At 36.7% G+C, this 60,948-nt stretch overlaps 6 protein-coding genes across 8 annotated transcripts; 5 read left to right on the top strand and 1 right to left on the bottom strand.

Moving 5' to 3' along the window:
• Window positions 1–3,298: 3,298 nt before the first annotated feature.
• On the top strand, window positions 3,299–4,056 carry LOC130715816 (uncharacterized). The gene has a single exon (XM_057565940.1). It carries the CDS (start codon window positions 3,333–3,335, stop codon window positions 3,873–3,875), a length of 543 nt encoding a protein of 180 aa, XP_057421923.1. The 5' UTR covers window positions 3,299–3,332; the 3' UTR covers window positions 3,876–4,056.
• An 888-nt stretch (window positions 4,057–4,944) lies between these two features.
• On the bottom strand, window positions 4,945–8,817 carry LOC130711708 (ranBP2-type zinc finger protein At1g67325). The gene is made up of 7 exons (XM_057561424.1): window positions 8,505–8,817; window positions 7,105–7,514; window positions 6,981–7,008; window positions 5,940–6,013; window positions 5,610–5,785; window positions 5,399–5,479; window positions 4,945–5,241 (listed from the first exon to the last, which is right to left on the bottom strand). Exons 1-7 carry the CDS (start codon window positions 8,668–8,670, stop codon window positions 5,193–5,195), a joined length of 984 nt encoding a protein of 327 aa, XP_057417407.1. The 5' UTR covers window positions 8,671–8,817; the 3' UTR covers window positions 4,945–5,192.
• A 5,790-nt stretch (window positions 8,818–14,607) lies between these two features.
• LOC130710435 (endoglucanase 2-like) lies at window positions 14,608–18,463 on the top strand. Its single transcript, XM_057559712.1, has 6 exons — window positions 14,608–15,029; window positions 15,126–15,409; window positions 16,227–16,664; window positions 17,039–17,186; window positions 17,380–17,546; window positions 17,930–18,463. The coding sequence occupies exons 1-6, from the start codon at window positions 14,801–14,803 to the stop codon at window positions 18,260–18,262; spliced, it is 1,599 nt and encodes a 532-aa protein (XP_057415695.1). The 5' UTR covers window positions 14,608–14,800; the 3' UTR covers window positions 18,263–18,463.
• An 8,237-nt stretch (window positions 18,464–26,700) lies between these two features.
• LOC130710436 (uncharacterized) lies at window positions 26,701–32,969 on the top strand. 3 transcript variants are annotated; one of them, XM_057559713.1, is made up of 3 exons: window positions 26,701–26,882; window positions 27,834–28,696; window positions 32,326–32,969. In XM_057559713.1, exons 2-3 carry the CDS (start codon window positions 27,837–27,839, stop codon window positions 32,498–32,500), a joined length of 1,035 nt encoding a protein of 344 aa, XP_057415696.1. In that variant the 5' UTR covers window positions 26,701–26,882; window positions 27,834–27,836; the 3' UTR covers window positions 32,501–32,969. The 3 variants fall into 3 exon arrangements, with proteins under 3 accessions (XP_057415696.1, XP_057415698.1, XP_057415697.1); XM_057559715.1 differs by lacking the exon at window positions 26,701–26,882 and adding an exon at window positions 26,936–27,054; XM_057559714.1 differs by lacking the exon at window positions 26,701–26,882 and adding an exon at window positions 27,445–27,592.
• An 8,821-nt stretch (window positions 32,970–41,790) lies between these two features.
• On the top strand, window positions 41,791–42,506 carry LOC130713565 (auxin-responsive protein SAUR50). The gene has a single exon (XM_057563335.1). It carries the CDS (start codon window positions 41,979–41,981, stop codon window positions 42,297–42,299), a length of 321 nt encoding a protein of 106 aa, XP_057419318.1. The 5' UTR covers window positions 41,791–41,978; the 3' UTR covers window positions 42,300–42,506.
• A 7,306-nt stretch (window positions 42,507–49,812) lies between these two features.
• On the top strand, window positions 49,813–51,477 carry LOC130714941 (60S ribosomal protein L8-3). The gene is made up of 2 exons (XM_057564924.1): window positions 49,813–50,348; window positions 50,919–51,477. Exons 1-2 carry the CDS (start codon window positions 49,909–49,911, stop codon window positions 51,259–51,261), a joined length of 783 nt encoding a protein of 260 aa, XP_057420907.1. The 5' UTR covers window positions 49,813–49,908; the 3' UTR covers window positions 51,262–51,477.
• Window positions 51,478–60,948: the final 9,471 nt, after the last annotated feature.

Raw genomic sequence — 60,948 nt, 5'->3', positions numbered from 1 at the left:
GAAAAATTGATTTTGAGCGAAATTGAGGTTCCGGGGAAAATTGGGTTCTGTTATGTTTTGCCCGCAGATACCCTAACAGTCTGTGTTGTAGAGAGCATAACTCTCTCTACAGAATTCCAAATTGAGTGAAACCAATTTTATATGAAAGCTAACTCATAGGGCTATGTTGGGTAATATTTTCATAATTTTTCGATTGTTGTTCAATACCGGAATCATTTGCAAGTTTATTCTGTTTCTGCCCGCAGACACCCTAGCAGCCTGTGTTATAGAGAGCATAACTCTCTCTACAGAATTCCGAATTGAGTGAAACCAATTTTGTATGAAAGCTAACTCATAGGGCTATATTGGGTAATATTATCATAATTTTTAGATTACTGGTTCAATACCAGAATTATCTGCAAGTTCACTCTGTTTCTGCTCGCAGAAACCCTAACAGCCTGTGCTGTAGAGACCATAACTCTCTCTACAGAATTCCAAATTGGGTGAAACCAATTTTATATGAAAGCTAACGTATAAGGCTATGTTTGGTAAAATTTTCATAATTTTTGGACTGCTCATTTAGTACCAGGATTATATGCAAGTTTGCTATGTTTCTGCTTATTTCTGAGATTGATTCTGAAACTGATTCTAGTAATTGATATGAGACATTTGATGATTTTGTGTTGCTATTTTGTCAGTGGAATAGTGAATGATTTGATAATTGTATTGAAGTGTTATTTTGTGCAATTTTGGTGTGATTTCCGTTATGGAATTTGGTGAGAAAATATGTTATATATTTGGGGCTGGAGTGGTCTCAAATTGCATGTTTTAATTTATGAGTTTTTGCACGAAATACACTTCATTTAGTCAAGAGGCAACGTGTCGGTTTTCATCGGAAAACTGAGGTTTGTCCCAGAACTGGCGTGGTTCTGGAAGTCTGGAGTGGACTTCATTGGTGGTTAACTGTCTGGAGTGGACGCGGTGATACCGCTAAGGTTAACAATTGGTACCACATGCATACATTAGAGTCTCACACACTAAGTTTCACGTTTTCAGTGGTTTTATGTGTTTGGTGATTTGTTGGTGAATTGTTTTGCTGTTGTGGTAAAGTCGAATTATTATTTTTCTTTAAGCTTATAATTTTTCGAAACATTAATAAGAATTGTGAAACTGTCTTGAGAGAAAATATTATAATCACTCAGATTTTAAAGTAAAGGTGAAGAGTTTATAAAGCAGGATCTGAATTGTTTACTTGCTCTTTGTTATGTTATATTTTATACAATGTAAGTTCTTACCCTTCTGTTGGAATGATGTTCTATGCGACATCGCTCAGGTACAGGAGGTAGAGATGTGGCTCATGAGGAGTAGCTTCGGAGAGTCTTAGCTTACGTTATTATTATTATTATTATAAAATAAGTGTCTTGCTCTGTAATGTAACACTGGTTAGATATGTTACGTTACTTTTACATTTATGTTGAGAGGATTTTATAATCTCTTCTTATGGAAGTTGTTGAATAATTTTCTAAATGATGGCGATGTCGTACTGTTGACGGCCGAAGTGCTTATGAAATTCAGTTCTGAGTATGATGAATTTTATTGGAATATCATGGAAGATAAACCTATTTAAATAAGTGATTTTATGCATCTTAGGATTATCTGACTGGTTTAGAAATTTCATTGGCAGGAATAATTCATTCTTTGAAAAGCATATGAACTTATAAATTTTCAAACACAATCAGTGTTAATTTTAATGAGTTTTCGTGAAGAAGTGTAATACTCCCTTGATATGTTTTTAAACTCTGATAAACGTTTTTAAATAAAACAATGGGAAAAAGGGGGTGTTACATCTTTATTTCTTTCCTCACTGGTTCGGTTTTTAGGGTCCCTCAGGTTTCAAGGTTTGCACAATCTCGCATCAGGCTCTGAATATTATTGACAACCTACTGCGGATTTGGTCTTTTAGATTGAAACGTAGCACGAACCTTTCTTTCCAAATCTCCCAAATAGTACACCCTAGAGCTATAGTGTCTGTCTCTTGGCTGTTGGATTGCCCTTTAATTAACTGGATCTTGATGAGCATCCATCTATCCAGAGAGGACAAGCCTTGAATTGGTATGCTCCATTACAGGGGTGACGGCTTTGGTCTAAAGGCAGAGTAGAATAGCCTGCTCAATTGTTTCAAGGGCATCATTGCACACAGGGTACCTTCCATCTGCATGCATAGTTCGTATGTGGAGGTTCTTATAAACTGGGACCGCGTCATTGCAAGCCTTCGACATAAACATCTTGATGGCCTTTTGTAATGTCTCCCCCCCCCCCCTCAGATCTCCTTCCACATTTCCTCTGGTATTGTGTGTGAAGGATTGGTTTCTGGCCCCCTTTGCCTTGCTTTCAACCTAATGGAGTGATATCTAGACTTGATGTTGTACTCACCATTCTTCGTGAAGGGGCAGACTAGTGTATCCTCCCCACCCGGGAGTCCCACTGGGGTCTGTAGGATTTTCAGGGCAGTGTTACTAGGCAACATGTCTCTTATTTTCCTACCATCCCAACCACTGAGTGCTTGGTCCTTCAGTTCACTGACTCACATTTCAGGGCTTATCCCATCCAAGTTCAGAACCTTTCCATCCCAAACGATCTTCTCCCCGGTTCCAACTCCCCATCTGCAGTTTCTGCATAGGACTTATTTCCCCTCCAATATGCTCTTCCATATCCATGAGGACTTGCCCTTGTTCTTAGTGTCCAGGAAGTCTTGGTTGGGAAAATAGATAGCCTTTAGTTTCCTCCCCAACAGGGATCCTCCAAGCCTGTTTAGCCAACTACGCTAGGTTCTGATGCTGAAAATCTCTGAAGCACATGCCTCCCTTACAGCCCCTCCAACTTTTATTGTGTATCCCTCTTTCTTGCTTATGGCCCCTCCGCCAGAATTTAAAGACACACCCATTCAATTGCTTGCAGAAAGTCTTTGGGAACTTGACGATGACCATCGCAAACGTGGGTATGGCTTGCACTACAGCTTTGATCAAGACCTCTTTCCCCCGCCTGGCTTGCACTACTACTTTCCATCCCTCCATCTTCCCCATAACTCTCTCTTTGATCTAGTTCAGTGAGCTAATTTTGTTCAAATTCCCCGTACTCTCTAAAGTGATAAACAGCCATATAAAAAAACTCATACAGCTTTTTGTACAAAACTTTCATACATTTTTGCTCAATATTTATTTTTGGTCCACGTTTTTTACTTGGTTCAAAGATCTACTCAGTTGCCACGTGACGTCAAGTCCAAGCCCAAAGACAGGATAAAAGCCGTAAGGAGATGAGAAAAATATAACCACACATTATCCTCAGCCAAAGCAATGGACACCACCTCCCTCTCTTCAAACTCACCTTCCCTCATCTTTCTCTCTAGACGTTCACTCCCATCAACCAGGCACAACCAGATCCTCCTGCATCAACGCCATGGTTCTCTCAGTTTCAACCCCATCACATGCACTAGCAGCAGCGGCAGCAATACAACTGATGATGATGCAGATTCAGTTCAAGCACCCACCAAAACACCACCTGTGGAACTAAAGCTCCGGAGAAGTAGATCAAGAAGGCAAGCCAAACTACAAAGAGAGAAGAATGGAGCAGTCTCAAACAGCATGCAAACCTTAAATGCAAAGGCTTCAGAGAAACCTCCTAAGAAATGGGAGGACATGAGTTTGACTGAGAAGGCAATAGAGCTGTATGTGGGAGAGAAGGGTGCTCTGTTTTGGCTCAACAAATTTGCTTATGCTTCAATCTTCATCATGATTGGGGCTTGGATAGTGTTCAGGTTTGTGGGTCCTGCGCTCAACCTTTACCAGCTGGATGCTCCTCCACTGGCTCCTACTGATACATTCAAGGGACCTTCCTGATGTAAAGATGATCTAGGATTATGCTACTCTGCTTCCTCAACAGAGAATTTGGTTTGCCTTTTACCATGTTTCTTACAAAGATTGTGTACTTTGGACAATGTATGTGCAACTATCAAGGAGCACAAAAAGCGATAGTTTTTTTGTTAGAAGAGAGTTGCAATGATAACAGATATTTCTTTTATTTTTTTCTCTTAAATTCTTGGACTATGTCTTGGAATCAACTAATAGTACATATGGATCAACTTATTTTTCCTCAATCAATTTTGGTACCTCAAATTAGCTTCTCCCCATAATTGATTGGGTCCTTAGAATTAAATGCATAATTATTTCCAAACATGTTATAAGCACACCCAAAAATCAGTACATATTTTACAATCTACAAAAATACAGGTACTTATGATGCAAAACGTGAGTAAGTACCATAGTGAAGACCTAGTTTAGTTATATAGAAGTTTCTCTTGAAGAAATATGATACAAAATCATTCATGTCTACTTTACCCTCAAGCTTAAACTTTTGGGATTGGTTCGTGACATGATATCAAAGCTTTTATGACTAACGGTATATATGCGTACATCCAACCACATTCAACTCCAATCCTTAAGAATTCTTGAGAATTCTTGCTTTCACATGTTGTGCTTGCTTGGAAAAGTGAGATCACAGTTTCAAAAGCAAACAATCTAAACCAAACATGTTTTTAAGTGGTCTTGAATAAAAATTAAAATTTCAGCAAACAAGCAGGCGGGTCTATGATTTGTTCACACTTTAAGCCCAAAGGACTCTTGCGTGATAGGCGTGTAAGAAATATAATATAAAATTATTCATGTGTCTATGTGTCTTTTATCTAGATGTTTAAGCTTTAGGATAATTGGTTAATGAAAGTATTGCGAATTTTATGCAAACTCTCAAGTTCGCAGTTATTGACAAATAGCATTGAAACTCAGCGGAACACTAATATCAAAGTCTGGGCATATGAACTGAAGGGCATCAACGTACCACCAATACACTAGTGAACCACAATCTTATAAATTATAACAATATAACTGAAATTTGAGGAGAAGACAGAAGGGATAAATGATCTAATCAGGTGAATACAATAATCATAACTCATTCAAAATGCTCTGTTAGAAAGAAAAATTTATAAAATCATAAAACTTCTGAAAGAAAACAAAATACAATGCCACTGAGCATAAATCACTTATGTCTTAGTGCGAAATATAATGAGCCTGTTGAAAATTTGGCAAAATACAAGCTAAATAATCAAAAGCAAAACTCCCCAGACCCAGGCCAAGCAACAATATAACTAAAAAAATTCAACATTACACAACATTGACGGGTTGCATGGGGGCCACTCGTTGGGTTTTACACCTGCAAATTATGAGCATTGGTTATTCAATGAAGTGAGTGATGGCGAATGTGAACATGTTAAATGGATTCAAAATGACTAGCATAATTTTGTCTTCAACCAGAGGGCACTCAACTTGCCTTCTAAACCTATATATAGACATATGAAAGAGATAATAACCTGTTACAGTGTAGTCTGGAAGCATAATTATGATTGTTGCAATTTGTGCACATCCAGTCTCCACTACGCCATTGCTTCGCTCTGATAGGTAAATATATTTAAATTGTGAGCCCAGGATAGTGGCATCATTAAGAGTTAAGATGTATAATTACAAAGATAACAAATACATCTTCAATCCATAAATGTAGCTCGGGGGAGAGGAATTAGTTACCCTTTTCCAAGGAGTGCTGGAGTAGAAACTTGAGGTGGAAGCAATTGGGGCATTGGCAAACTTGGAGCGGTACTTGAGTTTATACCGGGATAAGAAGGGAATACTCCAGGTTTAGGATCTGCGCTGTTCCCCACTGCTTGCTCTAAACTTGTAAATGTGTGCTGCCGATCATTTGTCTATAAAATAGTTAAGTGTAAGACTAAAAGTAAGAATATAAGTGGAGGAGAAAATTAAAGAGTTGTCAAGAGAATTTAAAAAATTAGAAAGAGAGCAGGTATACTATCAAGAGAAATTTAAGCCACAGAAATGAAAAAGAGACGAAATCCTTACAGTTCCTACATTCAATCTCTTGTTGTCCCAGTCATAAACCAATTCTTCAGAAGCTAATCGTTTTGTCCCAAGTGCTTTACACCAAAAAGTGAAAACAGCATGAAGTTTAATATCCATTCGCTTCAAAAAAAATTCATTCCACATACTAAATAACCAATAATATTCTTATGAGCACAATGAGCAGACATATCATAACCATAGTAGTCAATCCCGGATAGCAACGCGTAGCGGCCGACCCCAAAAGTGGGATAGCGGGATGGCCGCTATTTTGATTTTTTATATATAATTTTATATAATTAATAGTATAATAGTATATACATACAACAGCTAAAAAAATGATCAATATAACTTAAAATCTAGAATAGATGAGATGATAGAGAAGAGAGGAGGAAGAGGATGCCACGCGAGAGAACCGGTAACAAAATGAATTGTTTGAGAATAGAAAATTAAAGAGGAAAAGAAAGGAAAGAAAAAAAAAAAAAACAGAGCAGAACAGAGGCCCAAGGGCAGTGGTCGCCGGAGATAGGCTGAAAGTCACCTCACAGAGTTCGCCGGAAGTTGGACGGTGCTTGTCGGTGGTCGGCGGTGGCCATGGGTGCTGATCGAAGGTGGCTGAAGAAGATCGCACAGTGGCCATGGGTTCTGGTCGCTAAAGAAGAAGATGAATAGTGAGAGAGATGAAACGCGTGTTTCATTTATTTATGTGCAAAATCCCAAAAATGCCCTCAAAGTTTAACCTAATTATAAAATTTCAAGGGCAATTTAGGTTTTTCCACAACTGTAACTTATCTTCTTCTTGTGGCGCCGCGATCTCGCGCGATAAGGCCGCGATCTGGCCGCGATTTGCGGCGCGACAGCCGCGACGGCGTTTCGCGACGCGATGGCTTCAGAATCGCGGCGAGGGGCCGCGATCGATAACTAAGATCATAACTCAGTATACTCTTAAGACTAGTGCACTTGAAGCTAGTAAATGTTGATAAAAGAAACAGCTTTGCATTACAAAACTAAAAGTAAAATCTAAAGTAGAGAAGGAAACCATACCAGGTGGAAAAGCATCACACTTTTTACACTGCAAATCATTTCAACATTTGAATCAGGAAAAAAAACTGATACTTAAATGCTTGTAAAGCTCAACATAATTTAGACGTATAATTCAAGACCATACCTGTGAGCGTGATGAGTAGTTATGGAAACCACAGTTACAGATCCAGTCCCCATTGCGCCATCCTTTCGCAATAGATAGGTCCTGGCTGGAGGGGTTTACATAAGGATGTCCAGAACTATAATTTCCACCAGGTAGCCACATGGAAACTGGATGGACACCATACTTATCTGCTCCGGTAACAGGCCAATTGGAGTTTAAATGCAGTGGCTGCGGTAGCACACCATTTCCGATCAATCCATTGAATCCAATGTTCATCTTTTGTGCTGGTCCTCCTGGAGCCCTGGAAACATAATGCGGATAAGGGGGGAAAGATGCTCCGGTCATTGCAACTGCTGGCATGGCTGCTACCTCCTTTGGTTGTCCACACTTCTTGCACTTCTCTCTTGATGCATAATTGTTGTTAGTGCAACCTATGGTTCCATTGCATACAAACCCAGCCAGAGGGAAAGGAAGCCAAGCATACGCACACCAACACGTCCCACGCACACCAACCCGTCCATCCCACACAAAATACACATACAAAAAGCACAAACATCTCAACCTAGTTGATTGCAAGGTCTTTCATTCTCAAATTGAAACAGAAACTCATAATCCAAAATCACATGACATGCTAAAGTTGAACTTCTCATGATTGAAATTACGACAAACAAACTTTCACTATGTCCTAAGCTAAATACCCAGACCACATGCAGTACGTGTCCACATGAAGCAAGCAATGTTTATCAAAGAAGCAGCCAGGTAACTGGTTGCCATGACTCCACTATTCCAAAAACCTTCAAATTTAGGTGAAGACACAATATTGGCTTTATATTATATTTCTAACACGTCTCCTCACTGAAGAGCCTATTACCATTGAGCTTGAAGCGTGGCCAGTGGACAGGCTCATTTACTGTTATACCGTATCAGTGTTATCAAATCGCGACGCCGCCATTGCCCAATGTAGCGCGCTAATCCCGCTAAATAGTGGCCGAAATAGCGGATTTTTGGCTCACCGCAATGGTCCGTGATCGCGATTTGACAAAACTGTACCGTATACAGAAATTCAACTTCTTTTTTATTATTAGAATAATGAGGGCAACAAGGATCGAACTCTATATCACTTGGTCACAGAGACTCTTTTATTATATTTCTAACACTATATCTAATTCCATTTCATTCATTTTCTTTCACAAATACCAACTTAACATTGAATCTATATACATACAGTTTCCTCTATTTCCCAAGAAGTACCGCAGAATCAAAACCCCAAAGAATAAAAAATAGTGAAAGCAACAGCAAGAAAAACTAAACCACCCAATTCAGAAACCATATTCATGAGCAAGAAACATTAATCCCAAAAAAGATTAAACCTAGCAATGAGTACATAGAGAAAGAATGAAAGAGAGAGGGGTTTTGCTAACCGGTGCAGATCCAATCACCAATACGAGGGAGCCACTTGGAATCAGCAGGGGTTTTGGTATCAACGAGGAGACGGGGTTGCTTGCATCGATTGCAGAATGATCTGAAAGCGTAGTTGCGGTTGTTGCAACTGCTGCACTCCCAATCTCCTTCTCTCCCTTCCCCCATTCTTCTTCTTCTCTCAACTGCGTGTGCTTGTGTGTGTGTGTGTGAATGGGTTTCAGAGTCAACTGTGACGAGGGAATGAGAGAGAGATTGGGTTTTGGTTTTGGAGAAGAGAGGGGGAGAGAACGAAGAAGAGAAAACCGATATGATATTACTCATGTTAATAAAAAGTGTAATTATATTTTTGTTCTAGATTTTTTTGCCAAGGCCCATTTCAATTTTAGGCCTATGCTTGAAAGAGGAAGTTTGGCTCCAAGTGGATGATCATATTGTACTTGGGGGTTTCTTTATCAATGTGAGTATAATCTCTTGATTTTGAAAATTGTACATCATCATGGTTATGAATACTTGGTTGTCTATGGGGATTCGGTGGGGATTAGTGATTGCTCTGTGATGGAATAATTAGATCATTGAATTTATTGGTTTAAATGTGTTTATGTAGTTTGTCTCTGAAATTTATTTGTGTTCTTAAGAGGTGTGATGATTGAGAAGAGTGTTTGGAGCTCGTCAGGGTGGACTTCAAAGGTTTTCTTTGCTATTTTCTTGAACATCTAGTGCATGAGTGCAAGGCAAGTATGGATGTCATGTTTCTGACCTAGCCGTTGGTGCATGACACAATGCACAAATATGGAACTTTCTCAATCATGCAACTGAGTACATTGCCCTCCCTACCCCTCAAACACAATACTTGAATTAAGAGGAGTGCTTACCACTTGAGATAGTTTATGCCACAAGTGAAGCCTGACAACTTATGTAGGCTTAAGTATTTTCCACATTATTTAAAATTAGATCGTACCACAGACAGTTCAAGCAATGAATCAAAGAACGTTCAAAATCAAAGAAATCATTCATGAACCGAAAAAACTTATGGTTCAGCAGTCTCGGTTCAAAACACTTTGCAATTTGTTTTACCTTATTTCTGCCTTTTAAGTTACTCTTTATTGTTAGACGCCACCTAGACATCTTCCTGAAAAAGTAACTGAGCTATGTCAAAGACTTAAAAAACAAGAGGATTAAACTGGACAATTCCTTTTTATAAGTCATCTATTATTTTGTGTGAATCAGCCTTTGATATTCTTTTATTACCGTTGGAATCATGGCTACTATTATGCAATATCTCATATTCATTCATTTAATTTAATTGATTGATTTTTAAATCAATTTAATGTTGTCCTACGGATGTTGCAACAAGATAAATTAGCACTGGCTATGATAGCTATAAGGGACAAGGTTATTAGAGAGGAAAAAATCAATTATTTCCTCATTCTTCTACTTATTCCATTCTCCTGTTCTTGCAAGATTCTTAGACTTTCTCGATTATTCCAGGGGCGTGTTCCAAAAGGTAAAGAATTGTACTTTTATTACTACATATGATTCAAGTACAAAGCTAATGAAAACAAACTTAAGCTAAAATCCTAACTCTAGAAGATGGAAAGAAAAAAATTTCTCTCCCTGAACATGTGCGTGCGCGCAACGTGCGTGCTTGCAACATGCATGCGGCGTGTGGGCAGTGGCGGAAGCAGGAATTTAACTTCGGGTGGCCAAGAGTAAATTGCATATCATTTACAAGACATAATAAATGGCATAATAATAACCCTCAAACCAAGCTAGCTTCCTTCGACATGGTCTGACACATTTGATCCGGTCGACCGGTGTCTAAATTAGGTTTTTTGTTTGTTTTGGAAACAAGTGTCTAAATTAGGTTGGTTTCATAAATAACGTATGTGCACAAAATGATTGAATTTTTTTCTTAAAGTGAAAATGATTGAAATTGGTTTGTCTTAACTTCTTTATTCTTCCAACATATGGTTGAATCCTAACTCTAAACATTTGAAAATTAAGAACTTTAGGTGTGATGACATGTCCTTAATTTGTGTCACTAACCTTTTTGACAATAATGTCCCTATCTTATTTTCCCATTATGATAATATAATCTCATATAAAACACTCAATCTGATTGTGTGGGAGATGATTATTTAAGTTGTAAGACAACTCAATCATCCTCTCCCGAAAAGCTAAATAGCGTGAGTCTCGTTTTTCAAAAAAGTGGTAAATTACACAAACCCAACAAATAATATAAACTAAAAGTACAACTACAGCTATAATCGTCGAGAGCAGCACACCAGGATGTCAATCCCCATCGACTGTGTTGCCCCAAGCAGACATCTTCCTGAAAAGGTAAAGTCAACGGGACTTAAAATAAAAACAAGAAGAGGATTAAACAAGAACGTTTTTTGAAGTAATTAAAGTAGAACTTGGAAAAGCTATTTTGGAATTTTCTTCTTAGAGATTTTGGTATTTTTGGTTTTATATTTTACTAATTTTTACGTTAATTTTTAAGAAGCCAGAACCCCAGTGTTTTTATCTGAAGACCATTTACTTTAATTATATAAACGTCCAAACAAGTTTTAATACATGTATATATTAAAAGAAGGTCATACATTAAAAGGTGTACTTCATGCAATAATCGATGTGTCCCCTTGAAGAAAAGCCTTTATTGTAAACATTTGGTGATTTGAAGCGTTACTAGTGATTATACCCGTGCGATGCACGAGGTCTAAATCATTAATTTCGTTGAAAAATTTATGACTAATTTAATTCAACAATGGTTCATTATTTTATTATTATTTCACGGATCACAACGTACCTCATATATTTATATTATTTATTTTTTAAATTTTAAATTAAAACAATGCTCTAACTACAATTTATTTAATTAATATTTATAACAATAAGATTTAGATTTAATTAATATTTAAATCCGGACAAAGAGCTACGTAAGAGAAGCAGAACCAGATCTCGGTGGTCAAAACTAAGTATACAAATAGGAAATAAAACAATGTTACCACTACTCCTGATTTTAACTTGTGCGATGCACGGAAACTAAATCATTGATTTCGTTTTGTTTTACATCAAAAATTTGTATCAAATGCATCAAACAATATAATTAAGATTATTTATGTAGTGAAGATGACCAATCAATCAGTCTGACAATATCATATATATTTATGTTTGGTATAATAAAATTAAACAATAATTAAAATTCATTTGATAAGAAGCTATTTTGCTCCAACCCATGGTTTTTTATTTTACTGTTACCCGGGTTCCACCATATCCACCTAATTTAGATTTAAAATTTAATATATTTTTTAAATAAATTTAATAATAAATCAATACACCAACTAAAAGTTAATTAAATTAAAATTTATAACAATATAATTTAAAATTATATTTTAATTTATATTCAAACCGAATGTAATAGTAGGTTAAATTTGATTAAATTTAATCAATATAAAGAGATGCTATGAAAATACCAATTCACAATTTGCAGGTCATGATTATATATAACATGTAGGGAAGATGGACTTATGAGATTAGTTATTTGGTTTGGATCTTGAAATAAAACATCACATGTATAGCTTCAGGGTGCTGACAAACTAAGCCCTCGTTTGGAAACACAGCTTAATTAAGTGTTTATGACATAAGCGCTTATTCATAAGCTATTTTAAATTTTTTATTGAAATAAATTGAAAATAAGCTATATATAAGCATAAACTCTTTTTCATAAGCTATCCCTAGTAGCTTATGAAAATAAGCTCAAAACAACTTATGGTAGGTCATAAGTTGTTTGTATAAGCTCTTCCAAACACTGACATAAGAACTTATGATGTTAGATAAGCTCAAATAAGCTCTTCCAAACGGGGCCTAAGTGAATGCTGATGAGATTAGAGATTTTGGTATTTTTGAATATTTTTGGTTTTATATTTTACTAATTTTTAGTTAAATTTTTAAGAAGCCCAGAACCCCAGTGTTTTTATCTGAAGACCATTTACTTTAATTATATAAACGTCCAAACAAGTTTTAATACATGTATATATTAAAAGAATGTCATAGATTAAAAGGTGTACTTCATGCAATAATCGATGTGTCCCCTTGAAGAAAAGCCTTTATTGTAAACATTTGGTGATTTGAAGCGTTATATTGATTCAAGGCAATTGAACTTGGGAATTTAGGGCTCAAAAAAGGCAATGCATGTGCCTAACTGGTGATTCCAACACATAAAAGTATGAATGAAGTGGATGTAGGTGAATTTGAATGAAGTGTCTTCAAAATTGTGTAGAAACTTAACTTTACAGTGTAAATTCGCTTGGAATGACTTTCCTTCCCAATTGGAAGAAGATGAAGATGAGTTTGCAATGTTGATGAAAAAACCGACTTACAGGGTGTGACGAGGAGACGTGGTTTTTTGCATCGATTGTAGAAAAGCGTAGTTCCGGTTGTTGCAACTGCTGCACTCCCAATCTCCCTCTCTCCCTTCCCCCATTCTTTCTTCTTCTTCTTTTCTCTCAACTGTGTGTGCTTGCTTTTGCGTGTGAATGGGTTTCAGAGTCAACTGTGACGAGGGAATGAGAGAGAAATTGGGTTTTGGTTTTGGAGAAGAGAGGGAGAGGGGAACGAAGAAGGGAGAACCGATATGCTATTACTGATGTTAATAAAAAGCTAGATTAATAATGTAATAATATTTTTATCATTATTTTTGTTCTAAATTTTTTTGCCAAGTAGATTTTTGTAGACCTGGCCCAAGGCCCATTTCAATTTTAGGCCTATGCTTGAAAGAGGAAGTTTGGCTCCAAGTGGATGATCATTGTACTTAGGGTTTTCTTTATCAATGTGAGTGTAATTTCTTGATTTTGAAATTGTACATCATCATGGTTATGAATATTTGGTTGTTCATGGGGATTCGGTGGGGATAAGAGTTTGTTATGCGGTGGAAGGATTAAATCATTGAATCTATTGGTTTAAATGTGTTTATGTAGTTTGTCTCTGGGATTTATTTGTGTTCTTAAGAGGCATGATGACTGAAAAGAGTGTTTGAAACTCGTCAGAGTGGACTTCAAAGGTTTTCTTAGCTATTTTCTTAAACATGTAGTGCATGAGCGCAAGGCAAGTATGAATGTCATGTTTCTAACTTAGCCGCGGGTGCATAACATAATGCATAAGATTCACATTTAGCTATGCCCTTGTGGCCATGTTTTGCCCCCACAATGCATAAATATGAAACTTTCTCGATCCTGCAATTGAGTACTTTACCTTCCCTACCCCTCAAACGACATGTTGAATAAGTACTTGAATTAAGAGGAGTGAGTACTTTGCCTTCTCAACCCCACTATTATTAATTTATAATCATATTAATATTAAACACTACTTTAAACATTTTTGCATTGTTAAGTTGTTGATTATGTTATGAATTTGTGATTAAATTATTATTAAGTGAGTTATTGATTTACAATTTCTCAGCATCGTTAAGTTGTGAATCATATGTGATTGCAACATCATAAATGCTATTTATACATGTTTGTTACTATATATTTGAAATTGTCTTTAAAAAAAATGTGAAACTGATAAACCACCGATCCAAACCGTTCATCATCGGTTTAGTTCAGTGTTTGGTTTTGAAATTTTTATTGCTAGCAACCGAATCAAATCAAACCAATGAACTTTAATTAGATCGATTCTTGATTTAACCTAAAACTGATCTAAACCTAACCGCGAACACAGCTAAACATAAGTTTAATAGAACTCCCATGGTGGTAGTTGAGCATAATTATGAGGATCGACATTTGCCATATTATTGGAAGTGAAGGTAGCTAAGACAGGACATGGGTAAAACCAAAATATGCAGCCACAGCAGTTGAATGAGTGTCACTCTCTAACTGCCCATGTAAGACTTTCTCCAAGAGCAAAAACTTGCACACACCTCGATCGCCATTATAAGACAACAGCCGTCTCAGGACAAACACTTTCTTTATATACTTTCCGTACTAACATGATGTTAGAGTGAACCTGAAATCTTTGTCTAGATCTTCTCAGCAGCACCATTTTCCGGCGCCATAACAATTAACCAGTAATATTATGCCATGTAATCTTCTCACACATTTGGTGTCACCATCTTGCTTACAACAACAAAGAATGAACCTTTCCTCTCCTCTGTCTCACTCTCCACTACCATCTCCACCTTCCAAATTCCACTATTTTCCGATTGCAACTTGACCTTCAGAAAAAAGAGGCTTTATTTAAACCATGCTTGATCACATGACATGAACAAAAATCACAGTCACGCTACCTTGATAGAATGGAACAGAAGGTTACTGTGACCAATAAAAAGTACCTACTAGGTGCCTTGTTTTGGAAACTAGCAGTTTCAATCATTGCAGTACTCGTAATAGGTGCTGGTGTTTTCACCATACTCACCAAGTTTCGTTATTCTCATTCACCTAAACTCCATACTCGCCCCACCAACATCGTTCACAAATATGCCTCTGCTCTTGAATTGTCTCTGCTATTTTTTGATGCCCAGAAATGTAATCTTTCAATCATGAACTAAAATATGTGAGGTAATAGATTTGTAACATAGCTTTTAATTTGATGGGGTGTTTGTTTGCTTGCATTGCATGTAGCTGGGAAGCTGCAGAATAACAGGGTTTCATGGAGAGGGGATTCAGGGCTACGAGATGGGAGTGAAGCGAATTTGGATTTGTCTAAAGGAATGTATGATGCTGGTGACCTCATGAAGTTTGGGTTTCCCATGGCTTTCACTGCTACTGTGCTTTCTTGGGCCATTCTTGAGTATGGAGATCACATGGATGAGGTGAACCAGCTGCAGTTTGCATTGGACTCGCTCAAGTGGGTCACAGATTATCTTGTTAATGCACATCCTTTTGCTGATGTGCTCTACATTCAGGTGAACCATCTCTTTTAACTTAATTTTATGAAGAGTAAATTGTTTATTGAGATCGAAAAATCAAGTATCAATTGCATAGAGTGAATCTGTTTATATGCAGTCCACTAAGTACAACAAAATGCAACTAAACCACATGTACTAGTAAAATCATCTAACAAAGATACCAGAATTTCACTGCTGTTAACAGAATCTTAGCAGTTACTAACTACACTACCAGTATAAGCCGTAATAACTTTGTGATTTCATTTTGCAAAATATGGACTGATTACATGTTGTACACATATATGTTCTTGTTAGTTGTTACCATCTTTTTTATATTCGGTTTAGACCTAACTCTACCCCAAATTCTAAATCTCATATGGCATTAGAGCCGATCATAGATCCATTGCTGATCACTAGTTGAAATTTGAAATTAAAGAACTGACATGACCGCCCGATAGTTATCCCGTGATGGGGATATGAACTTTCTGATGAATATGAAGTTTGTGATCTCCATGCTCCCGATGTCCAATTCTAGGTGTGAGGGAGGGTACTGTTAAATCTTGACTAGATTTATGGCTAATGAAGAACTTATAAATGAGAGAGCAATTCTCACCTCGAAGCTAAAATTTAGGGTAGAGTTAGACATATCACAAACTTTAATTTCAAACTCTTGATTTTGTACTTTATTCACCTGCTTTTTATAGGATCCAAATCCATACCATTCTGGCACGAAATAAGATGTACTCTTTCTGTTTTCCAAGCAATTGTTTTCTTAAATAAATGAGAAAGAATTTGAAATTTGGGTTTTGATGTATGCGGTTTTGTGTAATTGAAGGTGGGGGATCCTGAGGTGGATCACAATTGCTGGGAAAGGCCTGAAGACATGACTGAAGGAAGGCCACTTACTCAAGTTAACTCATCTTTCCCGGGAACAGAAGTTGCAGCAGAAACTGCAGCTGCATTGGCCTCAGCGTCTCTGGTTTTTAAGGACATCAATGTCACTTATTCTGATATTCTCCTTGGACATGCTCAGCAGCTGTTCACTTTTGCTGATACATACAAAGTTTCCTACAGTGTCAGCGTCCCTCAAGTGGGGCAATACTACAACTCTTCTGGGTACTGGGATGAACTCTTATGGGCAGGTAGCTGGCTCTATCATGCAACAAACGATCCAACATACCTAAATTATGTGACACAGCAGAATGAAAATGCATATGGCAATTTAGGAAGTCTATCTTGGTTTAGTTGGGATGATAAGCATGCTGCAACTCAGGTATGAAGTAAGATAGAAAAAAACAAAATCTATCCATTTGCTCTTTATTTTATTGAGTGAATGGTCAACTTGATCCCTGAAAGTGGCTCTATAGAAGAAGGAAATACATTCGAAAGTTCCCGATTGTGTAAAACGCCGGTCAAGTTAGTTCTTATGGTCAGGTTTGGTCAACTTAAATGTCAACGAAGTTTTAAACATCCATCGATCTTCAAAGACATTTCCTTCTTCCAGGGACTAACTCGCCAACATCAAAATCTTTTAGGGTCCAAGTTGACTATTCCCTCATATTTTGTTATTATATGTTTTAAGTTTGGTTGTTCTTGAGTAAACTAGGCATTATTTTTGTGATTGATCTTTTCATACATTTGGTGTAGGTTCTATTGTCAAGAGTAAATTTCTTTGGTTCTAGAGGCATGCCTGATGCACAGAACCTTGACCTTCAGAAGTATAGAGAATCTGCTGAAATGCTCATGTGCAAGCTTCTACCAGATTCACCAACAGCCACAACCAACAGGACTGAAAGTAGGATCATTTCTTCCCTGTAGCATTTTCATAGTCTTTGTTTCTCTATTCTTTTTGCTAATTCAAGCAAGAGGCTTGCATTCATGTTAATTATACTGAAGATGAAAAAAAAATGAGAAAAAGATAGCAAATAGCATTTCCCTTTTGGATTTATGTTAATGAGTTACTTATGCAAACTATTATCACAAAGCAGGTGGGCTGATATGGGTGGTACCATGGAACCCTTTGCAACATTCAGTGGCTTCTGCATTCTTAGCAGTTCTTTATAGTGATTACATGCTGACATCTCAAACTGAAAATCTATACTGTAGTGGGAAATTGTATAAACCAGTAGATCTTCGCAAATTCGCCATTTCTCAGGTATTCATGTGTTAGAAAAGATATCAATCTTCAATCATTACAACCATGACAGTTTCCAACTCCAACTTTCTGTCAATAAACTCCCATACCTTTTTATAGGATGCTTCCTGATGCACTTACGCACATCTAATTTTACATGAACTCAGTGCATATTTGGAAATATTTCTATGCTTGATTCCATAGCCATGATAAATTCTCCGGAGAAATTTCTGCGAGTAGCTTTTAGGTTTTAGAATTGATTCTGAGGATAGAAAAGCCAATCCGAAAATACTATCAGCATGTTTTGAAGATACAATTACTAGTGGTTTGTAATTATGCTTGAACATTTTTGCTTCTAATATGATTGTGTCCCTCCTGACAATGGCAAATTCAAACAATTTCAGGCTGAGTATGTATTGGGAGAAAATCCTATGAGGATGAGTTATCTAGTGGGATATGGAAGTGATTACCCTAAACATATTCATCACAGAGGATCTTCCATTCCAGTTAATGCTACAACTGGTTGCAGGGATGGATTCAAGAAATGGTTTGACTCACCTCACCCCAATCCTAATACAGCAGTTGGAGCTCTAGTGGGTGGTCCTTTCTTCAATGAGACATACAATGATTTCAGGAACAACTCCATGCAGGGTGAACCAACCACTTACAGTAGTGCCCTACTGGTTGCTCTCCTCTCTGGCTTGGTTGCTAGTTCCTCAGTAGATAGGTCTTTCTAGAATTCATGTACATATCATCCAATTTTGTTGTAGCATATGTAAATATTCCCTTTCTAGATAGCAACGATTTTGTGATAACTCCTTCCAACTTTATTTGGCATCAACACCTCCTTTCATAGTTGAGATGCTCTTCTGCTTAGTTTGTTAATTAAGAAGAGAAGCAAGAGATTGCGTTTTGTATAGAGCTTCTAGATTCTGTTTTATTTTATATTTTTTTTTCAAAATCCTTGTGAATAAACTTTTGTTTCGAACATTTCTTAGCTTATCTTATTTATTTATTTTTTAATACAAGAGGATAAAAAGGAAAAACACAAACACAAAACACTACAGCTAAGTATGGGAAAACAAGTCCCTATATAGCATCCGCTAAGAGATGAGGAATAAGATCCACCCAAAGTTGAACTAGAACAAAGTCAAAGTTTTGACGAAACAAAATTAATTTTGTTGTCGCTAGTCACAAATATTATATTACATGCCGTCGAGCGCATAGAGATCTCAACCCTCTCACCATCTCTTCACACCATTCTTCTCATTGTCACTCTCCCTCAACATCATCCCCCACAACTCTCCTCACTAATTTCTTCTGGAAAATTCTCCCTCACCATCATTACACACCACTCTTCTCACCCTTTGGCTACCACTTTTGCTTATGTGGCTGTGGCTGCTGTGATGAAGCATTCCTGAGTATTCATGATTTAGATTCCCAGAGTTTAGTTCAGGTATGGTTTTTTTGTTTCCATATTTTAATATCTGGTAGCTATTTATGTTCTGGAAGTTGGTTCCTGAAACAAAAATGTGGTAAGTCAATATTACCGCAGTCCGCAAATAATTTCCTGTATGCAACAATAACTTTTAGATTTTTATTTGCGGAAACATTTTATTTAGAATTCAAGTATGAGTTAAAATCTCAAATTGATGAAATATGAATGAAGTAAAGACTTTATGAGAGAAGTGACTAATATAACCTACGCCTTCAAATTTTGGCATTTGGGTATGTGACATCGAATTCCCTTAACATCCTGTCTCCTTGATTCATAAACTAGACGGTGGGAACCAAAATATGCATAAAAAATATCCTTATAATAATTTATGTAACAACACTAAATGTGACATTTATTTCTTCTTTAAAACATAACTTCTGTCGAGATGAGCATATTAATGTGCTGGTGACTCACACTTGAGGCGGAGAATGTTGAGAATTCAAGTAACGTTGAATTCTCTTGGTATCTTGTCTCTTTGGTCCACAGGCTCTTCGGTGGGAAACCCGGATATGCATAAAAATGTGACATTTATTTCTTCTTTAAAAGATAGCTTACGCCGAGGGGGAGTCCGGTAAGTGGTGGTGACTCACACTTGGGTGAGATAATTTGAGAATTTAAGAGTGTTGGGTTCTCTTGGTATCTTGTTTCCTTAGTCTACGAGCTCCGATGCGAAACCAAAATATGCATAAAAAATAATTTTATAATAATTTATGTATTAACAAAAAAAATGTGACTTTTATTTCTTCTTTATGGTATAGCTTTCGCTGAGGGAAGCATAGTAATGTGGTCGTGACTCACACTTGGGTTGATGAATGTTCAGAATTTAATTGGGCAAAATTACATTGATATCTTGTCTCCTTAGTCTATGGTCTCCTCGGTGGAAAACCAAAATATGTATAATACAATCATTTTTATAATAATTTATTAACAACAACAAAAATGTGAAATTTATCTCTTTTTTAAATGATGACTTTCGTCGAGGGGGCGTATAGTCATGTGGTGGATAATTCGCACTTGCAGATGATAATGTTGAGAATTCAAGTGGCGTTCGGTTCACTTGGTCTCTTAACTCCTTGGTCCATGAAATCCTAGTGGAAAACCAAAATCGTTATAAAAATTATTTTTATAATAATTTATTAACAACAAAAAATTGTGAAATTTATTTCTTTTTTAAATGATGACTTTCGTCGACGGGGCATATAGTCATGTGGTGGATAATTCGCACTTGCAGGTGATAATGTTGAGAATTCAAGTGGCGTCAGGTTCACATGGTCTCTTGACTCGTTGTTCCATGAAGCCTTGGTGGTAAACTAAAATCATTACAAAAATCAATTTTATAATATTTTATATAACAACAAAACATGTAACATTTATTTCTTCTTCAAATGATAGCTTTCACATAGTAGGAGCATAGTATTGTAGTTGTGACTCACGCATGAGCAGGAGAATATTAAGAATTCATGCAGAATCAAGCTCTCTTGATTTCTTGTCTCTTTGGTCTGGGAAACCAAAATATTCAAAAAAATCATTTTATAGTCATCTGTGTAACAACAAAAAATGTGACATTTATTTCTTCTTCAAAGATTAGCTGCCGCAGATAGAGCGCATAATAATGTGGTGATGACTCACACTTGAGGGTGAGATTGTGTAGAATTCAAGTGTGTCAGATTCTCTTTGTGTTTTGCCTCCTTGGTCCATGGGCTGCCCGGTGGGAACTAAAACATGCATAAAAAATATCCTTATAAATGTTTATGCAACAACAAAAAATGTGACATTTATTTCTTCTTCAAATGTTAACCGCCGCAGATAGAGCGCATAATAATGTGGTGATGACTCACACTTGAGGGTGAGAATGTGTAGAATTCAAGTGTGTCAGGTTCTCTTTGTGTTTTTCCTCCTTGGTTCATGGGCTCCCCGGTGGGAACCAAAATATGCATAAAAAATATCGTTATAAATATTTATGTAACAACAAAAAACGTGACATTTATTTCTTCTTTAAAACATAACTTCCGCCAAGATGACCATATTAATGTGCTGGTGACTCACACTTGACGCGGAGAATGTTGAGAATTCAAGTAACGTTGAATTCTCTTGGTATCTTGTCTCTTTGGTCCACGGGCTCCTCGGTGGGAAACCCGGATATACATAAAAATGTGACATTTATTTCTTCTTTAAAAGATAGCTTACGTTGAGGAGTACAGTAAGTTGTGGTGACTCACACTTGGGTGAGATAATTTGAGAATTCAAGAGTGTTGGGTTCTCTTAGTATCTTGTTTCCTTAGTCTGTAGGCTCCGATGGGAAACCAAAATATGCATAAAAAATAATTTTATAATAATTTATGTATCAACAAAAAAATGTGACTTTTATTTCTTCTTTAAAGTATAGCTTCCGCCGAGGGGAGAATAGTAATGTGATCGTTCCTCACATTTGAGTGGATGAATGTTCAGAATTTAAGTGGGAAAAATTACATTGAGATCTTGTCACCTTAGTCCATGGTCTCCTCTGTAAGACCCCGAATTAAATAATTAGATTATTTGTTTACTTTCGTCGTGTTGATTAATTAAGTAATTATATTTTATTGTTTTATGTTATTTTCATGACTCGAATCCTATTACGAGTCACGAAAACTATTTATATAATAATTAAGTTCAGATTATGTTTAAGGTTGACCCTGTAGTCAGCTTAAGTAATAGCACGAGCCATATACGCACCCGACTATGGTCGATAATGTCCGAAAAAGGCTATATCCGCTCCTAGAGCACTGGTTAAGATAATTTTAGAATTAAAGAGAGAATAAGAACCTCTGAGTATTTTTCCCATGACCAGCTTTCCGATACGAAACCCTGGACTGTACGCTTGTTAGGTTTCGCTTCCCGGAAGTCCGCCGAAGCTAGACTTTAACTCCTCGAAAACTTTAATTAAGACCCTGAATGAAGAGTTTTTCTATTCGGAGCTTCTAACGAAGTTTCCATCCTCATTGTCACAATTCTTTCAGCAATTGCGACATTTCTTCAGAAGGAAGTTTCTCCATCCGACGTCGACTGCAAAAAGTAGTTTTTCGGCGTAAATCGACTCACCCGTCTTTGAGACGTTTTCCTCAATTAAAAGAACCTTGATTTGAGTTTCGACATTCTATCGCCGAATACTCAATTTTTATCAGCAGATGAAAGTACCAAAACGACCGGAACCGCGAAATATCGATTTTTCGGAATTTTCCCTCTCCTATAAAAAGGGAAAAAATGAGAAAATATCTCATTTTCTCCCAAAGTGGCCGAAGCTTAGAGAGAGAGAGAGAGAGAGAGAGAGAGAGAGAGAGAGAGAGAGAGAGAGTGGAGCAGATCTTTTTCAATTCTTGCCCGATCGTTCTGATTTCGGAAGCTACGCGTAGGCACAAAGGTAAGGATGTTTAATCTTACTTCTATTTCTGCTTTCTGTCGGCTTATTCTATCTATTTATGTGCTCAATGTTTTGAGATTTTTGTAAAAATGTCTGATTACCTCGATTTTTCTTTCCAACTATCTTCTACTGCAATACAACATGCTATAATCACTGTCGGATCGTTCGGATTTTCACCGAGTCGCCGTAAATCTGAAAAACTGACTAAAAACCCATTTTCTCCACATGTGCTTACTTTATTATCAAAAATTCGCAACCAAGCTTAGTACCCTTGAGATTAAGTGCTATAAACGTCGTTGTGAACAACCCCATCAATTTTGTTTTTCAGAATTTCAATTTTGAGTTTTGGTCATTAATTCTTGACCAAAATACCCCTAAGTCGTATTTTCAGTCGTTAAATATTTCTGAGAGTTTCCCTGGCCTAGATATCACCTACGAATACCTAGGAATTAAATTAGATCGAAGAAAAAGTTCAGAAACCCTATTTTCTAAAGTGGCAGAAACGTTTTAGAGCAGTACCGTGTCCAAAAATAATTTTTGGGTTAGTATGGCCTGAGCCATAGCGTAGCCCTTTCTGTTGTCGAAATTTTGGCTGTGGTTTCGTGTCATTCCGAGTTCTGTAGCTCGAGTTATGCGCATTTTAGCGAAAACATGTCTTGTTGTCCATTCGTGCCTAAATGTCAAACTCTAGAGCTTCGAAAGCTTCTTTTCGGGTTTTGATAGTTTTGTTAGTTGTATTGTCTCTTAGCGACTAAGAAATGATACTTTGCTTAAGGTTTGGAACGAGTTGAGCTGAGGAAAGAGACTTTGGAGCAATTGGTGAGGTTTCACAACTGAGGAGGACGCCCGAGGAACTTGCTGAGTTCGGGAGCTTTATTTTGGATTGGACTGGGATGTTGAGCTTGGATGCAGAAATTGGCTAAGGTAAGGGTAACTCAGTTTTAGAGCGTCTTTGAGTCTTGCCTGCTTTTATCGCACTGCATGCGTTTGAGATGAAGATGTTTATATTGATTGGTATTTGATTTTGATTGTTTTGCTGAACTGGGAAAATGTTTTCTGGAGGCTTCGGCCGAGTGATCTTATTGAGACGTGTGTCTCCGTTTTCTGAGAGGCTTCGACCGTTTACTGGTTTCTGTCATTACTGCTTTCTAGTGGATAAGACATGGTTATTGTTGATACCTTGATTGCTGTTATGTTGAAATAGTGAGTTGAGTTAGTATGCATTTTGATGAGACGTATGTTTGTTGATAATATGAATAACATGTGATTTTGTTGATTTGATTATTGAATTTGAGATTGTTGTTTGAGTGACCACTGAGTTGGATGAGATGTTTTGGTTTGCTTGAAGTGGCGATGAGGTGAGTTTGTCCCACGAGATTGTCCCGTCTTTCGAGGCGTTATAAAGTGACATTCAGGGGAGTCCGTTCTCCGTCTGTCCCGTCTTTCATGGGCGTTATTAAGTGGCAGTGGAGTGGATATTTTCACATGACTGTCCCGTCTTTCATGAGCGTTATTAAGTGGCATTCAGGGGAGTCCGTTCTCCGTCTGTCCCGTCTTTCATGGGCGCTATTTGGTGATAGTTCAGGGGAGTCCGTTCCTCCCTCTGTCCCGTCTTGCGAGACATTATTGATCGATCCATTTTGGTTTGCAGCATATAGTTGCATTATAGGGCAATAATATTTGCTTCTGATGTTTTGGTTGATAGCTGTTTTGGTGTTATATTGTTAAGGTTGTTGATATCTGATTTGATGTTATGTTGTTGAGGATTGTTGATATCTAATTTGATGTATATTGTTGAAGTTGTTGATATCTGATTTGATGTTATATTTTTAAGGTTGTTGATATCTGATTTGATGTTATATTGTTGAAGTTGTTGATATCTGATTTGATGTTATATTTTTAAGGTTGTTGATATCTGATTTGAGGTTATTGTCATATGATTTGATTCTATATTGTTGAGGTTGTTTATATCTGGTTTAATTCTATGTTGTTGCTTCTATTGATATCTGTCTTGGATTATATTGTTAGCTTATCTATTTGTGGTTATATGTGGTGAAGTCATTGATATATGTTATAAATCCCTATTGTCGATTTCGTTGATAGGTAATTTGATTTCATATTGTTCGATGAGTTGTCATCTAATTTGAATTAAGTTGCTAGTTATTTATCATGTTATGCAAATAAATTTGAATAACATGCTTTTCTCTTTTATACGTGGTAGTTGTATGGAGTTAACCCTTTCTATTTGCTACTTGTTGTTTGGGCACTTAACGCTATTAGGCGATGGAGAATCTTCGATGGAGCTTGACCTTCGTACGAGTCGGAGTGAAGAACTTGAAGAACTTTGAATGATTCGAAGAATAGAGTCGGGTGTAGGGCTAGAGCCTTGGGTTAGAGAGCTTACCGTTATTGGTTTAAGCTTGCATAATATTTTTTTGAAATTTATATTTGGGGTTTCGGATACTCGCCTTGTTCAAGGTTTGATGTAAATTTATTTACAGTTGAGAGTATGCATGACATGTTTTGGAAATACTTCGAAAAGAAAAAAAATATACTCGTGTCTATATATCCTTTTGGAAAACATTGCATATTTATTTTATCAGATTGTTACCGTAACCCCTGAAATTCGGGGCGTTACATCCTCGGTTGAAAACCAAAATATGTATAATACAATCATTCTAATAATAATTTATTAACAACAAAAAAAATTTGAAATTTATTTCTTTCTTAAATGATGACTTTCGTCGAGGAGGCGTATAGTCATGTGGTGGATAATTCGCACTTGCAGGTGATAATGTTGAGAATTCAAGTGGCGTCCGGTTCACTTGGTATCTTGACTCCTTGGTCCATGAAGCCCTGGTGGAAAACCAAAATCGTTATAAATCTTTTTTTTATAATAATTAATTAACAACAAAAAAATGTGAAATATATTTCCATTTGAAATGATGACTTTCGTTGAGGGGGGGGGGGCGTATAGTCATGTGGTGGATAAATTGCACTTACAGGTGATAATGTTGAGAATTCAAGTGGCGTTAGGTTCACATGGTCTCTTGACTCGTTGTTCCATGAAGCCCTGGTGGTAAACCGAAATCATTATAAAAATCAATTTTATAATATTTTATGTAACAACAAAACATGTAGCAATTATTTCTTCTTCAAAGGATAGTTTTGACAGAGTAGGAGCATAGTATTGTAGTTGTGACTCACGCATGAGCAGGAGAATATTGAGAATTCATGCAGCATCAGGCTCTCTTGGTTTCTTGTCTCTTTGGTCCGGGAAACCAAAATATTAAAAAAAACATTTTATAGTCATCTGTGTAACAACATAAAATGTGACATTTATTTCTTCTTCAAAGGTTAGCTGCCACGGATAGAGTGCACAATAGTGTGGTGATGACTCACACTTGAGGGTGAAAATGTGTAGAATTCAAGTATGTCAGATTCTCTTTGTGTTTTGCCTCTTGGTCCATGGGGTCCTCGGTGGGAAGCAAAATATGCATACAAAGTATCCTTATAATAATTTATGTAACAACAAAAAATATGACATTTATTTATTCTTTAAAACATAACTTCCGATAAGATGAGCATATAATTGTGTTGGTGACTCACACTTGAGGCGGAGAATGTTGAGAATTCAAGTAACGTTGAATTCTCTTGGTATCTTTTCTCCTTGGTCCACGGTCTTCTCGGTGGAAAACCCGTATATGTATAAAAATGTGACATTTATTTCTTCTTTAAAAGATAGCTTACGCCGAAGGGGAGCATAGTACGGTGGTATCCTTGAGAAGAATAATGTTGAGAAATCAAGTGGTGTCGGTTTCTCTTGGCGCTTGTATCTTTGTCCATGGACTCCCTAGTGAGAAACTAAGATTTGCGTACAAAAAAATCATTTTTATAATAGTTTATGTAACAACAAATATGAGATTAATTATCTCTAAGTGCATCTTCATCTCTATTTCTAAATTTTAAATTATTATCCCTATTCATATGGGCTCGTGCTGCCAAATATGCTCTAAACAACTCTCAAGCAACTTTTACATATTTCACTCCAACCACAAGTTCTTAACTTTAAATTCTTATAATTATTCATCTTCATGTCAGTCATCTTCAATGTTATATTTCTTAGTTCTTAATTTAAGAACTCACATTAACTAGGATTAGAGATACTTCAAGTTTGGAGATATCATTAAGCTAGCAGTTCTCTCCCGACAAATCATCTTTCATACGCTCCCAAGAGAAAAAAAAAAAGTTAATAAAAATGCAGGCTGAGTAAAGGTAAAGCACCTTGTGCTTATGTCAGATATTGGTTCTCTTGTTGTGTCTTCCTTTTTCTTTAACTTGACAATAAAGGGAAAGGGAAAGGAGGACGCGTGCTGCAACACCACGATCCAACTCACACCCATCGTCGTCTTCTTCTTCTTCTTCCTTGCCTTACCCCTCGTCTCGCTTTTCATCCAACCAGGTTCTATATTCTCTTTTCATAGATTCTTCTTTCTTTTGCTTTTGTGGATATTCACTAGTATTCAGTTCTGGGTCTGGGTTCAATTTCGATTCCCCCAGTTGATACTTTTCCTGACTATGAAATTATCTAGAGCTGTTTTAGTTTCTGGGTATCCATTTCATGCATTGAACTGGTAAATGCAGTAGCTTGAAGTATGAGCTTTCTTTCTGATTCTTAGCATCTAAATGATTTGATGTTGATAATGTTGTCAACTCTATAGTTTCTGTGTAATTCTTGGGTGTATTTATTTTAAGCTCTCGAGTTCGAAATGGGTGAAATATGTATATAAGATTGAAGTGTAGAACTCTTTATTTTTAGTATATGGCATTCAGATTATAGGCTACATCCTCTTCTAGTTTTAGTTCTGGATTTGGTGATAACAATTTAAGCCCACTTTTATCTTTTGGTGTTCGCCTGTTCGGTAGACAATAATAGACATATAACAGAACAAAGCAAAACGTGAGTACAGGACACAAAGTAGGAAAAGTGGTAGATTTTGGTTCCAGTCCTTTTGAATGGAATAATAGAGAACAAAACAAAACAGACTGATCCGTTCCTGTCTGTGTGCCAAACTCTACCTATGTCTTTTTTCTTGCTCTTCAACTGAGATTTACCATGCATTTCTAGTTGCAATGGGATTGTTAAGGTTTTTTGCATTTTGAAAACTTAAGGTCTGATTGATTTTAACTTTTTATTATAAAAATTTCATCTTGTTTTCACTTTGTTTCGTATTACCAAATATTTGTATCTAATGTGACGTTTTTATAATTAAAAATGAAAACCAGAAATTAAAATGAAAATAGGAAAGGCCCTAAGCCTTATATCTTTATTTTGATGCATATATTTGGTGATTACATTATTTTAAGTTGAACGTGTTATTATTTTCTCATATTTTTACCCAACATTTGACAGGAAATGGCGACAGATGAGGATATTGGCATGTCAGCTATGAAGTCTAAGTTGAGTCAATCACATGAAACATGGAAGCAGGGGATGGAAAGAAACCAATCTCAAGTTGATGCATTGCAAGCAAAACTTATGGAGGTGAAGGCTTGTATACAGGGCTCAAAGGAAGATACAAAAAAGGAATTAGAGGTTCTATGGCGAAGAGTCAAGACTACAGCTACCTTGTTGACCTACTTAAAATCCAAAGCTAGAATTATGGCTGTTCCTCATCTAGCCCATACATCTTGTGGCATCAAAAAATTAGACGGGATAGGGCTTGTTGACAAAGATGGTATTCCTTTATCAGGTTGGTCTAAGAATGTTGATCTTACTTCATTTGATGGACCAGACGATGAATCTTGGATAGGGATCAGCTGTCAGCGTGGCTTCTTAGACGAACAAGATGCAGTTTATATAGGTGAGATACTTAAATCTGTCCAGATGGTATCGGATGTGATGGAAGCCCTTGTCAAAAGGGTTTTATTAGCAGAATCAGAAACTACGATTGAGAAGGAGAAAGCAAGCTTAGGTCAGGAAGAAATTATGCGAAAGTCTGCTCAGTTGGAGAATATGTCTATGAAATTAGAGGAGATGGAACGATTTGCTTTGGGTACAAATAGTATTTTGAATGACATGAGGCAAAGAGTTGCAGACTTGGTGGAAGAAACAACTAGACAGAGACAACGGGCTGCTGAAAATGAAGAAGAGCTTTGTCGAGTGAAACAGGAATTTGAGTCTCTGAAGTCATATGTTAGTAGTCTAATCACAGTGAGAGAAACCTTACTTTCGTCTGAGAAGCAATTCCAAACTATTGAGAAGCTGTTTGAACGGTAACTATATTTCATTTAACATACTATATGCAATATGCTTCTGTTAATTAAACCTGGATTTTGACCTGCATCAAATTGTTTGACTTAGATGCAGTATGCTTCCATGATGGCAATATGCTGATGTTTAATTTTCCCAAATTTATGTTTCTTGATGGCATGCCCTTGTTTGATTATTCTTAGATGAGTATTTTACAGTTTACCTTTGTCAAATAATTTTATCTTTTTTTGTTTTTTTTTTCTTTGGGTACACAGGGCGAGTTGCTTCTGCTCATGCATACAATGTTTATATTCAAATCTTATATTGAGAAAAAATCTTCATCTTATGCTGAAATGAAGTTGTGGACCTTAGTGGCAATTTGATAAAAGAAAACACTAGAATAAATGGTGTTATTGACATATATATCATGTATGATAGAAATCTTTAGGGTCATTTATTTGCGAAATTAGTTCTCAGTTTTTGTTTTATTATTCTTATTTGGTTAACCATAATACTTCGAGTTGAATAAAATTTCTTCCTTTCATGAGTTATAACTTGCCCCTCCCCCCTCTTTATTGAAGAGGATGTCTTCCCTTAATTATTAGCTTTTAATTGAGAAGTTAGCTTTTGGAATTATGGGAAAATCATTCTGTTGAAGAGAGAACTAGCCTCTCATTCTCAAGAATCTGAAACAGAAAAACTGACTAAGAAGATGTTGGATGCTGGAATGATTCAATCAAGTATTAGTCTTTATGCTAGCCCAGAACCCTAAAAACGATTTAGGGGTCGAAGACTCAAAGCTTCCTCATTGCGCCTCCTTCTCTTTCTCTGTCGACTTGAGCCCCCCTTCTCCCCGCCAAAGCTCCCTCCTGTGCTTCCGTTTGAGCTCCCCTCCGACGATGTCACCTTCATCTATCACAAGTGGTTCCCATTTCATTAGCATAACAAGAATTTCAAGAGCAGACTGCAGACCAACTTCAGGAATGTCATAACTGGCTCCCATTTTAATAGTGGAATCAGAATTGTGAGAAATATTAGTGGAAGTGTGGTGGATATTTAAGAATTTTTCTTACCCCACCTTGAAGACAAGGTGGATCTTATTGGGGAAGGTATTGATAGAATTAGACTTGATCACCTATTACTAAGGCGTATCATAGGAAGAATAGAGATTAGTGGGCTTAAATTGGGTTGTTAGTAGAAGTTCATTAGGCTTAGTCTAAAAGACCATTGTGTTAGTCAGTTAATTGCTTTTATAGTTTAGTTAGATAGAATTAATAACAGAAGTTTGTTAGTTAGTTTCCTATAAGAGGAATATAAGGGTAGTTAGGAGATCATTCGGGATATTGAGTTATTGTGGAGAGTTCTAGCCTCTCGAATGCTAGAGAATTGTATACATTTTCTTTCTTTTCAATAAGGATTTCTTTCCTTCTATCCCATCTCTGCTCCAGCTCTATCAAAATACTTCACCCTAACCTCCTGATAGGATGGTGGGTTGTATCCTACTCCTACATCTTGTCTAGTGATTAACTGATTATTTCACCCATTCTATGGAACTCTTCACTCTTGACCACATTAAAAGATATTGCATTGTTGTATAAAAACGAAGCAAACTCTAGATTTGAATCCTCCCTCAGGCTTTTCTTGAAAGTGCTATTGATTGTAACTTGAGCAATTACATCCCTTTTCTTGAAAAGAGCCACTTAACTCTCCAGTTTTTCTTGCATTTTCCTTTATCAATCCTTATCTAGAAATTCACCACCACAAATGTGATAGGAACCTTGTCATTAGTAAGAGCAAGGATTACTCTAAGGTTTACAAGCGTAGGGGTAAAGTGGGGATAAACAATAGTCTCACTACCTTAGGAGAGTAAGGTAACTAATTGTGAGCTGGCAGATTCCCTTTGCAGAGAATCAGGCCAGGTGGTGTGTATAAACACCAAAGGAAGAGAGAGAGAAAGTAGGCTAGAATTGGATTAGTCTTGGACTAGGAGAGAATTGAAGCACTCTCGAATTTGCTTCTGCTATCACTGTTATTTCCTTTCTTTCTGTACTGTTTCTAAACTGATTCTTGGTGATTTCACCAGAATCCTAGTAAATAATACAAGTTCCTTCTGTTAATTCTTTATCTTTCTCTGAATACCTATCAAAATGCTACTAGCTCTATTAGCCTTTTATAGTTGTTTATCTTGCAGTCCAATCTCTTATCCTGCATAATAGTCCTCCTCTTTCTCGTAGTATTTACATCTGATTTTTATGGCATCTCATCAACTGAGACTCCATATTCCAGGCCATATAGTCCTTGCTATAGGAGAATTTTGAGTTCTTGATCTGCCTCGACTCGCAGAGACAAGAGGATTTCCTCTTGAACAGCCCTCAATTTCTTTCCTAGTACCACTGTCACCACCTGACGCCATTGCAAAAGAAAGTCATTTAGTCAAAAAAACAGAAAAAATTGTTTTTAGAGAATCGAAGCTTCTCTTCTCTGCTGCAAAGTTGTGAAAGAATGGAAGCTTGGTGGTTACCTAGTTGTGAAATCGTTCCCTTCTACAATGAAAATCACGGTTCTGTGAACATTGCTCTAAATGCCTTTTTGATGGATGCTTCTCTCATTGTTCAGGCTACCTTTTAGTCTGTTACCTTTACAGTATTTTTGGTTTGGATGAAGTATTTTTAGAGGGAGTGATGTAGATTTTTAGGGAATTTGAAATGCTCTATTTTAAAAGTGTTTGGATATTTATTAAAGATTTTAAATTTCAAGGTAATTAATTGATCTGGGCAATTTCATTATCTGAAAGTGAGGAAACCAAAATGACACCACAATAGGCCGAAGCAATACTACCAGTGGCTTGGCCGGGTCTGGAACAGCAGCTTATCCCTCTGACACCAGAAAATCGAGCTTTATGGCAGCCATGGTGAATGCTCTGCCACGACGCATAGGATGGAAACTTTCAGATCTAAAACTCTGCCTCCTCAAAATGATGACGAAGCTGGTCATCGTTATGGAGGAGATTGGTCAGCTGAATCAATAGCCGTGATGGGGTTGGGGATCTGTTGGCGGTGTTAACATTGGTGTTGTAATGAGGGAAAGGTGAAGTACAATGATGGGCACAACAGAACGTGCCGAGGAACACCACCAGCGAAACGACACCGTACACACCCTGGGGGCTCCAGAGCACCATGAGACCTAGTGCCACAACCTGTTTCATCAGGCCCACAATCACCACAATGGCTAGACAAACAAGAAATCTACTATTGTAGGAATTCAAACATTAACCCAAACAAGAGATTTTAGCAATTTAGGGAATTCAATTGAAATTCCTTTTATTTTAAATTCTCTGAAATTTGAAACTTCTGTATCCAAACACATTAATGATGCTCTTCAAATGTGAATATAACTTGTGTGGGGGTGTGATGGTGAGTGTATTGCGAGCCAGTTCATACATGCTTGTATAGCGTACCATGTAAGTATTAGTATCCACACGTTTTCATACATGCTTGTATACATGCTTGTATAGCGTACCATGTAAGTATTAGTATCCACACGTTTTCCTGCTAATGGTGTTTATTTTAGTTTTAGTGCTTTCATAGAATGTTCAGGTCTATCTGGATTGAAGATCTGTTTGTCTTACTGCTTGATTTTTTCTCTGGAGCAGGTTAGTTGGAAAGACTACCCAGCTGGAGGGTGAGAAAATGCAGAAAGAGGCTGAAGTTCAGAAACTCATGGAAGAGAATGTGAGGTTGAGTGCTCTGCTGGACAAGAAAGAGGCTCAAATTCTGGCATTGAATGAACAATGTAAGATGATGGCCTTGAGCTCTTCACACATGTAAATGACATTGTAATGTACTCTACAGATCGCTTGCTTGTTCTCTCTTCCTAGGTCCTCTAACCCAGAAGAAGCATCAATGGAGGGCTCCATAAACATCATGAATGCCTTTGTTTTATTTTCTGACGCCATTTCTATGCCTTTTTTTCTAAATTGAACTCAGAAAATAATGTTCCTTAGAATGTAAACATGGTGTGCTCTCAGTCATGAGAAAAACAAAATATAAGTTGTCTCTTCGGTAGGCCGAACCATCAACCTTACACGGTGTATACCAATCAAATGTTAGAGGCCAGCAAAAGATATCTGCTATATACTGAGAAATCCTTAGGTGCTCTCATAACAAAAGAAGTATTTTGCTAGGTATCATTGTCTCACTTCAGTCATAGCATTAAAATGTAGTTAAAGAAGTATTAACGGCTCACAGATTTTTTATGATATAAATTCAATGGTCATAAGATAAGAGATTTTTCTTCTGGGAGCATCTAAGATTTTATCAACCTATTGGATTTGTTAAATCTTAACTCTTGAATTTTTTTTCTTCTCGTTATTGTTATTGCAATAATTGATGTGTGACATATTCCAGGGTAACAAGGTAAATTTCATGTCGTAGGAGCACCTGAAATTTCTCTTACTAGCTTGAGAGGAATGTTCGGTTGTCGTCTTTTACTTTGAACAATATAGTAAACCCTAGTATCATTGAGTGCATGCTTGAAAAACCGTTTGCACTTAATTCTAAAGTTAGATTTAATCATGTGAAGAAGTTTATTAACTTATGAGTTTTAAAATTGATTCTGAGAAAAAAAAAGTTAATCCAAACATGCTATCCTATAGTCTTTACAATGTGATATATCCTCATAGGGTTGAAGACTAAAGTTCTTGCAGCATGTGAAACAAAACCTTGTAACTCAATCCCTTGACCGTACTTCCCTTAAAACAGCATAATGAGAAGTTTAAATGGCAAGGGTTTTGATGTGACTAATGCTGACAGAACTGTTTGGCTGGTCATGAGAGTTGAGGGTGTTGGTTGGTCTAACTAGAACTATCACATTGAAAATATGTTTGAGCGACCTAAGTGCCTTTCCTGTTCTTGTCTTAATACAGAATTTTGGAAGACAAGAGTAACATGGGATCACATGTTTATTCTTTGATAGTCGCGGAAACCTTCTGTTTATTGATTATGGTTCCTGCCTATTCTTGACAATGACTTTCAAGGTGTATGATGTATATCAAGTTTGTTAGTGACTGTGACTTTGTTTGGAATGTTGCTCTAGTGTATCTTTGTTTATTAGTTCAGTTTACATCTCATGTCCTGTTTGTATATCTGTTGGCACAAGTGCAAACATGTATTATATACTGTACTTCAATATAAAAATAAATGTAACTTCTTTTGTACATGTTACATTCAGTGCATGTTTGTTTGCACGTTTAAAATCCACTTTAGACATCAAAATCACGTTAGTACATAAGCTATGATGTAGAACTTTTTCACTAACGTGCTTTAGAGAGTGGACATGGGAGTCCGATCAACTCATTGAACATACTGTCAACTGATATCTAAACAGACAAACAAGAAACCGGCCAGCTTCTTTCACACTAACATATTGTCAATGTCAACTGATATCCAAACACAAAAAAAACGTTGAGCTTCTGTCTCGTTTCATGCTTGAAAAGTGTAAAATGAATTTTCAAAGCATATGAAAAGAGAGCATTAATGAGATCCAAACATGCCTATAGCTTTTAGCTTGAATTGAATAAAGAAAACAGCCACATTTAATTATTGTCGTGGTCATGGAATTTAATTTAACCAATTTGAAGAGAATTTGATACCTATCTAGAGTTTGTAATCCCACATTCAATGCGATATGTAATTGCCAATATCTCTGGTCTAGGTACTACTTGAGAAAATAAAAATTTGGAGTGGGAATGATTGTGAAGTAGGTTTATTAATTTGTATTTGTCAACGATTGTGAAGTACTTCAAATTACCAAGTTACCTTGCATATCAGGTACAAGTGGTCACCCCTGGATCTGTGCACGTTAAATGCATGAGTGAAAGGAACATGGATAAGCTAAGCTGGCTATGGTGCCATCAAAACGCATCTTTTTAGGGCCTTGGAACATGATATGCAACTATAAAGTTAGGTTCTTGTGATTCTTATTTTAGAAGCATTGATTTTTTTTGCTGGTCCTTTTGTATGTTCAATATGTACTTGCTTGATAGTTGATAGCTGATATATTTTCTAGTCTTCCAGAATCACCACACATGGGCAATCTGCTTAGGTGATCAAAGTTGGGGAAGCTATCTAGTGAAAATCTATTATGGATTTAAATCTTCACATTTAGAGATTCATTCTTATGCATGTCTTCATAGCTTTCAGATTTAGTTTCACCGTTAATTATAGGTCAAAGTTTAACTTGATATGTTGTATCAAAATTTAAAGGATGCATATAAAGTCATGACCACACACATACTTTTATGAGTTATACCAGTTTAGTGTTTTGAATCACTGGTCAGACCATTAATTAAACCGGTTGAATTGGTGTATATTAAGAAATTCTAAAAAACTAATAATAGTAACTAACATTAATTAATAACTCCATACTCCAAAGTTAAAAATATTACCATCACAAATACCTAACTAAATAACTAATATGAAAGGTTTTATTACAATAAAATGTCACAAATAAGTGTTTTAGCATGCTTATGTGCGTGAGGGGCTTTTATGGTCTGTTTGGATACAGAGGTGAAAATGAGTGGAAGGAATATAGGAGGAAGAATTATAAGAGGAAGAAATATAAAAGGAAAATGAGGTGATTTTGAAGTTGTTTAGATTGAATTAAAAAAAGTTAAAATGAAAGAAAAAATGAGTGTTATTGCTTATATAATTATTACTGTGCCATTTTATATAAATATTAAAATCAAATTGGTGTGAAAACATGAACTTTCACAGCCACCGATGCACATTTGCACTTCAATTATCAGTTTTCACTCCATTGTTGCAAAGAAAACTGACAAGGCACTATGCGTGTACGGTTTTCAACTCAATTTCCTTTCATGTGCTATCCAAACAAGTAAGCACAGTATTTTCCAACCATTTTCCAGCCCCCTTACTTTCCATAATGCCAAAATCACCCGAACCAAACACAACATTAGTGCTATATGTTTGGTTGGGTGGAAAGAAAAGGGGAGGAAAGAAAACACGGAAATCGATGCATGAATTTAGACTAAGGTGTTAGTCTAAATTCATGCATCGATTTCCGTGTTTTCTTTCCTCCCCTTTTCTTCCACCTTATCTAAATTCATGCATCGATTTCCGTGTTTTCTTTCCTCCCCTTTTCTTTCCACCCAACCAAACATAGCATAGAGGTTTTTGGGAGCTTTTTGTGCTATAGTGACCGAGTTTTATCAAATTTTATACTGGTTAGGTTATTGTACGTATGTTGAGAGAAGTTGTTTCTCAACATTATATATATATATATATTATATTCGTTTTATAAAAAATATCACAAATTATTAAGTTAAAAATATCATAAAACAACAAAGGTTGTACGCTTTAATCACAACAAAGGTAGGTGGTGTGCAGGTGGGGATTCCTTTATTCTTCGGATGGGGTTGATTGCTATTCTGCGTGGGCCGGAGGTGGCCTAGAGAGAGGGCTTTAGGTAAGTGGTGTGCTATTCAGACTCCCTTCAAGCGGTTAATTTGATCGGGAACCACCCCTTCAAGCTACCATGCGCTGGCGGTGGAGGTGTGGAGCATCAGGGATATGTTAGGCTGACAATGAGAGGTACGAGTGACCCATACTCTGCGCGAGGGCAACACGTGTGTTGACTTCTTGACTAAAGCGGGAGTTGAGCAGCATCTGGACTTCCTTCTAGTGCGGGATCCGCCACCAGCGTTACACTGCTTATTTTCTAGTCTTCCATAATCATAACATAGGCAATTTGCTTAGGTGATCACAGTTCGGGAAGCTATCTAGTGAAAATCTATTGTGAATTTGAATCTTCACATTCATTCTTATGCATGTCTTCATAGCTTTCAAATTTAGTTTCAGTATTAATTATAGGTCAAAGTTTAATTTGATAGGTTGTATCAAAATTTAAAGGACGCATCTAAAGCCATGACCACACACATACTCTTATAAGTTATACCAATTCAGTTTTTTAAACTCTGATCATTCACACGGTCAAGATGTTAAGTTAATAAATCACTGGTCGGACCATTAATTAAATCGGATGAATTGGTGTATATTAAAAAATTCTAAAAAACTAATAATAGTAACTAACATTAATTAATAACTCCATATTCCAAAGTTAAAAATATTACCATCACAAGTACCTAACTAAATAACTAACATGAAATGTTTTATTACAGTAAAATATCACAAATAAGTGTTTTAGCACGCTTATGTGCGTGAGGGGCTTTTAGAGGTTTTGGGGTCCTTTTTGTGCTATAGTGACCGAGTTTTATCAGGTTTTATACTGGTTAGGCTATTGTACCTTTGTTGAGAGAAGTTGTTTCTCAACATTATATATATATATATATATTTGATTTATAAAAATATATCACAAATAATTAAGTTAAAAATATCATAAAAAAACAAAGGTTCTACACTTTAATCACAACAAAGTTAGGTGGTGTGCAGGTGGGGGTTCCTTTATTCTTCGGATGGAGTTGATTGCTATTCTGTGTGGGCATGAGGTGGCTTAGAGAGAGGGCTTTAGGTAGGTGGTGTGCTATTCAGACTCCTTTCAGACGGTTAATTTGATTGGGAACCCCCTTCAAGCTACCATGCGCTGGCGGTGGAGGTGTAGAGCATCAGGGATATGTTAGGCCAACAATGGGAGGTGCGGGTGACCCATACTTCGTGCAAGGGCAACACATGTGTTGACTTCTTGACTAAAGCATGAGCTGGACAACATCAGGACTTCCTTCTAGTGCGGGATCCGCCACCAGCGTTACAACCACTGCTTATTGCGGATCAGTTTTGTGAGGGAGTAGTTCGTGGTTTTTCTATTTGTTTTTTCCATCTTTTATCAAAAATATTAATGAAACAATATAATCTTTGTGGGGGAAATTCCTTATAGGCCATAAAGTGAACTCATCTTAGTTAAAGCATTAAATCATTTTTGGACCGCTCGTTGATAAATCTAATGTAGTTATTTGTTTTTATAAGAATAAAATTAGACTAGCCGGTTCAATTGATTGGACTGGAATTTAGACTCGTGGTCATTCCGAAAGGAAACTTGTGCCTAACATAAGTTAAGGGCTCGTTTGGTATATTGTATAGTATAAGGCATGATAGTATTAGGTCTGATAAAATTTTAATATTATACAACATTTGGTGACACGCTGAATAACTTATCATTTCGTTTAAATTAATATAATATTATATTTTGTGAAATATTAAATAATGATATATATTATAAAAATGAAGAAGGTGTTAGTGGATGGTAAGGATGGCGGTGGCGACCAAGGTGGTTGAGATAATGGCGGTGGCGGTGATTGAGGGTGGTCGTTGTAGAGGTGGCAGGCTGGCAGTGATAATGCTGAGTGGTGGTTAGAGTGGTGGCGACGACGGTGTTGGAAGTGATGGTGGTGGCAGCAGTGAAAGGAGGAGGTGGTGGCGACGGTGGAGGGTTTTGGTGGCGGTAGTGGTAGTGGTAACATCGGCAGTGGTGGTGTTGGAAGTGATGGTGATGATGGTGGTGGTTGAAAATGTCGGGACTACCCTCCGGGACTTAAACCTCCATACCAGTCCAGAGGTTGATGTTCTGGACTAGTCCGAGAGTTAAAAGTTCGGATTCTTTAGTTACAGTTAAAATAACATGATCGGTGTCGTGGCCGTCTTGGAGGACTTGCCTAACGAATTGTTGGGTTGAAATGTTTGGTTTGTAATTGTGGTGGTGGTTGAGATTGTAATTGATGAATATGCCTTTTGATTTGGTTTTAACTTACTGCATTCTGCTGCTTGGTAAGAGTTATCCAGGACTTTAAGTTTCGAATCTATCCAGGACTTTAAGTTTCGGATCAATCCAGGACTTTAAGTTTCGGATCAATCCAGGACTATAAGTTTCGGACTGCTTCATAATTAAATTTACCACCCCCCTTTTTTAGACGTCCGAGAGTTGAAAAACCGGATTAATATGAAACTTCAAGATTCAGATCTTTCAAACCAGATACTGTCACAAAGACAGAAACGTGAAAATGCAGTGACAATAATATGGGACAAACAGACCTCGTTACAATACTGAAGGAAAATATTCTTGCTAATAATATGGTTACAGACATGGTTACAACATTACAAACATGAATCATATTATCAATCTTCTGTTATGTCTGTTAAATCAAAGTTGGTAATAACACGAGGACCCATCCAAACAGTGTGTTCAGCCATAAATGGGGGGTGGTTGGGTGGTTGAGGAGTTTATGCAGGTCATAATGGTGGTGAGGTAGGTGAAGCTATGGAGTAATGGTGCTGAAAAAGGTGGTAGAATCTGTCAGAGGTGTCCAGAAGTTGAAGTTTCATACTAATCCGAAGGATGAAGTTTCGTACTGATCCGAAGGTTGAAGTTTCGGACTAAAACACGGAGGGACAATATTGGTTTTTCCCCACTTTTAAATGGGGTGGGAAATCTAAAACAGGGGTGGGAAATCTAATTCTCAGAGATTAGGAGGAAGAAGTAGATTGTAGGATTTTTTTTTTACAGGCACTGATTGTTAAACGGAAAGATAACAGAGACATTTAATTAAAATAAACTAATCCATGTGTCATATTACCATTGGATTCTTTCCTACTGTAACCAAAAAAAAAATATTACCATTGGAAAACAGTACCAACAGGACTTATGGTACTGCACCTAAGTTTTACCCTAAAATAAGGCGCGTCTATCTAAGTTAATTTCATGATGTGATCTATACCATTGGATTTGTGGTGATTGCATTCGCACAAGTAGGACTTCGTTGTACTTCTTGACATAGGACAATAGAGCTCATAAATGGGAGATTTGTATAATCTTGTCGATGAAGTAGACATGGAGATGAATTGAAACCCTTTGCCATGAAATTTCTTGAACAAGTAACTACGGAGTGACTTACTTATGTGGTTTAAAGAGAACTCATATTAGAGATGCTAATGTTGCGCTTTGTGATAATACCTTTTGGACAAAAATATTTTTTTAGTAATTAATGATTCTTTTATTAATTAATCATATCTATTCTATGTGTTTGAATATTAATTAAGTTAACACGAAAACATATTCATCCAAATTCATAAGAAAATTACATTAGAGCCCGTTTGGTACATAGTATTGTATAAGAGCGGATTGTATAACTGTTTGCCTAGACATGAGTGCTAACAGAGTTAGCATTGAATTTCTGACTTTAACGGGTATCTGGACATACATTATATCTTTAATTTATTCTAAATAATAAAATACAACTGGTGGAAATTATTTAATTAAAAGAAAAATAAATATTTTAAGAAAGTCAATTTTTGGAGAAATAATTACAGTGCTCCAAATAGGTGAGGATCTCCGTCAAATAAAATATATGTATATATATATATATATGAGAAATAATTACAGTGCTCCAAATAGGTGAGGATCTCCGTCAAATAATATATATATATATATATATATATATATTTATATTGTCTATAGTTATATGAGATAAGAATGATTACTTTTAAAGATTGATACATCATCCTGAATGATAGCTCAAGTGATAAGAGCTTGGAGATATATGTGTTGGGTTGGGGAGGTTTATGATTCAATTCCTGAAGGGTTTCATTTACTTTCCGATGTAAAAAAAAGATTGATAAATCACATTGGTACTTGAACAATTACAAATTGATCAAATTTGTCACTCCACTATAAAATTAAGCCTGTAAAAAAACTATAAAATTAAGGAAAAAAATTAAGGAAAGATATTCAATTTTAGTCCTTTTCGAGATTAAAGCATTTTTTCATGATTAAATTAGTCATAATTTTTATATTTTAAAGGCTAAATTGATTATTTTTATCTTTTAAGTATGAAAATACATATTTCTATAATGACAGTCTTTTTTTTTTTGTCTTTGATGCGTGTAATTTATTCAAGAAATTGTGACAATTCTTCTTCATGAATAGCTTTTTTTTTCTTTCCAGAATTTGAACTTATGTCATGTAGATTACTTATCATTACATCAATAGGGGTGGAGAGGGGAAGGTCCAGGGTTTTGAATCCTGGAAGAGAACTTTGAAGAGATTTTCTAACTTACTAACAACTAACCACAAACATTTGCCTATAAAAAAACTACATCAATAAAAGCAGATCCTAAAAAGATTTTTTGTGGCTCCCTACAGCGAAATCTTTAGCATCGATTTTTATTTTTAAAGGTCAAAATTGACATGAAAAGTTAACTAACTAAAAAGGTTTAAGGATTAATGATGATGAGTTGTTTTATGTGATGGAGAGAGGCATGGGGGCTTTGGAGGAAAATAAAATAATATGTGAGGGGAAAAACTACACAGTCTGATTAATGATTATGATAGGATGATTAATTACTGGATAAGAAACAGTATGAAGAAAATTGAGTCTAGGAGAAAAAATGGCCCTAATCGCTTATTGGGGAAGCAACAAGCAAACGAAGTCTAGTGGGATTGGACTTGGAACTTGCATTCCCTGCCAATGTAGTTGAATTTTGATTAGGTATGGCCTACTAATATGTTTTTGGTATAAGTCATTTGGTATTCAATCACTCTTTCGAATGTTGATTATTCTAAATTCAGAATTTACATAGTTAAGATTTTTCACCCTTGACCTCAGATGTCTTGTGCAGGGGTTGAAGTCGAAAGTTCATCCACACACTTAACCTGTATTATCAATTGATCTACCTTCATGGCCTAAATGGATGTTTGTACGTACACTAAGAACATGACACCACTTTGAATGACCGCTATTCCGATATAATTTAGTCAGAGTTAAAACAATTCACCCATTTCCCAAGTGTGTGTATTGCATGAGAATCGAACTTGAGAGCACTTCTCACACACTCAATGCATTGCGAACGAAACTACATCATGGCCTTCTTGTGTGTATGTACATACATACATACACTGCATCATGTTTTCTTGTAAGAACATGAAACCACTTCAATTTTCCATGCGCACGAATGTCCTTTTCCCATCCTCCTCTTGTTGACAAAATGAAAAAAAATCATTAATAAATGTTTGAAATTTCTCACATTTTCCATCATTAAAAAAAAGTCCCAATCTTTTCCTATCATACCTGCAACTCTCCATAGACACACACAAACAATTTGGGTTTGTCTGCAACATGTCCCCACATCCACGTGACAGTGTTTCTCTCACAACGTAGAGTTTCTCCTTTCCACACACCAATGCCCAATGATAAATAACGCCTCTGCATTCTTCCATGAATCACATCACAAAACATATTCAAACTTTGAAGGCAAATAGCAACACAATCACAAATTCACAATGGCTGTTAGAAAATCAAGTAAGAAGCCACAAGCAGAAGTTATCAAGCAAATTCTGAGAAGGTGTTCAAGTTTTGGGAAGAAACAGGGCTACAATAATGAAGAGGGTCATCTTCCTGAAGATGTACCAAAAGGACACTTTCCAGTGTATGTTGGAGAAAACAGGACAAGATATATTGTCCCAATTTCATGGTTGGGTCACCCACAGTTTCAAAGCCTGCTCAGAAAAGCTGAAGAGGAGTTTGGTTTCAATCATGATATGGGCCTTACTATCCCATGTGATGAACTTGATTTTCAGTACCGTACCTCATTGATCAGATAAGAGATCAAAAATTCAATCCCTTGTCAACGTGTATATTACTTGTCAAGAAGAGATTTCTTACAACTAAAATCCCTTTTGTGAAGTGAGTGGTTCTGAGTCTGACTAACATTCTTACGTTTGGTATTGTAATAGATACGTTGATGGTAAAGAAATTTCCTTGGCAAAGCCATGTCTATCATTAATGAATGAGTAAAGATTTATTTGAAGCAAACTCTGTTCAAATGTTCCATTACAAATCCATTCTGCTTTTACTTGCATTTGCTTGCTTCTGTTGCTTTGCTGAATTCCTAAGAAAGAGTTTAAGACATTCAAATTTGTGTAAGAAGTTTTAGTACATGTTTGAAAGTTCTTGTACAATTGATTCTAAAGTCGGAATCAATTCTGGGAAGAAGCTTCCGCGAGTAGTTTCTGAATTTTGGAATTGATTAAGAAGAAAGTGAAGTTGATGACATATGTCATTATTTCTTTTCAGTTCTGAATTTTCAAATTCACCATGTGGAATTTGGAGTTCCAAGATACCCATATCCAACTTGAACCAAGTTTCAGCAAGTTTAAGTTATGACCAGCAAAAGGGAAAGAAGAAAATGGAAAATTGTTGACTTTAAGATTTTTACCTTAAACTTGAAACTTCTTATATTGTAACATGCAAAAGGTTAGCTGTCCTGAGGGAAGTGGAGTGGAGGGCAAATCATTGTTGTTTTACAAATTACAAGCTCCAGTTTTTCAAATCCTAGATAATATTTTAGTGGCACTAAATATTATTCATGTTTGATACACGTTCCATTATCTTGTGTCAAGTAACCAACATGTACTCTCTAAAGATGAAAGTAGCTGATGTATCAATACATTGTTTATTGTGACAGGACACCATGATTAGTATGAAGTTTTTATGAGCATCACTAATTGCAATATAAACTGCAGATTAAGTTTTTTTTCTTATTGGTTAGGTTGTGAAACAATATGTGTTGGCTACATTGTATGTACGTCTTGTGATTGATCATGAGTGATGTATAATTGATGGTTATGTACAATCCTCTGATTGAAAGGAACTTTTATTCACCTAAGGTATAATAATGCACATAGCATAAGAATGGAGATGGTAGAGTTAGGTCTAACCCAAATTCTAAGACGATATTAAAGTCTATCTTAGATTAGCTTATTTAAGACCACCATGGGTCATCATCCGCAAATGTCTAATCCTAGAAATTTTATACTCCAATGTCCAGTCCTGGTACCCACTACCCAGAACCATGATTTAATTCTATCCAGAATCATGGTTTAATTTGCCTTGCATAGGGAAAGATAACTCCTGAGCCAATCCATTAAGCATGGACTCTTTGCTATCCCAGCCAATTATACATATACCATGTGAACTATACTCCAAACAACTGATAGTATTGAGTTTGAATTTTAAACTCCTCATGCAAGGCCATGATTGAGGAAGTTAAAAGAGTCTTAATCCAAACACGAACATTCTCAATAGTATATTAGTATTGTTTCATTTACTCTTTCACCCAACATACAGGACAAAGTACTTGTCCATATATACGATTAGTACATAAAGTTTCCTTCTCAGCAGTCCTTACGAACTCCATAATTGATCACAACTAAATTATACAAAGGCATGCTTAGTTTTGTACATTTCAGGTACAAGTAAATGGGACCAAGTTGTCTATTGAGTGAGTCGTGGGTCTGGATAATTAGACCCTTCGCCTTTTGCCCTTCCTAACTTAATAGATGACCATTCGTGAAATCATAGCCCCACAATTAAAGCAAAATATCTGTTTGTGTATTTATTTAGGGTTAAATGTATTTTTGTCCCTAATTTATACACCATAATTTAAAATGGCCCTTATAAAGAAATTCATATATACTGTAGTTTTTAGTCCCTGGAAAAATTATTGGAAATAGTCCTTATGACATGATAAAGTATTTTTGAAATTTTTTACCCAGTGACCAACTCATGTGACAATCCTTGTCACATATAGGTGTCCACGTGTAATTTTCACATCAATTTTAATTCATTTAAAATTCTCTTTTATTAAATTTAGTCCTTAAAAAAATCTCTTTTATCAAATTTAATCATTTTCTCTTTCCCACTTCTTGTTTTTCCTTTCCTCACCCATCACCCCTTCTCCCACCATTTTTTCTAATGAACCACCACATTTAAACCTTTTCTCTTATCCCCAACCCTCTCCCTCCTCTCCTCTCCATCTTCTCTCCAACCTCCACCTCTCCAGCTCTGTTTCCTTTACTTCAAAAATTCCCGCAGCTTGGTGATTAGAAAATGATAATTCCTTCAATAGCTTTGAGTGCATGGTTCATTGGACAAAAATGGTGGGAGAAGGGGTGTTGGATTGGTGGGTGGGAAGAAGAATTGGAAAATGAAAAATGACTAAATTTGATATATAGAAATTAAAGAATTGTGAAGGACTAATATTGATGAAAGATAATTTTGAAAGGACGAAAACTAATGTGAAAATTACACGTGGACACCTATATATGACTAGTATTGCCACATGGGTTGGTGACTGGGCAAAAATATTTCAAAAATGATTTGTGATGTCATAAGGACTATTTCCAATCAAAATATATAAAAATTAACTTCAGGGACTAAAACTTTGAAAAGTTTTTATAGGGACGATTTTAGAGTATGGTGTATAAGTCAAGGCCCAAAAACATATTTAACCCATTTATTTATTTATATTGTAAGGTTGCAAATTTTCTAATAAGATTTGACTCAGATCGAGAAATTTATTTTAGAAAGCGAAATGAAGATGTCTAACTTGTTCAACTTGGGCCGACCTGGGTTCGGGTGAAAGCTATCGTCCCAAGTCAGAATGAGTGATCTTCACGCTCCGATAGGATGGAATGTCAAGGGTTACAGGAAAAGGGAATCCAAAACTGAAATTAATATGTAGGTGAGTTGAGAGTCAGTATATAAAATGAGTGCATACCTAGAAATACTCAAGGTGACCCTTGTTTATGAATGGTGATAACCATGTCGCTTTATGGAGTAACAACAATTTTGTTATAGTTATGCCATAAACTATTTACATAAGCTCTCTTAAACATTTGTATAAGCTCTTATTCTATAAATAAGTCCAAACAAACTCTTCCAAACATGATGTATTGTATATCAAAAGCTATAGCACACATGCCCAGCACTTTCAAAATATAGTTAACCTTTTTTTACAACAAAATATAGCTTTTTTTTACATCGGAAAGATAAACTACCTCGCCTCTCAACTTATATATCACTCAACTCTTAGTACTTGAGCTATCATTCATGACAAAATATAGTTAATCTTAAGGGTGACCTTAAGTTTTATTAATTTTATCCATTAAAAAAGCTGAAGAGAAAAGTCCAAAATAATTTAAAAATAAAGCTTCTAATAGACACTCATAGTCAAACATATTACACGGTGATAGAAGTCAAAGAACATTGTGGATTAGAAAACTTGCTGCCCCTCCTCCCGTTTTCAATTTAAAATCTGCTATTGATGATTGTGTGAACAGTGAACTATGAAGAAACACAAACTAACCATGGGTTCGGTAGATGAGGAAGTTGTAGGCCACACATGTTGCGTTCATGAACAAAACGTAAAGCCTTCAACTCCCATGCATCTACCTATAATGCATGACACTCTTATCTGCTCCACACGAACAATGCCTAAACCTAAACTAATACCAAATACAAAAGATCAACCAATGCTAATAAATTATTAGTTGAAAATATCAATTATGTCTTCCAAAATTCAAACAAAATGTTCAACTTCGGTTTCTACTTGCACAAATTCATGGGGGGACAAGTAACAACAATTGGTGTTTTTCGTCTTCCCTAGATTGCTTTTGTTTATATCCGAACGCGGATTTCAGGTATACATACTGAAATATAGTCCTGGATTAATGTTCATATATAGCACGTTGGTTTTGGTTTATGGTTGCACATGAAATGTTTGTCAATGTTCATTTATTCTTCATTTTAAAACTAGTTGACGCTCTCTTTTAATTCAAGCTCAATCCAGAAACGGATGATGATCCATTTCGGACAATGGCATAGTTATTGAGTACTTCAACTTGCACTGAATAATGCAGCCTATTTAGAAGCATATGGTCCCTTCTTCTCTAGTTCTTTGATAAAATAAGAAATTAATTGTTAAATTAATTAAAGTGCGTGATATATATATTGAAGAGGAATACTAATAATACATTTTTTAGCACATGGTTGACATAGCATTTTTATTATAAGTCTCTATTTTCTAAAAGGTCAATCTATTTTTTTAGATAGATATTTATGAGAGAATTTAATAGATTTATTTTAAAAATAAACCAATAATAGAGTGCTTGGATCACTTGTGTATAAATGCAATTGATCTTATTTCTGTTAAATTCTAATGTCATTTCACATTTATATTTCCCCCCTCTTTATCTGCAATAAGTTCTTGTTTTTTATTTAGGAGAGAAAGAGAAAAGAGAGAAGAAAAAAGACAAGTTGAGTCAAGAGAAAGTGTGAAATAAAGTAAATTTAGTAGGTTATTTGATATGATATAAAGTGAAAAGAGAGTTACTTTTGTATTTAAAGATAATTGTATTCAGGTTGAAACCATTTCTAGCGGTTTTTGATACATTTTTGTGGGGCCAACACACTAGTAAAACGTGAGATAATTAAGAAGAAAAAAAGTTAAATGCAGTAAACTCGTTCCTCTTCAATTTTGTGAGAATACAAAAAGTGGTGGACCATCCCCTTCAACTCCCTACTTTCTCCCTCCTATCGAACAATGGTGGATATACCCATCTCTATAAAACTGATACTTATTTGAGTGTTAAAGTGCATTTTGCAAATACTTTCTCACTGAAACCAGCAACACCATCGTCTTTTTCATGACACTCACCACCGCACATCATTGTTAGAGAGAAAATCTCACTGATTCTCAAATCAAACATGCTTGTCAGATACTATCACTTTGTGCAAGTGCAGTTTATTTTAATTACATACAATCACAATTTATTCACATTTCATACAAATTACTAACATATATTAGGTCGTCATACATAAGTGCACTTAAAAAATATCATCATATCTATTGCCTTACATTGGGCAATGGCCCACCTTTCGGGATAGAATTAACAAAACAAAAATGGATCACTTATTCATCGAGACATTAAAAATGATAGAACAATTATAGTTCATTTTGAACAATTGTATTTCAGCACTATATGTTATCTTCTTTTAACACTCGTTTGTTACATTGTATTAAACAAACATGATAATATAAGTTATATACAATACATTATGAATTTATTCATTATTTGGTTCTAACATTATGTATAACTAAGCTGGTGAAAGAATTAATTTACTAAAAATTAACAACTAACATTTATCTATCAAAAAAAAATTGTATAACTAAGCTCATCCATCAATTCACTTATACATTAAAATGATATAAACTTATGTTTCGTGAAATATTAAATAATAATATATATCATAAAAATGATGATGGTATTAGTGGGTGGTAAAACTAGCGGTGGTAGCATAGGTGGTTGCGATAATGGCGGTAGTAGTGATGGAGAGTAGGCGTTGTGATGGTAGCTGTAGAGGTGGCAGCGGTGATGCTGAGTGGTGAATAGGGTGGCAGCGGTGGTGTTGGAAGTGATGGAGGTGGCAGTGGCGGCGGTGCAAGGAGGTGGTGGTGGCAGAGATGGTGGAGGTTTGAGGTGGCGGTAGTGGCAGTGGCAGCGGGGGTGGTGGTGTTGGAAGTGATGGTGATGATGGTAGTGGCGGCGATGGAAGAAGGTGGTTATGGCGGTAGTGGTAGTGGTGGGTCATGGTGGTATGTAGTGGTGACGGCGATGACAATGACGGTTAAGGTGGTGGAGGCAGTGGTGGTGGGGAGGGTTTTGGTGGTCGCGTATATATCGCACTCTTATCATGCCTTATCCATCATTTATTGGGTGGATTAAATAATTCTTCATTTTAATGTATAAGAGGGGATTGATGTATAAGATTATACAACACAATGTTAGCACCAAACAATGGATAAGTCCATAATGTATTGTATAAGCTTAGATTATCATGCCTAATACAGCTTGTCAAATGAGCCCTTAATCCACCCTATAGATGATGGACTAGGCATCATAAGAATTTGATGTTTAAGTTAAATGAAAATATTTAATCCACCACCACCCTCAATCGCCACAACAACCCTCAATCGCCACCACCACCCTCCACCTATGCTCCCATCGCCACCACTAATGTCACCACCACCACTGCCACCACCGCAGCTGCTGCAATCTCTATCGAAATTGCCACCGCCTCCACCACCACTACCACTGCTACTGCCATCGCTCTCACATTCCAACACCACCACAACCGCTACCTCCCGAACCGCCACCACCATTGATGTCATCACCGTCCTACAACGTTAACACCACAATACTCTCCACCAACACCACCCACCACCACCACCGTCACCACTAATTCCACCTCCTCCACCACCACCGTCGTCCACCACTACCACCATCGATGCTGCCGCCATCGCTACCACTGCCACCTCCACCGCCCTCGACCCCCCAACACCACCGCCACCATCATCACTGTCACCTTCCAATATCACCATCACCGCTACCACTACCTGAACTACCACCACCATTGTTGCCATCATCGCCCTACAACATTGACACCACAATACTCTTCACTAACGCCAGCCACCACCACCAACACCTTCATCTCTGCCGCCACCACTAACGCCACCTCCACACCACCGCCCTCCACCATTGCCACCACCGCCGCCGCCGCCATCGCTGTCGGCAATACTACCACCATCACCACTCTCGACCACCACCACTGCCACCTCCACAACTTGCATCTTTATCTGTCGTTAGCGAATCGTCATCATAGAACATTAAAAATTTGGTATTATTAACATTAAAAGTTCCAAGAGAAAATACTTTTTTGGGACATGAAATGAAATTTTCAATTTTGAAATGAGGTTTCTGGAAGGTACTAATGTTAAAACTATCATAATCAGATTTTCAAACATTAGAACATGGTTTTCTATAACAAACTAAGTGAGAGTGAAGCAAGGAAAGCAGAGTTACACGAGAGAGATTAATCCACATTCGTATGGTATACACGCAACATGAAGAAAGAGTAAATTTAGATCGTTCCCATGAGTATTTCAGGAATTTACATGTTGCGTAGATGGTGAATAAAGACGTAAGTGATCAAAATTTGATCATTAGGAGACACACTCTTAGGGATAAATTTAACATATATCACACCCAAATCGAATAAGATTGTCTTAATAAAGAATGCCTATGGTTAACCAAAAAATCAATAAAGATGCGGGCAGGGATGGACTGATAGTGTCGCCCCAACTCAACTCATATTCTTTTTTTGGCTTTTTGTCAAACAACCCAAAATAAAGCCAAACATTTTCTTTGCAGAGTCCAAATCACAATGGGCTTCCTCAACCTGGGCCTTATTGATTCAGCAAATAAGATCCCACAACCCCTAATATCCCTCTCCCCGGAGAAGAGGCAACTGGTGTGGTGGTAGATTCACTCTGCTCTTCTTGCCGCCGCCGCCGCCGCCGCCGCCGCCGCAATGGGTCGTGTGATCCGCGCTCAGCGTAAAGGTGCAGGCTCCGTGTTCAAATCTCACACCCACCACCGCAAGGGACCGGCAAGGTTCCGCAGCCTCGACTTCGGGGAACGGAACGGTTACCTCAAAGGTGTTGTCACCGACGTGATCCACGACCCCGGTCGCGGTGCTCCGCTCGCCAAGGTGGCATTCCGCCACCCCTTCCGTTACAAGAAGCAGAACGAGCTCTTCGTTGCGGCTGAGGGCATGTACACCGGCCAGTTCATCTTCTGCGGGAAGAAAGCCACCCTTGTCGTCGGTAACGTCCTTCCCATCAGGTCTATCCCTGAAGGTGCCGTTATCTGCAACGTCGAGCACCACGTTGGCGATCGCGGTGTGTTTGCTAGGTGCTCTGGTGATTACGCCATTGTCATCAGTCACAATCCTGATAATGATACCTCCAGGTACCCTTGATCTTTGCTTGCAAGAATTGAATTTCCACTGTTAGTTAGTTTTTTGTATTGTTTGTTTCGCATTGGTGCTTGAAATGCTAGGAAATTGGTAGTTAGAAATGGGTTTTGTGCATGTTTGGATTAGAGTTTGCTGATCTGAATGTGAATTTGATTTTAGTTCATACACATGTGTGTAAGATTTTAGGCATTGAGTTCAAATTTGAGTTAGGAATGGATCAAAGCGAACATGATTTCACGGATTCGCACAAATAGAGAAGCAGGATTTTGTGGCATTGAGTTCAATGTGGATCAGGATTGAGTGGAAATTCAAACAAGCTCATGTTTGGCAAAGTTATGTTGGGTTATAGAGTAAAAGTGAGAAAAAGAGATGTTATTTTCTTGTTGGATTGGTCTGCAAACTATTATTCTAACATGCTGATAATTATAATTCTATGATGTGTGTAACCTTTCAGGGGAGGGGGAGGGGAATCAAGCTGAGCCTTATTTTCCGAATTATGGTGACTATGGACTTATTTTGAAGTTTAGGGTGTAATTTTGTTATCTATGTGCACTTTGTGACAGGATAAAGCTTCCATCTGGTGCGAAGAAGATTGTTCCGAGTGACTGTAGGGCGATGATTGGGCAAGTTGCGGGTGGTGGGAGAACTGAGAAGCCTCTTCTGAAGGCTGGTAATGCTTACCACAAGTTCAGGGTGAAGAGAAATTGCTGGCCGAAGGTGCGTGGTGTTGCTATGAACCCTGTTGAGCATCCTCATGGAGGAGGTAATCACCAGCACATTGGGCATGCGAGTACTGTTAGACGCGATGCTCCACCTGGGCAGAAGGTTGGTCTCATTGCTGCCAAGAGGACTGGTCGTCTTAGGGGGCAAGCTGCTGCAACTGCTGCTAAAGCTGATAAGGTCTAAGGGTGCTGAACAACAGATTGTTAGGATTTTATTTGATTGCTTGTTTTCCAATTTTGTTTCTTGATAGTTTACCTGTTACACTGTTTGGTTACCATTTTGGCAATCTTTTCCCCAAAAAGAAAAGAGCTTTCAACAGAGATTTTTTTATATTTGTCCAAGTGATATTCATAATCCTGCAGTTTTTCTACCTGCTATATTATCTGGTTGGATTAGTTATGTTGGTTCTTTTGACAACTTAACTTTGGCATATCATGCCTTTGAACGTGTGCAACATTGTTGTCATTGAAATTTTCTTTTCTTTATTTTGTGGGATTTATTTGAACTTAATCAAGTATCTTCAGTACAAAACATACGCATTCATATTTGATCTTACACATAAAATAATTATGCTGTAAATTTTTATTTTTAATTTGTTCTTGTGTTACTAAAGATTGTTCATTTTTACTAGAATTTCCAAACTTGATTATGCTCTTTGTTACACGCATTCTCTCTTGATCTCTTTAGTAGTCTCTTCCGAGCTCTCTCCATTTTGGTCTTTCCCTTTTTCTTCATTTCCTCTCTTTCTCTTTTATTATTGCTTTATTTTATTAAACAAATAAAAATAAGATGTTGTTTGTGACAGTAGTGTAATCGGATTTAATGTGTTTAGACGTCCGAACCAATTAAACATGTTTGGTTTGGTTTAGTTTGGATTTCGTTATTTTTGCTTTATGGATCCAACCCGACCTGATCTCAATTGGATTGGTTTTAAAATTTGACCAAATTTATCATAAAAACGTGAATTATAAAAAAAATACAGAAACTCTATTTAATCCACCTTCTCAAAAAGAATAAAACATTCCGTAATCCATATAATTCAATATAAACAAATGCTTATAAAAAAAAACATAAACAAACTAAAATCAGCATCTCCAATACAAACTTAAATGATGGTTACAAGGTTAAAGTTAACCTGTAAATGTCTTAGGGTGTGAAATTTAAATGAGTAAATGTAAATTATGCAATGGACTGGAGCTCGGTAAAAGTTAACCTGTAAATGTCTTAGAGTGTGAAATTTAAATGAGTAAATGTAAATTATGTAATGGTCTGCACCTCTTTGGGCTGAATGGTAAAAAAATGATATTTTTCAATAGGCTTAAATACCCTTTTGGTCCCTGATATTGTGAAATGTTAAGGTAGTATAAAATTATAAGGTTAAGAGGGTGCTTCAATGGGTCTTCATCTCTTGCCCCAAATAAATGAGGTAGGGTCTAAGTGCCACATAAATTGTAAGGTTTACTTTTTTATTAAATTTCTAGGTTTCTTAAGGGTTTTGAATTTCTGGGTTTAAAGATTTGAGTTATGGAGGAAGAGGAAGAAGGTGGAAGAGGAAGAAGATGAAGGTGGAAGAACAGGGACTAAAATTGATTAAAATATTTTTCAAGGGACTAAATTTGATGTGAAAAAGTCCATGTGGTCATCCTTAGCTGACTAGGCTTGCCACTAGACCGTTGACCGGTCAAAATTGAGCAAAATGACTTAATTTGATTAAAAAAAAATCTAGGGACTCAATTTGATGCGAAAATTTTCAGGGACTAGATTTCATTCCCTTTACAATTTCAAGGACCAAAAGAGTATTTAAGTCTTTTCCAATATCATTGGGTTGATTCAGATTCATCGAATATTCAATCCATAAATCTGATACTCGGATCGATTGTGTTCTGATTAAGTAAAAAAAAAAATTGAACCGAACCATTCACTGAATCCAACCCACCATAATGAGTTTAGTTTGGTTCGGATTGATTAAGTACGCGGATCGGTTTATACCCGCTTACACCTTAGTTTGTGAGAGTAACTCGACATGTTGTTTATGAGAGTAACTCATTGTATGTTATTAAGACGTTGGAGGTCCCTTCTATGCCCTCTCATTCGGAAGGGGTATTGGGTGAAATTGTTAATGATTCTATTCGTCCGTGACATGTTTCCTTCCGGAATATTCGAAGAGCGGCTAATGTGTGTGCTCATAAGTTTTTTTTTGAAATGTGTGTGCTGATAAATTAGTCTCGTTGAATTTGTATTTCCACATTCCTCTCCAACAATGGTCCTTGCCCCTTGCTAAGTTTAATCCGCTTTTAGTTTCTCACCGACGTCGTTGTGATGGCTTAGTGAAGTTTGTCTTTTAATCCAGTGGTTCACAAAAAAAAAATCAGATGTGGTGCGAAATCAAGCTAAACTTGTAAGTAATTCTTCTTTAGTTTAATAAAAATAAAAATAAATATTAAACAAATGAATTAAATATAAAAAATAATGACTTAATTGCACATTTGGTCCCACATATACCCTTTTCACGATTTCGGTCTCCAACAAAAATCAATTGCATTACGCGTCCCCTATGAATACCTCTGTTTGCAATTTTAGTTTTCCGTCCATTTCAGTTTAGAATTTAACTATTTCTGGGTAAAAAAACAAAACAAAAACTTAGAAAGTGATGAATGTTCATCTTCTTCAAATAACGTTCATCATCATCTTCATAAACATCCCCAGAAATCCAAGAAATTAAACATCTTCATCTCCCAAACATCTTCATCTCGACAAAAATCAACCACCCAGTTTCGTCTTTTCTTCTTTCAGCCAACAAACCCACACCACTAAGGCACTAAACCAACCAACATCATAACCCAACGTTTGTGAGTGGGTTCTCAAAACATTCTAGGTTGATGTGGATGAAAGGTAAGAGAAAGATTGTGGTTTTGTATTTGCGTGACCAAAGGTGGGTTTAGCTCCATTGTTCATCTCCTTGTTGTTGTTGTATGGTCGGTGGGAGCAGGTGTAGCTCCGTTGTTGCTCGCTTGGTTGGTGTCTCATTCCAACGATTTGCTTCAACTCTCTTTGAATCCCTTTGTCGCTTCTGTTGCTTCTTTTATTTGGGGCTGTTATTTTCATTTTGTTTTCAATCTGTTGATGGCATAGGTATCTCCATGTGATAGTTTGTGGTGTTTGTGTTTGTGTTTTTGCACTTGCTAGTAGATGTGCAGACTAATACAGAGTTTGGATTTATGTTGGCCGAAAGATCCCTCTTCGTTATAATATATCTGACTTGTGAGTTTTCAAAAAAAAAAATTAATATGATGAATTAGCAAATATATTGTGACGGGAAGTGAGGTATAAATCAACAGTTGTGTGGATGGTTTGAGGGTGTTCTTTGCATAAAGATGAAATTTTTGGGTTTTTAAGATGAATATGTTGAATTTTTTAGGGTTTTATTTTTTTTATTAATTTTTAAAGCCATAAAATGTTACATTCTTGACGGATATGGACGGAAAATTAAAATTGCAAATGGAGGTATTCGTCGGGGACGCATAATGCAATTGATTTTTGTTGGGGACCAGAATCGTGAAAAGGGTCTATGTAAGGGACCAAATGTGCAATTAAGCCAAATATAATTTCTCTTTAGGTAAATTAAGAATATTGTATTTTCCACAATTAATCAGATGTTGTCTTTACGGACTTCCTAGGGCCCTAACACTATCCCTACGCATAAATGAATACTGAATCTAAATATCTTATTAAAGATCAATCTTCAAATTATTTTTTTAGAATTACAGTTTTTTTAAAATAAAATAGCTGAGATTACACAATTTTTACGAAACATTAATCTTTTATCTTTTGGTTCGATGTCTCGCAATGACTCTTCTTGCAACCCATCATTTTCTGGACACTAGGAGCATACTCCTCATGTTCATTGTTGCCTTTCATCATATCATTTGTTTCTGTCTCATTGTTGTCTGTAACATTACCAGCTAGCCTTACAATTTCTCTTCTTTCCCTTTCCAATACTTATTGTAAATTCCTCTTGAGCCCCCGGCCTCTTCCTCACGTTCCTTCCTTTCTCATCCTTCTTTTCCTTCCCGATACTCTGGTCACCTTCTTCAGCCTTTTTCCTACCCTCCTCCATTATGACTTCATCTTCTTTATCCACATCAATGGGGTGTTCATAGAAAATCTCAATCTCCCCATTGTTTCTCCTAGAAGCTTTGAACATGTTCATTATATCATCATCTTGACTAAGCTCTCTTAACCCAAATTCCAACTCAGTTCGTGGAGTCAGCCACCATTTCTTCTCAAGCCTGTAATTATTATGTTGTTTGCACAAGTATTCTATAGTAAACATGTTAAGCATGTCCAAGTCAATGTCAGGCCACACACACACTTCACCATTCACATACTCCAGAATCCCCTCTTCATCTCTCACAAACCTCCCTCCATGATGCAAGATCAAAGAAATAGCGTAAGTCATCTACATGGGAAAAATGGAAAGGGTTATAACACCATATGGGTTTCAAAATGCAAATGAATTGTTTGTATAAATTGAACGCAATGCTATATGATAACACACTCATGAGAATATCAGCTTCCAAACCAACATTATTGCTACTTATCAAGGACCACTAACAACTCTCATACACTGTTTCTGAACATGGGATAATTGTATAAAACTATAAATCATATGCGTATCAAACCCTAACATGGTGAAACAAAACTAAAATGAGCAAAATTTAGAAGAAATACAAACCTTCACTCAAATGATGAACAACCCCCAAAAAATCCACCTTCCTTCTGACCAAAATCTTCACCAAGAGTCCTCCAAAAACTAGGCTTGCATACTTCTTCACCAAGCGCATATAGATTTCTTATATAGATGGTAATAGTACTATACTTATTTATTGTTTTATGAGAAATTGTCAATCTTCACAAATGTCATAGTCAATTTCATTTATTTCGTAGCCCATAGTTTCAGTGAAACCATTGACTATGCATTTACTGATAACTTAATAGTTAATAATAGTCGTAGGCGGTTACTTAGCATAGTAAATTAAAAGAATAAAAATAATGTAGTTTGTCAATGGTGCATTGCATATCACCAACAATTAAACTATGCATTTACTGATAACTTAATAATTAATAATAGTCGTAGGCTGTTACTTAGCATCGTAAATTAAAAGAATAAAATTATTGTAGTTTGTCAATGGTGCATTGCCTATCACCAACACTTAGACCATTACTAATATTAATGTCATATTGCAAGTCATAATTAGAAGTAGTGAATTCTATTTTTATCTAAAATTATGATTTATTTTTTAGGGTTAAATATGTTTCGGGTCCCTAACATATTGGGTCAAATTCAAATTGATTCTTAGAATTTTTTTTATGACTTTTGGTCATTGAATTTTTTAATTCAAATAAGGTCAAGTGACGTCATGCTGCTCACATGGCGGTGCACGTGAACTTTTCACATCACTTTTGATTCTCTTTCGCATCAAATTTTCTATGTTTTTTTCCTCCTAAAATTAAATGCACTTTTGGACCCCCAAGTTGACATTTTTTGCGATTGTTGACCCTGATCTTATTTTTCTACGAAACGAGACCCTCTCTAGGCAATTTGCATGCAGAAGATGGCTGGTCTTTTTCCTGGAGAGGGTCTCGGTTCGTAGAAAAATAAGATCAGGGTCAACAATCGTAAAAAATGTAAACTTGGGGGTCCAAAAGTGCATTTAAGCCAATTACTTTTGATCATTCTACTCTTTTTTTCTCCATTCCTCATCCTCTTTGATATGAATCCAATAAGGTGAAGAACACTTGAACTTACAATCAATTGAATTTTACATAGCCCAAGAAAGCTAAGAACCAAGTTTTAAGGACGCCACAAGGATGATCATGCCTTCATAAGTCAGAAGAAGTTCAATGCAGAACCATAGAGAAAACGCTATATTTCTTGAATACTAGAAAATAATATTTGCATTACTCTAAATCATAATATAAAGTTTTTTTAATCCTAATACTTGATTGTTAGAGAATCTGCAACAGAGATCTTAATTTGGGATCTTAAAATAAGATATGGATCTAACAAGATCTCACCACTGGAGAGGTTCTATATGGCATGAGATCTTAGCTATGCCTTAGCTATCTACCTTCAAAAGTGAGTTATAGTTCCTGATCTTTGGATGTGAATAACCCTAAAGGGATACAACGAGTTGAGCGACAAGCAATTGACACAAAAGGGATACAGCCTGGCCCATATCGAGAGGATGCGATGAAGAAGTAGCCGAAGATGGACACAGTTCGGCGAATGGAAAGAAAGTAACCTGAAAGCATTGAATATCATTGTGTGTGTTTGTGAATGTTCTCAGTTGCCTTTGGTTGTTCTGAGTTTTTTAAGGTTGTGACTATTTCAAATGGTTAGATGAGGAGGAGGAGTTCATTGAATCTGCAGATTACAATGAGAATGTTATTCACTCTACTAACATGAACTGAAGGAAGAACTGAAGAAATTGATGAAGCTGCAGATGAAGCATTTGGAAGATCAGAGGAAGCAGATTGAAGAAACAAAAGTTGTGAAACAACTCATGTTTGGTTTGGGGTTGACATGGATTGTGATTGTTGTTTTGACAACAATTATTTTAATGGGGAGGTTTATGTAATGGGTAGCTATGGTTGGTAGAGGTTTTAAGTTTGGCAGTAAGTTTAGTTTTTTGGTTGGTAGATGTTAACGTGAAATTCTTGTAGTGATGGGGATGATTGCCTCATAGGATACTCATGTGTATGTACAAGCTTTGGTTGAAATTAAATGAATTTGGCTTTGGTGTGAAATGAAATGAAATGAATTTGTCTTTTGTGTGAAATGCAAGGGAAATAACTTGAAATGAATTGAAGAAATTGAGCATTCAGACAACAAGCAATATATCCATATAAAACTGATAGGAACAAGACAACTTGAATAAATTGCATTAAGCATTAACTTTCAGCACAGTTCATTCAACTTAAAGGGCAAATAAAATAGTCAACAAGTGTACATAAATTATCACGAGAAATTTAAAAGTGTCATTGTTTCACTTAAACCAAAATATGCCCCCATGTGCAACATGTGCCTACCCACTACCATCAGAATAACCATTCCAAAAAACCCTAAACCATTAACTAGTCTTCAATTGTCTTCTACCACACCACCATGCGTTCCTTGAACTGGCTGATCAGTAACAACATTGTTTTGACTGCCAATCATAATCCCACCAACAACATGTTGACATTGTGTTCTCCTTGCCCTCTTGTTCCTTCCACCTTGACCAACAACAGGTTGAGCTTGTGTTTTCCTTGGCCTTCCCCTTTGTGCATGTTGAGTTTGTGATGTCCTTGCCTTCTTAGGCTACAAATTGAAAATACCATAGGTAAGAAAACTATGGTGGACTGGTGGTGACGGCAAGTCGGCCCGGCATGCGGACGGTCATCATCGTTCTTCCACGATGTTCCTTGATGGAGTTTCGCCGACGGTGACTTATAACCAAATAAGAGCTGTGTTTTCTATTTATGGGCGACTGATTTCTGTTTATGTTCAACAGCGGCCAAAGCATGGGAGGAATTCAATATTCGGTTTCGTGCGATTTTCCAATTCCCATTCTGCTTTGTAGGCGCTTTTGGTGGAGCATGGGAGGATCTTAGGTGATGCTCGTATTTCTGTTTCTACGGCTCGTTGTCCTTTCAAACGGCAGCGCAAATTTAATCCTACTGGGATGGAGGTGAATAGCGAGTCAACTCTGGGTGTGACATAATTGGGGATTGTTGGTGGGACAACGATGGTTATGCCAAGCTCTTTCTGTGGGGAGCTGTCTAGGTGTGGTGCTCTTTCTTCTTCGGGTTTTGAAGGACAGATGAACGTGCTTTCAGTGGTTAGGCCTTTGGTTTTGGAGGAGCGGGCTCCAGATGTTTTTCTTTTGCCGGAAACTTGTGTTAGTGAAGGCGTTTCTGCGGTATCTAATAATTTGATGATATCTTTGACTAACGCTGATGGTGACTCTTCGAGGGATGTGGATGCGATTTCTTCGTGTTTGGCGTTATTTGAGAAGTCTCTGGTTGATTTGCGCTTGGTTCGAGGTGTAGGCGAGTCGTATAAGTTTATTATTGAGGGTGAGGTAAAGTTCTTTGTCGGGCCTGATGCTTCGGTTGTGGTAGATATAATGGATTGGACTACATATGGGGGTTTGGCTACTTATGCCATGCTGAAGGATTTTGAGGCTAGAATAGATGATTTTCATTGTGGGGATTATACTTCATTTGAGAAACGCGATGTTATTTTTCTCCAGAGTGATGTTAATGGTGCTGGTGGCTCCTCTATGGAGATTGAGTGCTCTTTGGATACAGGTTTGGGTGGCGGCTTAGTTGATGTTTCAGATCGTGCATTGCTTCATGATTATATAGCTCCTTATATAATATTTTTGGATGATCCGGGGATTACAAATGATCAGCATCTAGTGTCGCACCAAGGCGTTCCCTCGTTGATTCCCCTCGATGTGATTTTCTCTCGGTTTGAGCCTCTTTCCCGTTGTCCTTATGTGGAGAAGGAGTTTTGTTAAGGGCTCAGGTGTGTTTATGCTGGGATAAAAGGAAGTCGGCCCAAGAATGTCACTAAGCGAGGTAGAAAAAAACAAGGGCTTCATGTTGTTGGTTCTGATGTTGTAGTTGCATCGGATGTGTTTAGCACTGCGTCTGGTAGGGTGGATCCTGTGGTTTTGGTGTCTTCTCAGTCCCAGAATTGTGCTTATGAATGAGCATGTAAGATGTGGTCGGATGGTAAGGAGTATGGACTTGTTTGGGAGGGTTTTGATAAGGAGGTCATTGAGGGATGTGTGCAGCATCTCAAGCGTACTTACCCAAATAAGTATGTCATCTTGAGGTTTTTAGCTCTTTGTGGTTTAGTTTTTTTCTTAGCGTTTGGATGGTTTTGGTTTTGCTTTGGGGTCTTTTTATTTGTCTTATTGTGGTAAGGTTTGAGTTGTTATGTTTATTAAGGCGTTTCTCGAGAATGTTGTACTCTTTTTCCTTCATTAGGATTTTTCCATTGGATTTTTCCTATGAAAGTTTTAATGAGGCACGTTCCCTGGGTATGGTCTTTGGGGTGGTTTACTTGGTGGGGTTTAGGTTATTTGTCCTGCTTATAAGAGGGTTGTTCTCGTGGATTTAGTTACTCATTATATATATATATATATATATATATATATATATATATCTTTTGCTTTAAAAAGAAAAATTGTGAAACTCACCCTTAGGCTGAGGTTGTGTTGCAGATCCACTTGCAGGTTATTCTTTGTTTTCAATACCAGCTATTGTTTTTGGTTGAGTTGCATATCCACTTGCAGGTTGTGCTTGGGTGCCAGATTCATCTCCAGCTTGTGATTGGGTGCCATATCCATCTCCAACATCTACTTGTATGCTAGATCCTTCACCTTTTATTCACATGATAAGTCCAAACTTAGATCTTGATTATATTTTTACTGAATAAAACAACAAGAACATGTTTGAAACCTTCATGGCCTGACCATCACCTTCAATCCTTTTCATTCCAGTAAGGAAATCATCCTCATTTTTTTCCATCACATTTCAAACCTCCCAAGATATCCGAGCCCCTTCACAATGTCAAGCGATTCCCAACAAGACCAAGCATCGTTGTCCAAGCCATGACATGCATAAACCCCACCCCCTACATACTCAGCCCGAGGGGTAAGCACAAATTCCCCACTATGATGAACAACTAGTGTGAAATTCATGTTTTTCCTACAACAAGAAATTAAAAACCACGAGAAATTAGGGACAATTCTCATCAATTTGGTCCCTACCCAGAAAAACATTAACCCTAAATATGGTCCTCACCCACAGAAT

The sequence above is a fragment of the Lotus japonicus genome, chromosome 4 (genome assembly GCF_012489685.1).
Source record: "Lotus japonicus ecotype B-129 chromosome 4, LjGifu_v1.2".
Classification (NCBI taxonomy): domain Eukaryota; kingdom Viridiplantae; phylum Streptophyta; class Magnoliopsida; order Fabales; family Fabaceae; genus Lotus; species Lotus japonicus.
Note: the sequence above shows the minus strand (reverse complement) of the source record. Positions and strands in the feature narration are given on the sequence as shown.

What these genes read in the sequence shown, in the direction of transcription:
- LOC130715816 (XM_057565940.1), top strand. Translation starts at nt 3,333, where the DNA reads ATGGACACCACCTCCCTCTCTTCAAACTCACCTTCCCTCATCTTTCTC.
- LOC130711708 (XM_057561424.1), bottom strand. Translation starts at nt 8,670, where the DNA reads ATGGGGGAAGGGAGAGAAGGAGATTGGGAGTGCAGCAGTTGCAACAAC. An exon ending in TGGTGATTGGATCTGCACCG is followed by an intron (nt 7,515 to 8,504) that starts GTTAGCAAAACC and finishes ATGGAACCATAG; the next exon opens with GTTGCACTAACAACAATTAT. An exon ending in AGAGATTGAATGTAGGAACT is followed by an intron (nt 5,786 to 5,939) that starts GTAAGGATTTCG and finishes ACTATTTTATAG; the next exon opens with ACAAATGATCGGCAGCACAC.
- LOC130710435 (XM_057559712.1), top strand. Translation starts at nt 14,801, where the DNA reads ATGGAACAGAAGGTTACTGTGACCAATAAAAAGTACCTACTAGGTGCC. An exon ending in CTGATGTGCTCTACATTCAG is followed by an intron (nt 15,410 to 16,226) that starts GTGAACCATCTC and finishes GTGTAATTGAAG; the next exon opens with GTGGGGGATCCTGAGGTGGA. An exon ending in CACAACCAACAGGACTGAAA is followed by an intron (nt 17,187 to 17,379) that starts GTAGGATCATTT and finishes ATCACAAAGCAG; the next exon opens with GTGGGCTGATATGGGTGGTA.
- LOC130710436 (XM_057559713.1), top strand. Translation starts at nt 27,837, where the DNA reads ATGGCGACAGATGAGGATATTGGCATGTCAGCTATGAAGTCTAAGTTG. An exon ending in ATTGAGAAGCTGTTTGAACG is followed by an intron (nt 28,697 to 32,325) that starts GTAACTATATTT and finishes TCTCTGGAGCAG; the next exon opens with GTTAGTTGGAAAGACTACCC.
- LOC130713565 (XM_057563335.1), top strand. Translation starts at nt 41,979, where the DNA reads ATGGCTGTTAGAAAATCAAGTAAGAAGCCACAAGCAGAAGTTATCAAG.
- LOC130714941 (XM_057564924.1), top strand. Translation starts at nt 49,909, where the DNA reads ATGGGTCGTGTGATCCGCGCTCAGCGTAAAGGTGCAGGCTCCGTGTTC. An exon ending in CCTGATAATGATACCTCCAG is followed by an intron (nt 50,349 to 50,918) that starts GTACCCTTGATC and finishes ACTTTGTGACAG; the next exon opens with GATAAAGCTTCCATCTGGTG.